The sequence below is a fragment of the Thunnus thynnus genome, chromosome 1 (assembly GCF_963924715.1).
Source record: "Thunnus thynnus chromosome 1, fThuThy2.1, whole genome shotgun sequence".
Classification (NCBI taxonomy): Eukaryota; Metazoa; Chordata; class Actinopteri; order Scombriformes; family Scombridae; genus Thunnus; species Thunnus thynnus.
The window spans coordinates 8,491,018-8,563,106 of record NC_089517.1 but is presented as its reverse complement, the minus strand read 5'-3'; the positions used below and the strand labels follow the sequence as shown (position 1 = coordinate 8,563,106).

The following is a 72,089-nucleotide window of genomic DNA, read 5'->3' as shown; positions in this document are numbered from 1 at the left end:
TGGTTGATTTTTCATGTGGAAAGAAGCTAACACATGAGCGTGACATTTTTCTGAAAATGCTCATTTACTCTCAATTTGTTTTTTCTTAATTAGGAAAATGACAAGTAAAAATACCAAATCTGTATTACAGTCAGGCATTATTTATAATTATTCTCCTTTGGCAGACATCAGAGCCTCCAAAGGTTTCTTAGGGCCAGCAAAAAGACTATTCAGATTCTTTTTCACACTAGTTCTGGCAGAATACTTCTAGCTCCAAAATACAGTACTCTAACGTTATCTCGCAAACACTATATGTACAATATGGCATATTTTTGATCATTATTCTCGACTTGAATAAATTCAGTTTTGTGGACTGTGAAGGCCATTGTACAACCTTAACCTGTTGTTTCTCCAAGAATTAAAATGAAATAATTAATTAGCTCATTTTTAAGGTATGTAAAGGATCATTGTGACATTGTGCGCTATCCATTCTCTTTTCAGCTTCAGTTTTTTCACTTTGTCTATAGGACACCGGCTTTCAAGATGTGATGATATTTCTCAGAATCCATTCTTGTTTTAAATAACACTTTCTGTGCTACAAGTTGTCACATACAGATCAATCCTCGTGGTTAAGAGTTGGCAACATATTCTTTCTCGATTCATTAGTTTTATGCACAAAAACAACTTGGTCAGGGAAAGGGAAGATCATAGTTTGGGTAAAAATGCCTACTACCTTAAGGGGTTAAGGTAAGAGGACAATTGTGTCAAGGTTTTAAAAAAAAACACAATGTTGACTTGTGGTTGGAAACAGAAAACACACAGTTGAATAGAGGGTTTTATTACTTGAACTTAAAAATATGTTGTTCTGGGGTTCTGACTTTGTTGTTTGTCTTGAGGGGACAGTCTATTCCCCCTTTGTGTTCAATAAAACATTTGTAGGGGAAGTAGTGTAATAGTCGGAGTAAAATGTAAGTGTTTTATATATGCTGCTCCAAACTCTTCTACACCTGCATGAGTTTTAAAGCAAGAGCTTGCAGCTTTCTGAGAGCATTACACTTGGAGATGAAATTTATTGTTGACTGTGTAATTTTACAACAAGACTGTCATCTCTTCCCACACAATGATGCCTCCCAAAAGGGATGTTGATTAATCCATTAGAAAAGCCGCAATTACTACTGTCCCTGCAGTTGCTTGTTATATTGCCTGTAAAAGGAGAAATCAGCCCTCATAGACGTTGACAGGTACCATCACTTTGTGATATTCAGTGCGGTTGAGGAGTTATATAATGATGAAGTGTTTGATTTAAATTTGTAATTTCATTCGGTGGTACACCCACTTCCCCTCACCCTGGGTGATATACTTCTACTTCAGTTTGTGATTTCCTTTGTCACCCAAAATGACTGAGCAACCTGGTGAGAAGGGGGCATGATCTTATTACTTTCAATCAAAGGTGGGCGTATAAGAATATAAATGTCTCACCAATGAGTTCTTGAACACTGGGTCAAGCCTGTGATTACAGCCAAGCCCCTTACTAAAATGTCTAGTTGCTGCATTGCATGATGGTCTATTGAAGCCTCTGTCAGTGGAGAAATTGGTCTTTTTGCCTCTTCTGCTGTGGATTTTCTCATTTAATTTTGAATGAGTGTTGGTGCAAAATGGCAGCTTTACAAAGAAGGCCTTATTCTGACCAGCTCACACATTACCTGACAACTACCAAGCATGACGTAAGGTATTTTTTATCATATTTTTCTGTGATTTCATCAAGTCACCACTTATCTGCATCAAAAAGATCCAGAAATAATAATAGTAGTTCTTTTTAACTGCATGAAAGCGTTTCAGTATGGATTTTTCCATTATCTATACATTATGTATAACATTAAGGTGATGCTTATGCTATTATCGAGACATTAGGTTCAACATTGTGCCTGGCACTTTTATGTTGTCTTTGAATAGCATAATACTGATACCCTATGTACAGTGCACATACATGCTATGCTATAGATTTTTTTCTTTTCTTTTGACAGAAAATGAGGCTCCTGCTTCACTGCCATTTCACAAAAGCAGTATTTGGTGTTCATATTTGGTCTCATCTCCACACACAGCTCAGTGAAAAGGAAAGTGATACCCGTGGGGTTGCTTATGGCTCATTTCTTGGTCTTGTCTCACATTCACCACACACAATTCCATTAAACTGTGAAGTCTTTTGAGAAAGAGAGCATGCTCCCTCATGCAAACAAATACACCCTCAATGCATACACACACATACACACACACACCCTACAGACTTCTTTCCTGGCGAGGGAGCACTCACTTAGCGTAGCAGCAGAGTGCAAAGATTGGAAACTCAGCAAGTGGTAGGAAACTCGTGGTATGGAATGAGAGGACGTTTGATGTTAACAGAAAACGCAGTGTGCACTGTACAAGCATTTTGCTGGTAAGACTGATTGGCACTCGAGAGATTGCATCAAATTAGATTCTATTTTGGGGCAGATGGTTCCCACATAGTATTTACCCAGAGAGTGTATTTTAGGACTGTGTTTGTGTGTGCTTGTAGCTGAAGAATGTTCTTAACCTCTCCAGTCCTGCTAGAGCCACCGCTGGGTCCATTACATGTTGCATGACCAAGCATTGGTTAAAGGTATTATTATATTTCGGGACGTAGATGGATACATAACGGTATTTCATTGAATTAATCTCAAACAAGGAGGCGCCATCATGAAACCACAAATTTTATGAAATATTAATTTCTTCCTTTTGGTCTCTGATTTTACACAGGACAGGTGATTTACAGAGCAGATATGTATGCTGTAGCAGACAAAACAATGTAATTTAACTTCAGTTTGACATATATATATATAGGCCTAGTAGGTACATTTGAATAACTGACCTTGGCGCACATTTTTCACAAGCTACTTAATCCAAATACAGAAGGTCCAGGTTCAGAAGTATTAAGTGGATCAGCTGAAATTATTGATATGATATGGATGAAAGTTTAACTGGAGAATCTGACTCTTGAAATGGACTTGACACAATTCTCTAGAGAGAAGATGTTTCACTTTGGGTTTTTTTTTTTTTGAACTACAGAAACATGTGGTCCACTCTCAGTTGAACAGCGATATTATAGATCCATCAAGTCCCTCACTGTCATGGTCTCATGGTTTGGACTCTGTGTTTTTTGTTCTTTCGGTTTTCTGTGTTACACATCTGTTGTCGGGTTGTTTTGGTCATTTGCTCATTCATGTTATTTGAGTTGTATCTTCGAAGGACTATATTAGATTATTGGTTAGCTTGTAGTGCTGTGTACTTAGGTTTATTTATTCGGAGACAATTTGATTCATGCTTGGTTTTTTATTGACTGGTGTTGTGTTTTCTGGGTTTTAGTTTGCTCTGTATTTCCCTTGTGTGTTCCTTCACTCCTCCTGTGTTCATGTGCTCTTCTTTTCACTTGCCCTGCATTACCCTTCTTAACCCTGCCCTGCTCCCAGTGTCTTCCCCAGCCTTTCAGCCCCCAGCCTGCCCTTATGTTGTGCCACCCGTTCCTTGTTGTCTGATTAGTTCAGTTTGTATTCAAGTTCATTTTTCAGTTCAGTCTTTGTCGAGTCGTCTGTTCATTTAAGTCAAGTCTGTTCTATCTTGTCGTGTTGTGTTTGCTCAGTTTTTTTTTTTTTTGTATTCAGTTCTCTCAGCTCAGCCAGTATTTGTTTTTTGCCTGCAAATTCTGAAATAAAGAAGGTTTTCTTCAGCCCTGCTTTCTGGTCTCTGCATTTGGGACCACCTGCTCCTCAATTTGTGACACTCACAGAATTAACATCAATTAAAAACGGTCGTACTTTCATAATTCAAAAAATATTGCACACAAGGTGGTCTATAGCATTACTGATCCTATGTAAGTGTGACTATTCCAATAAACACATTTAGTTTTTGTCATTGCTATGGTCACTTGAAGTATACAGCAGTATGATGTTTTTAGTCACACTAGCTAGGCTGACCAGTCTCAGTGTGTATGATTAATCTGAAGTCATATTAGTGTGGATGTGAGGTGCTGACATACTGTCTTGGCAGTGTAGGAGTGTTTGTTGATTGGTTGCCAGTTAATTTGCCTGGTGTTGCACAGAGATACATGCCACTATTTTTAGCTATATAAACAAGCCATCAGGGGTGGTATAAAAGTAAAATGCTTTAGCTCCTCTATCTTATCCTATCATTCGAGCTCTTTAGAGATAAGGTGAAACAGGTCGTCAGTGGTTGGAAACTGGCAAGATTTAATAATAATTCAAAAGAAAACAATGGTAGCATTTCAGACACCTTTAATATGTGCTCCCTCTGGCAATTACGGGGAAAACCTGTAAGTGTGCACTTCTCCAGCACTGTTACAATGTGTTTACTTACAAGAAAAAGCAGCTGTTGGTAGTGCAGCTGCCTGCTACAGTATGGCCAGAAACCGTTTGAACAATGCATCAATCATCACCAGTGTCTCCTTTGTCCAGGGTTAATTTTGTTAACAAAAACTATGACTACATATGTTCCTCAATAACCTTTTTTTCCATGACTAAGACGAGACGATGATGAGATGTTACCAACATCATTAAACACTAACTGTGACCATATCAAGATGCACTGTTGTTGTTGAGAAAAGACTAAAATGTATTTTAAAAAATAAAAACTTTACCAAAACCTCTCTTTATTTTTGTTGACAAAAAAGAGGACACAAAATATTATAAGGTTTTTTTTTTTTTTCTAAATTACAATCCAGAGATCCGGTTCATTGGATGGCAAGTGCAGCAGTTCCGTTTCCTGTGCTGCACACGCCAGCTTCGCGTGCATGCCAGCTGCGCGTGCAAGCCAGCTGCGTGCACCATATCAGTACTACACCAGCACAATGAGCACAATGAGTAGTACATTAACTATTTTACAGAAAGCAGTTGTCGTTAATAATGACGACAACAACTGGGCTTGGGAGAAAAGAAATGAGCTGATATTTGAGACCATTTTCACTACAATGAGGCGGAGAAAAAAAACGAACGCATTGCTTTATCAGAAGGGAAGCAGTGTGGCCTTGAAATAGCTCGTGAGAATACCACAAACCTGAAGCAACACATTAAGGCTCTCCACAAAGATACTGAGGTAAGTTAACATCTTGGTGGTAACTAAAATGATGGTTTTGGCTTGACTAGATTGACTGACATGTTCAATATAATCTGATGGCTAAAAAAGACTAAAATGTCAACAGTTTTATTTGTTTTCTTTGTAAGACAAGACTAAAATGCCCAGACTTTTAGTAAACTAAAACTTGATTAGTTGTTTGGTCCATAAATTGTCAGAAAATGAAAAAATAGCGACCGTTGTTCCAAATGTCTTGTTTTGTCCATAACACAAAGATATTGAGTTTACTGTCATAGAAGGTGGAGAAGGACAGTGGAGGGCTACAGATACTTGATGGTAAACGTACTGCACTTCAAAGTTCTTTTACACTACGAATCACATTCACCCATTCATATGCTGAGTGGGTACAGGGGCTACCATGCAAGGTCCCAACCTGCCCACACACATTCCTACACAGCCATCAGGAGTAATTCAGGGTTAAGTATCTTGCCCAAGGACACATCGACATGCGGACTGGAGGAGCTGGGAATTGAACCGCCGATCTTCTGATTAGTGGACGACCCGCTCTACCTCCTGAGCCACAGCCGCCCACTTGAGCATTCACCTTGACAACAGACTGGACTGGAAACAGGGACTTTACCATTAGGGAAGGTAGGCAACTGCCAGGGGCCCCAACTAAAAGGGCCCCAAACAGCTATAGATTTATTATGATGTTAAGATATGAAACGCCGGGGCTGCCAAGGTTTGACTTCAGCTTCGACTACACTCCAGATATTGCACATATTTTTCCTCAAAATATAGAATAAGAAAGATCGATGCTCCTCACCAAGTCGCTCCCATCATTCAACACTCTCTCAGGTCTATCCAAATATCTGAATAAATGATCAGCTCCACTGGAACACATTGCAATGATTTGTTGTTGAGGCATTGTCCTACTACATTTACCTGACAGATAAATGTTACGTTAGGTTGTTAAATTGCAGATTCATATTTTACTCACAAAATATAACAAATAAAATATAATGCATTATTATTGATTAAACTATTCAGAGTTAAATAAATTATTGGAATTAAAAGCTCCACCTTGACAGTTAGGTAAATTTAAGTGCGCTATACTGATAATACTTCTCTTTCACTTTTCATTTTTTAGTAAAACTTTGAATGCAGGACTTTTACAGTATTTTTCCTGTGCGATATTAATATTTTTACTCAAGAAAAAATTTTTGAGACATTACCAGCTAGAGAAAGGGTGAAAATAAAGCAAGACAGAGTTTGCCTTGGGCCCCCAAATCACTAAATCCACTAAGGTTGTCTAAAGGAAGGGACAGAGCAGACTCTACTTCTTGAGGAAGCTTAGGTCCTTCAGTGTGTGCAGCAAGATGTTGCATATCCTCTACCAGTCTGTTGTGGCGAGTGCAGTTTTCTTTGCAGCCATCTGTTGTGGTTGTAGCATCAGAGCTGGTGACTCTAAGAAACTGAACAAACTGATAAAGAAAGCAGACTCTGTGCTGAGGACTGACCTGGAGCCCCAAGAGTTGGTTGCAAAGGGAAGGATGGTGCACAAGTTGCTCAACATAATGGACAACACACAGCCCCTATAACCTTCTGGTCAGACAACAGAGTGTCTTCAGCAGGAAGCTCCTTCAGCTCCACTGCAATAAGAATTGTTGCAGGAGGTCAATTCCTGCCCAAATTTTAATATTCTATTTTTATTCTACTTATTTTTTTTATTCTACTTATTTTCATTTAGTATAGTACTTTTACATGTTTCTTGTGATAACTGCTGTAACACTGAAATTTCTATCTATCTAACTAGCTATCTAGCTAGGAGACTAAATAAACCAGAAGCTGGAATCAGAGAATTATTTGGCCTTTTTTTTTGTTTTCTTAAAAAAATGACTTTATACGACATCACTGCAATATCTCTAGTTTGATTTTGGCCAGGAGACTTTTGTTGCATGTCATGCTTCCCACTCTCTCCCGTTGTTTCCTGTCTGCCGCTATATTGTCTGCTATCTAATAAAAGATTAAAATGCCAAAAAATAATTTAAAAAAAACCCCCAAAAACATTGTCAATTACAAGCCGGCATTGTCATACGGTATGTCTTCCTCATTGCTGCAGCTCTACTGGCTCTGCAGCTATGAGTCAGCAGGCTCAAACAGGCTGCTAGGCAGTGGTCTAGTGCTCTTAATGCAGATTTAGGAGAGCAGCTGTGTGTTAGGCTCTGCAGTTGACTCATACTTTTTGGGGGTGTAATTGGACATAGATGGTTAGAGTTTTGATTGGTTCCAAATAATCAGGCCTGTACCTACATGAACTGTTGTGGATTCCATTTAAACCTGACTCAAGGCTGACCCAATTTACTATTTGATAAGCTTGAAACTGAATTTATACCTCTGAATATGTGAGTCAGATTCTGATGCAGAGTCTTCACACATTTTACTGACAAACCTCAGCAATACTTTAAGCAGATTTTTGCATCGTGAAAGCAAAGCAACGGATGTCTTGTCACTGCTGATAATGATCACAGACTTAACCTTCTGTGAGGACAAATTAAATTCTCCTGGTGATAAATTTCTCTTCATTCTATGCCTGTTTTGCAGCGTTGATATGCATAAGAAAGTAAGCTGAGAAGCACCGAGGCAGGGCTGGAAGTGAAGGACAGATGTGCACATCACATTATTTCACACTCAGTAAAAAAAACTCAAACACAATTAATATAAAGCGATTAGTCCTGAGAAAAATCAGCGAGCCTGACCGTGTGTGGACCCGCTGGGTCAGGTCAAGCTTCAATCAGGGTGAAAACAAAAGCTCTGTAAGGGTAAAAACAGGCTTGTGAAGTAGAAAGGCTAAAAAAAATCTTGGTGGGAAAAGTGAATCAATAAAAACACCACAAAAGGCGTTGAGAGCTCTTACTCCTTAAGTGTTACAGTGAAGCTGCTCACTGGCTAAGAGGAAAAGGTTGTGGTTGTGATGGAGAGCTACTGGGTGTGGGCTCAACATGCTTTAAATATTGTTTCCTTTCACACAGTGTTTATGCATTGTTTCAAGTACAGAGGAAAAGCAAAGACATTTTAATAAATAAGTCTGTCTCTCCTTTTAGGAAAATTAATCTCTCAAATATGTTTCAAGTACTAAACCTGTTGGTTCTGATAAACACTTCATGTTTACTAAAATAATTTCAAACCTTGAATTTGTCTATTAAAGTTGACCTTTCTAGACTATTTGGTGGTAACTTCAGAAAGTGGCCACCACTTTAGCATACATATTTAAAAAAATAAATGACAGTTTTCAAGCGGCGTATTGAGAAGACAAGTGTTTTCCTCACTTCTGCATGTTTTATACATCTCTTTTGTAACAGTCAATGTCAGTCTACAGGTTTTCTTTCCCCTGGCTCTCCTTGACATCTTTCAAAAGGACATCATCTACATGTAAAACCCTGCCAGCGGTCTACATGCTGTGTGTGCTTTAGTAATTGCACAATGGAGAGCTTTTGCTTTAACATTATTACCAAAGAAATGTGCATGAGAGAGCATTGATGCTGCCAGCAGTTAAATCCTACTGTGCTAAGTCTTGCTGTTTGGCAGCTGCAGTGGTTTGTGGCATGTAACTCTTCAGTAGTGTCTTCCTACCATTTTTAGAAAGTCCTCCCGTCACTCAAATGATGATTGTGATCTTTTTAGTCTTTACAGTATAATGCTACTATGGCCAAAAACTGCCTCTGTAATGCACTGCAGGGCTCCACACTTGCATTTATATTTTATAGGTAAGTAAGAACTTAATCGCAGAAGACATTTTTGTGTCAACGATGCTCAGTGTACATAGGAAAATAAATGGTCATAGTAGCAGAGGATATGAAATGTTGATAAAATGTGATACATTGAAATAACAATAGCCTGTTGACTTTGGCACCTTATTTTTCACAAGCAAATTTCTCCAAATACTGGGAGTCCTGCTTTGGAACCATTAAGCTTATAACCTTTTGATTGTTTTGATATGATATGAAAGAAAGTTTAACTGGAGAATGTGACTCCTGAAATTGACATGATGTGACTGTTTTACTACACAAGATTTATCATTCTCTTTGTGTTGTGGGAACCACAAAAACACTTGAAATAAATGTGATTGTACAGAGTGAAGTGTCTTCCCCCACAGATGATCCCTGGCAGAGCCCAGGCACCGGATGCAGAGAGCACACAAACCCGACACCAGCCAAGTTTCATTTTGGCCTGTCATCAAGTTACTCACAGAATTAATGTTGATAAGCAGCAGCTGATATGACCTGCTGTCAGCGACGTGTGCCATTTTAACCGGTGAAGTGACAGTCACTGGCTAAAAATGAAAAGCTATTACCTGAGATTTTTTGTACACTGCTCTTTGATAATATGAAAGATGGAAGGGAAGATAAAAGCGTTGGAGCCTAGAAAATTTGTATAGATTCCAATCTAGGTGTCAGAACTCAGAATCATTTGTATCGCCAAATAATTTTTCACGTTTGCACACTCTGATTTTCATTCACATACATGAGCAAGAATGCTGGCACCGTAGCATTCTTGTACCTAATGTGTATTAATAATGTGAGCATACTTTTCCTTTCTGATTCAGAGCACTTTTCTAATACACAAAACCCGACACATGCCAAAAAAAATGTTTTCCTTCGTAGGGGCATCAAGATATGCCCCTCAAACATTTTACTTTAGATTTCTTTCTGTGAAAATGTTACATAATGGATCTTCAATAAAATAAACGTATTTTCACAACACAGAACATTTTGGGTCAACTGTAGAATAATGACAACAATAGCATTTGACAAGCTTTGTCTTAAAAAAATGTTTATTTTCCCTCAAATTCTTCAATTTTATGATTTGAAATGGTCAAAATGTTTCTAAATGTATGTAAGTCATACTAGAAACAAAAGTATACAACATTTCTGTTAGTATTACATCATCTTCATTGTCAGAGTTTTGTGATTTTGTAATTATTTGTTAAAAAAAATATGTGTATTTGAGTGAGTACAAAGTGAGAATAATCTAGCATTAAGGATGAAACCTCTGCACATACAGCTAAATTGTCCTAAGGAGGTTATAGAATGACCGAGGCAACAGAGGACAACCTATCTCTGAGATATGAAACATAAACCAATTAACAGCTGTGTCTGCAATTTCCACAAAATCTCTAATACAATTAAGAATTAGCGATAACAATGCCAAAGGCAACACCTCTGGTGGGACTATAACAGATATTCACCAGAGCCCCCCTGCCAAAAGGTCATTTGTGACTAAATAAAAATGAAAAATTAATTCTCTGGGGAGGTGTAGGCGTATAGCATTCAGAAACATTTGAAGGTATGAGGGGAGGCAAGTTGCATATTAAAGGTTTTAAGTTGCCATTTGTGATCAAGGACTAGTACCTGGTGGTGACTGACACTGACTTTTATACTTATAGGATATACAGTGTGTCATGTACAGCTTTTCATTGAAATGTCTTGTTTCTCTTTGTACTCTGAGCAGTTAAATAGCAGGTGTTGTCTGGACAGTTTTGCATCCTGCTTTAGAAAAGACTTGTTTATATTCATAAATCTGCGCTACACTGTCCAAAACCATAATAGCATATGAAATCTGCTTTTAAGTTGTTTTTCCTCCTTGAAACAGGAGCTCTGCTTCATATTTTGATAATGACAGTTTTGTGAAATGAATCTGTTGTATTATGCAACGATACTTTGAAATTACTGTTTCAAATGATACTGCCAGTTTGAGTCAATTATATGCACTTTGTATATCTGGTTGCTGGGTATATGGCCCTTTCTGTTCTGTTCCAACATGCTGGTAAAAATGCCTCCCTTTATCTACACGATGCCGCCTAGAGACTATGCCGAATGTCATCTAATCATCTGCCCAAATTAAGTGTCAGTATACATGCATAAAAGGCTTCATTTCAATTAAAAGCACATTAAGCAACACGAGCTCAAAGAAATGACACCTGAACGCTGCATGGCTGCATAAAAATGAATCATGATGACAGTAAATAAGTCAGACTGAAATGACTAACAACACTGCAGACACATTCATCATGACATGCCACATCGTGCACTATATTGCAGCTTTATTACTTCTTTCGCATTGAAATGCATATGTAAAATGTGTGTGCATGTGCAATGAGCGAGGGGAAGAGAGAGAGAGAGAGAGAAAGAGCAGTGTACAGAAAATAGGGTATCCCCAGGGACAGTGCTCACTCCCGGTGGAGCGACCTGTCTTAAATAAATCATTCCATTTCCATGCCCAACTTCCCTATCTTCCTTTAATCCAGTGTGGGAGAGAGTGGAGAAAGATAGGGGAGTAAGCTGTTTGCCTTCCTCCTCTGCCTGTGTGTTGCTTTAAGCCTTTGGTAACTTGAGTTCCCAAACTTTTTTTTTTTTTTTTGTTGACCCACTTAAATGTAACTGTAAACCCACAAACTGGGTTTTACAGTAGAGGAGGGAAAATTTCAAATGAATTTTCAGTCAGTAAACAAGGTTGTTTTCATTGGTGCATGAGCTACATAAGCTGAGCAGGTTGGCCACACATACTTTAGTAATGAGATTTATTTTCTATTCACTTTGAAATACAAGGCTAAATTTCCACCAAGGTCATCTCATAAATTATAAATGACTAAAGATTTTTAAAAGAAAAAAAAAGGGTCACATGTCAAGTATTAAGATGGCAGTAAGTATTGCTCTAGAAATTCCCTTGTCAGTGTAATCCACTGCTTGATGGAAGACAGTAAAAATTATTGTTATTCATCCAAAAACAACTTACTTGTTTTTGCTGACTCCAAGTAAAAAACAAACACCCAGCTACCTGTGTGTATGCAGAGTATATATGGAGTCCTATAGGAGAGCCAAATGAGATTTAGAGGTCACTGGTACTCCTGCGAACAGCGTGGCCGTTCTTAAGCTACCCTTGGCACATCCCGAGGGTCTGCCTGAAAAGTGCACATATTGCATAACAGATCAGTTGACCCTGTCAGCTGGTCCTCGCAATGATTGACACTGCACTCTTAGAAAGCTGGAGACTTTTACTAGTGCTGACAAGACAAGGTTTTCCCCTCACACAAGTTTCTCTACCTCACTGAGCCTGGAGACCCTTCAGTCTTTCATGTTGTGATATTTGCGAAAGCCCTTCATTCCTCGGTGTGCACTGGGCTGGAAGACTGGAGCACTGGCTGCAAACAAAAGCAAACATGAACCATGAAATAAACAATGGTTGATTTAAGGATAATAGAAATTTGACATGCATTTTACCACCCACATTGAAAAAAAACAAAAAACTTGTAGCCTCACAGCAGACACTTAATAAAGACCCAATTTGAGGCAAGCACTGAAACAAAAGATTAGGCTTTTTTTTTTTACTTTGCAGATGACAAACAGTCTAATGCACACGCTGTTCAACAGATGCAAATAGTAATACAAACACAGCAGGTTGGGCTAATTTAGTATAATTTACTGTGATTTGACCTACAAGGCTGGAGAATAGTTTCCCTCCAGAGTCATTTTTAATCTTTCTGCAACGTGCCTTCGAGTCCCAACTGTATTTTTTTTTTTTGAAAAACACTACTCATCGGTAAATATATAATATAGATGCTCAGTGAAAATAGATGAGATGGAACATAATACATGAAAAGCTTTGTACCACAACATGCATCTGCTTTGCCCAAATCAAATCTGTTTTTCCCCAAGAACTTTAATGCCATGCAAATTGTCAAAGTGTGTCTGCATCCCATCGCATGACAAGAACCTGTCCTCCGAGCGCAATAGCACAAGGCAGCCTTGTGAGTGAGTGACTCCCCGAGTTTCACACTTACCCGTTAAATCGCATCTTCTGGCTTGGAGCTTACTCCACTCATCTCTTGGAAGCCAGCCATTTTCAACATTATATCCTTATCTTAGTTAGTGGAGCCCACCAGGAAAAGCTCCATGCCAGTTTTAGGCCATGGGGACTTCTGCACTTGGATGCAAACTCTTCATTCTCAGAGCTACATCTTCTAGTTCCAAAAACTTTGTTGTATGTCTTTTTTTTTTTTTTTTTTTTTTTTAAATATTTGCAATGTTATACAAAATATTTTTCTCCAATTTGGGTTTTATGTCCCTTCAGCCCTTTCTTCCCTCAGCTCTTATAAGTTCAGTAATAAGCTGTTCCAATATAGTGTCAGTATTTGTCCCTGTAGTACATGAAAGGCTCAAAATTTGCTGAATTTGACTGACAAAACTACCAGCAGAGCGTCTCAATGCTGTGAAGTCACAGCCTTTATATAATTTATAAATAACAACTCCATAATTGTTTTTACTTTAATAGAGCAAAACAAAACACAGCTGCTTTGTCTTTATCCCCAAAGGAATGTACTGGTAGGACAAAAATTAATATCTTCATAAACAGACTCAAAGGCCACACAGACACCTGCAAATATAAGAATAATTGGAAGAATATTTGCAATCATTATAGAAAATCATTGTTCCAGATGCTGATGAATGCATGTGTTGCCATTTATAAGATGCTTACCATATAACTTACATGGTTAAGATGCTTAGTTTCTTGTAGTTTGTACAGCAAATAAAGTTTTTTGCTACAACAAAGATGAAAACATTTTTAAGGGTAAGGTGTCTTCTAATATCCTACAGGTACGAGCTGTTGTCACTGGCATTGTCATTGTTTTTTATTATTTATGAGGATTAGTAATTGTATGAAATGGTTGTGATTCAATGTCTTTTTTAATAGCCTATTGAACTTCAGCACTTCATTACTCTGTGATTTGGTCACATAGCGTTTTTTCTGCAAACTTTAGGGGAAAAATCAGAACATTATATTATTACCTGGTTTTTCAGTTTGTATCTTCAAAGGTATTTTTGTGTCTGCTGGAAAGGGAATCGACATTTGAATCTACTGTTTTCACAGACTGTGCCAGCCACTGCCACAGCCTGTATAGCGGACTTTAATGTACTGTACATGAGAAGAAGCACAGAGCAGACTGGTGCAGTCTGTGGAAATATTGGATTTATACACTGGTTTCACCCAGAGGAAATATTTTAGCATTCTCGGCAGAAAAGTAGACATCTGTGAGATCACAAAAATACCTAAAAAATGAGAATGCAATGCAAGTTGATAGCAGGAAAAAAAGTTTTGATTTTACCCCTCGTTTGCATTATTCTGTATCCAAATCACAGAGTAACCTATGAGGTGCTGAGGTCACAGCTGCTGCTGACTGATCTTTAGATCATTGTGTTAATTGTAATGTTTGCACAGATGGAGAGAATATGCAAAGCTTAACTTGGACAACTGAAGCTGCTGTTTTAGGATTCAAAGCCATAACACTAGCTGAGTATATTTAAAAAATACTATTTTTAAGCATTAAGTTTAATCTGAAGCAGTAAATCTTTCTGTAAATATACTCTAAACAGATGTCTTTGTCAGATGACCTGTGGAAGTTTTTAACGGTGAAGCATTAATAAAAGAACACAGAGAAATTAGCACAGAAATTACACATTGTTCTTACTGAAGAGATTCAGACGGCAGTAATTCCAGCACTGCTGTAATTAGTCAGCAGCAGCACAGCAGGTATGTCTGCCTCTTCAAACTACAGCTGTCCCTTCTTCCTGCCGGTAAATGTGTCTGACATCACATAGCTGCTGTGTCTCAGTGGCACAATGAGAAGTGTTAAGAAACATCTTCTTGTAGGGCATTTTGAGCTGTTCATACCAGTTCTTTTCGACTTTATGAGGACTACTATGATTCTATGATATATGCTCAGATCGGATTTACTCAATTTTGATATCATTTGATAATGCATGATATTGGAAGTTAAGATGGCTCCTATATAACAGTATATCCTAAAAGGTCATGTAGCTGCATCAAGTAGAAAGTTGCTGGAAACTGTTGAATTTGTACCCGTTTTTTCCCTCCATAACTTGTTTCTTAAACTTTTCAAGTGCACAACCTTGTGAGCCACATGAAAGCAGAATTTTAAAAAAATTACAGGAGACTTCTTCAAAGGCAGGAGGTCACTCCACTCAGTGCATGGTCATCTGCCCACCCTGCTTCCAAACTATTACGCTGAACCACTCGAAAAATATTGCAGATATTCTACATAGTTCTGCCTTTTCATTGCTCCTCTCCTCGTTTTACCTTTGAACATTATGGAGGACTTTCAGTTTGGTGCAACACGTGTGTGCTTCTGCTCACAGCAATACCTTTAATTTAGTTTCCACTTTCAGTGAGTCTAGCCGCTTGGGAGGACGTTGTTCACCTCTAATCACTCTCTCTAATCCTCTCTTCAAAGTGCCCATTAAACATACAGTAGCCAAATTGCACACTTTTGCATCTTTAATGACCTATATATATACACACATTACCTGTTTCTAGCTAACAGTAATGTACCTGAATGTAAGGGCACATAGAGATCTTTATCAGACATATCGTTATGGACATTGCGTCTCATGAAAAATAACTGCAATTTGGCACAAACCTCTGTGTGCCCCTACATTCAAGTACATTACCATTAGCTGTAGAGACAGGTAGGTTGAATAATTTGCCTAAAGAGAAAATGTTTTGTTTATTATGCAATTTAGGTTTAATTGAAGATGAAAGTCCATTTCATGTTTTATTGCTCATTATATTACTATTTCAGTGCTACTCTTTTGTCCTTTATTTCTGATAACTTCTTCCGGTTGCATGGTTATAAAACTTGAGTTGTGCATGAAGGGAACCTCTCAGATTCACTTGTTTTGCAATCTTGTTGTTTGCAATGTAATCTATGTAAGAAGTTATGCTCATGTTTGACAAATGTTTGACCACTGAAGTTGTATTTTGGTGTCACAGTATCACAGTATACAGAAAGTCCATGTGGGCTGGGCACTTGCATGTGCATGGCACAATAAACTGATGAATGAAAACCATAGTGTTTGTTTCCCTTCTCTTTCGAATCATATTTTGAATATAAAACTGGCTATAAAATGATGGCGATAAAGCTGTGTTGTGGTGGAGCACTGCTTCTTTGAAACTCACATTATACAATTCCAATATACAGTGGATTTACATGAGAAGATATACAACTGTATATACGGATGAGAAATGAGGGGAAAAGATAGAGGTGTAGGACATACAGCAAAGGTTCCAAGCTGAAATCGAACAGATTGCAGTTAGATGTAGCTAAGCTACCAGCTTGCCCCCAGACTTGTGTTTTGAACTTTGATTTAAAGGTAACAAGTGTTAAAGCAAGTCTAAGATCTTCTGGAGAATTGTTTAAGATCTTTGCAGCATTTCGAAGCTAAAAGCATCTTCCCCATGTTTGGATGTAATTTTGGGAACAATCGGCAGATCAGTATCTTAACGGCAGAATCTCAGTAACTGCCTTTTTAGCTTTGACATTACCAACGCTGCAGTAGGTCGGCAAGCCCTTCCAGCTTTGCAATAATATACAGTAAAGAGTGGTGGATGGCTATTGATGTCTTAAAGGGAGATTGAAACTTTGTCCAATCATGTCTGACCTTTCTGAAATTCAAGGCTTCTGTATTAACTGTAATATTCTTCAACCTTTGGAAAAGATAAACTATTGTGTCTTCATTCTGAAACTCTTCTTTGAGGAAGCTTTTATCTTTTGCTGCCTCTTAAAATTCTGCACGACAGAATACTAATGATCATCTCAAGTAGTGTCTGCACAAGTGCTTCAACTGTGCTTGTTAGTCACATGCAGGTGTTGCCACTTGAGTTGTCCAAGCTCTTCTAAAACAGGAGTGTCAGTGTCGTAGAGTAAAAAAGCCAGCACCTTTTGTGTAATCCTCAAACGTTCTTGTGTTTAATTGCTGCTTTTGCCAAAATTTGCATATGTTGGGCATAAAACCTAGCTTTTTTTTAATTTAGTCTTTTAGAGCTTTTTTTCACTTCATGCAGCTTTATGTTGATCTTTGTTGCATACCTCTTCAGGTGTTAATTATGCTCTTGCTTCAGGCATACATTGTTAGTTTTAGCCCTTCCAAGTGAAAATGAGGGTACTTTAGCCAACAAGACTGGAGGTGATGAAGGCTGATGAAGACCTTTATTGCCAACAGTGGCAGTGTCACAGATGCTGCACCTGTTATAGAACAGGCTGCATATTCAGCAGTGAGTCAAGTCAAGTCAAGTGCTTGTTAACTGGTTCAAACTGGGTGTATTATTTGCATATGAGCTCTTTGGAAATTACAACATGACTCTTAATTAATTCTACAGAGAGATCTTTCATGTACTCATGAAGCTTTAAAGGAAAAAATCAATTAGATTTGGAAACTAACTGCTGGTCCTATACAGTGAAAAAGAAGCTATGGCATGACCAAAATCGATTACTCACATTTTTTGTCAAAGAACTAAACAAACACCATAAAATCTGACAGGAAGGAATGATTACTAACTACTATTACTACTACCAGTCTTACTGCCAACAATTGAAAATGAAAAATGAAAAACATCACAATTATTGTCTACTGTTTATCCTCTCATTGCTCAGCATATCAGCAGTAAAAGCAGCATGTCAGGTTGTTTTAGTTACACTAACACTATGCCCCCTGATGTGTACACCAGGCAATGACAAACAGTCAACAACTGGTGAAAGATAATTATCTCGCCAACGATGCCTCTCAACCCCATTATTTCCACCATCTTTTCAGGAAAATGAGGAAAATAGAGAAAGCAGTTTAGAAATAAAGCCTCAGGAGATAACCAAGCTGTCTACTGTGCTGATACAGACATGAATAAGAGCTCTGTCAAGAACAGCAACAGTTAACTTTCCAAACATTGAGGAATATGAAGTAATGTGAAGACTGTGTGTGTGTAAAAATCTGTATGCCATCTATACTGGCAACTTACAGCACACATTTCTCCCCTGCTCATGCCCCGCAGATGATGAAAGATCAGCAGCTGTTGGGGAACTCAAAAATCATACCAGCAGTTTAAGTTATGGAGCAGCCAAGTGTTTTTTTTCTTTCATTTTTTATGCTTAACTACATCGCAGAGGGATATTTTTCCCATTTCACTTGTGTTCTGAGATTATATTTTTATACACATACAGTACTGTATGTTCTCACACTTGCAGACGGCTCTTAATTACTGTACTGTGTTTTTTTAGTTGTTCACCCTTGTTTGAACTTTTGTTTTAATTGTCTCAGCTTCAGAAAACTTAAGAGTAGACCATTGATTCATTATTAATGTTTGATTCTGGCCAGATGTGATACCATGAACATTGACCAAGTTTCTTGGCTTTGTTTACTGGTTTAACATTATCATGCAAGCCAAAAATAAATAACTGATGGACAGCCAACAATCCACCAAGGTTGTAGCTCCATTCATCAAAAGCTAACAAGGAACACACACACACACATGCACACACGCATGGATGATCTTGCTCTCAGATGGGAGATCATCTCTGCAGGCTTCTCACCAGGTTACTTTCCCTTGATGCTGCATCATGATCACTACAGATAAATAGTTAATCTACCATTCATATTGCATGTACTATATATACTGTATTTGTGTAACTTTTTTCGCCCCAGAGATAATCGTTAAAGGCACCCTATGGAGTTTTGGACCACTGTTAGTGCTATATGGAGCAATGTTTCATGTGTGGGTTTTGTTTGTTCATGTGCACACGCCTCAAGATGCACATGCATGCGCAAGCGGGCCAGTGGTTTGACACTATTCCACTGATTGGTGATAATGTGCCAAGAAACACAGCAATGTGCCAACAACGACAGTGAAGAAGACTGCCAACTAGTAAACATGGATGTAAACAAGGTGGGGTTCAAACTTCTAAGAAAAATCTGCTTTCCAAAGGCTATATGAGGAAGGAAAGGCATTTTTTTCAGATCTCAAGGATACACACTAAATGTAAGGACACCTTTAAGTGATGGATTATTACTGAAAATAGTTTCTCAGTTGTTGGCAGTGTGTGTGAGCCGAATGATGCGTCACTTAATTTCACATGGAAATGTTCTTACCTAAATGGGGGAAAATGGCTGTGAAGTCTGGTTATGCATGTTAACGTTTCACCACCGACAGAAAATTTACATTACATTTTCAGGCTCACTCAGAGTTAATATGCATATGTGTCTAATTTTCTTTGCATTTGCACAATGTGCCCACAAGAATTTAACAACCAATTAAGTTAATGCGATGTGATATTAAAAAAATAAAACCCCTTTTCCGGTCTCACCAAATATATTATGTGCTCAATTTGGTGAAAATTGGACATTTATAGGAGAAATCTTGAGAAATCAGTTTTGCAAAAAGTGCAAAATGGTAGAAAATTGTTATAGACAGAATGAATTTAGTTTGTTTGTGCACTTCATGGTTCAGGAGTTACGAGTCAAAATGTAAAGGGCTTTATTAATGATTGCATGGTTGCACGATCCACATCAAAAAGTAATATCTTTTTGTCTGGCCCAAGGCCTAACTTTCCACCATATTTCATCAATAGACAATGCAAACAAACAAACAGGAAAATAAATGTAGCTGAAGACAATTGATCCTCCCAGAGATAATAAAAAAGGAGCACATCAGCCTTTAAGCTGATACCACTAAGTGTGTGGATTCTAAGAAACTACTAATATAATAATAATTCTAATAACATTTAATGTCCAGGCTTTTCCAAAATGTAAGAGGAGGCCCACAAATGCATTGCAGTACAGTTTTTCTCAAGGTGATCATACTGAAGCTCAGGTTTGCATGTGCATGTGGCAGAAAAAAAAAAAAAAAACTACTAAGAAAAGAAAGGGAGATGTAATTTGTATGTATACAAATGTCAAAATGTCAAGGCATGTAATCCTTTCAGTAGGTGATGAGGTCTTTGGTTAGAGCTTGGCGGGACTCCAGAATTTAGCACAAGGAAAGTGCTTACTCCCAATTCTGGAGGTGAACACTGAGTTCTGATCCCACTTTCCTCTTCCCTCACTCTGGCTCTCCTGTGCACTCATGCTGCTTTTCTCTCTTGCTCTGAAAGGATTATTTTGGTATCAGTACATATGGATTTACAGTAGTAGCATAAGGTATATCCTGAGTGGCATGTTCCATTTTATTTAATGTCAGCATACTTTAAAGCATGTTTTTTCCAAGGATGTAAGTGGACTGTAAAAAAAAAAAAAGTATGTTATTAAACCAATCAGTTAAGGTGATATCACTACAAATCCTCAGCCCATATCCCCGGTGATGTATGTCCTCTTTGATAAGAGCAGCATCATTCAAAATACTTTAAAAGCATGGAGCTGTCAGAGGAAGAAAAGAGGGTAGACATTACCCCATTTAAATTATTGACAGAGTATTTGCAATGTAGTGTTTGTGTACACTATGTGTAGTAAGCTTTCTGAAAATCTGATCAATTAGCAATTTTCTTTAAATTGTAATGGAATTAAATTACTTATTGCATAAGCTTAAAGTTTATTAAAATATTATTTACTCGAGTTAGCCACATTTAAGTAAGTACAGGGAATAAAATGGAAATGTCGGCTACAAGCAAATAACTTTATGATATGTATGAATAAGCTCTATGAGCCTTAATCATGAAATCAAGAAAAAACATTTTATTTATTGATGATCTATGTATTCCTTAAACTCCCCCTTCACTCAAAAATGTGTTTTGCTTATTGTTGCTACAGTTGGGTAGTTTGAGCTTCACTGAGCACAATGACTTATATGCAGAGTTTGACACTAGAAGGATGTTTTCATCTGCTGAAGGGGGAAAGTTTCTCTGCGCTCAAATAAAATCTGAGTTTAAGGCATGCACCTGGGAGCATGATTTGTGACAGCTAGTTTGGAGCCAGTCCTGGTCCAGAATTCAACTTATATAAGTGTAATGTGAAAACTTGAAGCCTCCCGTGAACACACACTGAGAATAGACTCTTCAGTGAAGTATTCATGTGTCCAACAATTGAACTTTTGAAATGAAATATATTTGCATATTTATAGCTTCTGGAATGGTTAATGGGAGAGAAGCAGTAGATGCCATTTTAAGGATTTTATCCAGATAAATGAACTTTTTTTGGTGGAGAAACCATATTAGACACAAATTATACTATTTCATATACATCTTAAAACATGCCTGAGGAGGATCTTTAAACATACCTGGTGCCCTTATCGATGCCCTTAGCAATTTTTTTCACTTGCAATGTGAGTTTGTTTATGTCATCACCCCAAATCATTGTAAAAGAGGTCAAACTGATCCATGTTGATTTTGGCACACTTTGTTTTTCTTTTAATTTGTTGTTAATAATGTCATTTTTGTTTTTTGTTTTTTGTTCAAAATAAAATATGTTTAACCATTTTCCTTTGTGTTCAACCCTAATAATATCCCATGGGATTTTGCCCCCAGTCTGTCATCTGTTGCTAAATATTGTTACTAAAAACCTTACACATTATTTGATATTCGAAGGATTCCTTCACTATTTTTAAAAAAAAAAAACTCTGTTCAACGTCTTTCCTCCCACCACTTGTCTGTCTTCTTCCACTTACAGCAACTGTTGCTAGGCAACAGCTCATGCCTGCATTAGAATATTAATGTTTACATAAAAACAATATTCAATAGTCAGTGAATGGGATACCTGATATAAGTTGCACCATGGAGTAATTCTGCTGGAATTGTATGTGTAGTGCAGGGAAGGACACGTTTAATGTAGTAACTGTAATGTGATTACAAAAAGCTAAACATGATTGTGTGACAGTACTGAGTATTATGTTACTCTGAACACTGGCCATAGAAGTCTTATAACGTTATCATGCAGCATTATACCACCATAGCTTCAAAATCCATCAGTTCTTGACTTGTTTATGGCAATAATATATAGTGTAAAAGATGGCAGAAGATATATGAATCAATACTTTTCTTTTAAAAATTAATATGGCATAAAAGTGGGAAAAACTGAGGTCCCAGTTTAGCCAATTACCCCATAAATTTGTTCAAATGCAATAGTCTAGGCCTTAGAACAGTTTGTGTTTAAGTTTAACATAAGTCAATTGAATTGAAATCAATATGTGAACCTACAGTAGATTAACCTGCTAAAATGCTGATTTGGCATTTGTTTTTTAACAACTCAGGACCACTGCAAAGATACCAGTGTGGCTTTATACCATCTTGTCTTTACTGACTTGTCTGTAATCCTTTGTTCTTCATCCCAACTGCTGTGGCATAGCTGTATACTGTGCAGAATGCACATCACAGTTTCATATTACCACTGTGCTACAGTTTGAACACTAGCTGCCTGCCAGGTTCTGAATTGATTTTGGAGATTTTACAGTTTCCTTTAAAGTCTCTACAAGGCTGGGCCATTTCTCAAATGTTTTAATTCCTTTATAAGACAGAATGTATTCTGAGGCTCTGAGTCACAGCCCTACTGGACATTTCATGAGGCTGGCATAAATCCATATACAGTATAGATGATTGGGCTTTTGCCATCAGGGCCAGATGTCCTTCCAGAAGAGCAGAAAAAGGAGTGAATGCAATATACTTTTAACTATTGTACATTTTTAAAAACAATCTTGTTACTCTTTCTATAATCTGGAAATGTAGTTTGTCTCTTTACTTCCTTCCATAATTTTTAATATCTCAGCCATTCGGATCATAAATAATGTTGGGAATATTAATATTGAATAGTACATTAAAAAAACAAGTTGGCAGTAGGGATATAAACACTGAACTGTCCTCTCTGGTCAGTAGGACTGTAAGTCAGTGTTTCTATCATTCTGTTGCTAACCTTGCATATGAACTATTGGTATACAGTTTACTGAACCAACAGTCTGGCATTTATCAAATACGTAAGAGAAGGACTGCTGATCGATAATTCATTTTGGCTTTGCCGTCGTAATGACATAAACAATCGGGAGGATCTGGTGGTCGTTGCTGCTAGATTAGGGCTCTTAGATTAGAGGTGCCAGAGTGAAGCAGCAGCCTGTCATTTGAACGGCTGAACAGTCGCGTCGTCGGCTGCCAGCTCATCAAAGCACGGAAAAGGGCAGAGAATATTGCTGCCACTGCCAACCGTCACTCCCAACGCAGGTAACCACCTGTTTATTATGAGACACTTCTGGTGCATCTGAGCTCACAGCAGTCGCCACTGCAGCAACATCACACTCCTTTACTGGCTGTGGAAGACTCTTAAAACCAGAGCCCCAAACATGCACTGTAGCCAAATGTACACCCTTATCTGGGGCTGCACATCTATTTTTATTATTGATTCATTTGTCACTTAATCAAGTAATTAATTAGTCTATAAAGTGTCAGACAATTTACCACAGCCCAAAGTGATGTCTTCAAATTGCTCTTTCTCTCCAACCGATAACAAAATGTTCAGTTTACAGTGATATAAAACAGATCAAAGCAGCAGACACATTTGAGAAGGTGATGCCAAAAGATATTTTTACATTTCTGGTTGATAAATAACCTAAATGATGAATCAACTAAACGTTTCAGCACTACACCTACATCCACAGCTGTTATATCATAGTGCTCTCTCCCTCCCTCTCTCTCTTTATGCAGCTTTTCCCACATGTCAACCTACGGTGGATGCACAGTGCACTTTTATGACTATGCCAGTGCTGCTTGAAACTATGCCAGTGCTGCAACATCAGCACACTGAGATTTATTCCAGTCTCAAATGTACTGTGTGTAGGCTTCTTGATGTGTTTATGTTTAATCTGCAAGGCTACTTGACAGTCTGACCCGTCTGCACAGCATGTGACGTCCTGTTACAGTTTGTCCTCCACCGAATCTGTCAGTCTTGTCTTGTGTAAGTCGCTCCTAATTTGTCAGCGCCAATTAGTCAGGTCAATTTCCTCCCTTGTGTTCTGTAAAATGAAGCAATTCGGATTTAGATACAAGCCAGGAAAATAATTACTATGCTGTCCTTTATATGCCATTTAACAATATGCATTGTTTGTTTTGTTGATTTGCATATAAAAATAACACGCTGAGGAATGGCTCAGAATCAAATCTTAAAGTCATGTATTCAATAAACTAAAGTAAATATTGTAATATTAAAAACATCAACAAGACATGAATATGTAGATGGAGAAAGCAAGTTACAAAATATCTAATATGAAATATTGGAATAGAAGTCAGTTGAAACTGTAACCTTTCTTTTCCTTCATTTGGAATGCACTTTGTGCATGAAATGACATGAATCACTTGAAATGTCCTAAATATATAAAATGATTATTTTTTTATCAGATGATACTCTGCTTGTCAGATTTTGCTTGTTAGTGCTTTTTGTAGTAACAACTACACACACTACTACAGATTAAGGAAAGCAGATGTCTTCTTCTAACCCAAAGGGCAACATTGACTGACATCAGCATGTTGTTTCTAAGCTCTCTCTCTCTCAAGGAGAGCTCATGTCTGGAGCTGCAACACAAATTTTAGATTTTCAGCCCACATGAATTGAACAGGCATGTTCAGCGTAGTATCACTTTCAGGCAGGAAACCACGTGCCTCGGCCGCTGCCAATTCACGCAAATCTACTTTTGGATCATTTGTTGTAGCACCGGTTGTCTCGCAGTAGGTGGAACTTAGCGCTTGATTGGCTGCTATTAAAGCAACATGCAGCCACTTTGTGTCTCATAATCACAGCTCCATAGTGACCACTGTTATTTCACTGTTTATCTGCCATTATAGACCATATAGGTTCCAATACTGAGGTCTCGTGTTTTGTTTCGGCCTATAACAGAAAACACTGAGCTCCTATCCAGCTGAACAAGACTTGTAAATGATGCAATAATAGTAATAACTGAACAATTTAAAAACTAAACACTAAGCATGTTTCAAATGTGTACGCTTCAGTCAGATATTGTAATAAATTATCCATTAACTAGCGAATTAATCAAACTAAATAAAATAGCATCTGCTCCCTTATACACACACACACTCAATCACAGTGAGCAGTGAGGCCACGTGGATGTTTGCCTCCTCTCCATAAAATCATGAGACACTTGGCGCCTTCTCTTATCCAGTCTGTGCAGACAAATGTCTGTAGTTACTTTGGGCATAAAAGCTGCCAAAACTGTGAGAGATGCCAAACTATATTGAGAGACAACTATCAGTGCCTGAAAACACAATTTTATCTACCGTGTTTCACACTGACTTCTACTGAAAGAATGGTGCTGTATGTGGAATATAAACACTAGATATTTTGTGTATAATTCAGTAATAATATCCAGAGAAATGGATGCAAATTAAGTTGGTTCTTATCTTAAACACACAGTATATGGGTTAGTTGCTAAAAAAGTGGAAAGAGAAACTATTTCACTAAACAGAGAATCTATTTTGATTGATCAACTTCTAATTACATTTCCTTTTGCATATTGGATTATATATATGAATCCCAATGTAAGGTTAGTATGTTTCATGCTACCATAAAAAAAGGATGCACATGTCATAGTGAAAAGAAGAACACTTAAGCATTTTATAGCATACTTGATTGTTTTGTTGTTTGTTTTTACTTTATTGGATAATAAGAGAAAATGGATGCAACAAGCAACTAAGCTTCCAAGGCTAATTAAAACCAAGATGATGCAGTTACATGGTCCATGCCTGAACCGCCAGCACAGTCCAGACATTGCCCTTTTAGAGGATTATTCTTCCCCACACCTTTCAGGCTGTGCATGCTACTGGTTGGCAACCTCACCTCCTCTCTCTCTGTCCACCTTTCATATGTGTAACAGGTGTTATTAGATGCTTGATTATAGACAACAGCAGTCAAGTGGGAAACCATCTGTTTCACAGCTTGCTGGTGGTCCGTTTAACCTGACTGTCTTTTCTTAGAACTAGGTTCCCTGAACAGAGCTTTTCTTAAAGGGGACGTTTGCACTTAGACCTGAAAATTAGAGTATAGAATGTCTCTAATTTTTAACCAAAGAAGAAGAAGCAGCAAATATGCTGTTTACATGTTTAGGCTAGCGTAGAGCTTTCTTGGCTACACCCTCTCTTTGTCATGGCACCTTTAGAACAATGTTCAAGCACCATACCTACAATATGTTCGCTGCTTTAAGGGGCTTTGACATTGACAACCTGACAAGGTGCTGTTCAAGCACACACACAGCGCCAGATGCAATACCTTGTCATGGTTTATTTGTACAATCCTTTTATTTTTACAATCCTGCCTCAAAACTGTTGTGCAGTATTTCAGTGTTTATTAAGATCTGAAGCTGGATGCAGCAGTTGTTTTGTCATATACTACCAAGTCTGTTTGACAGTGGTCTCACACTCCTGATGTGCTCCAGAAGAACACAGTAAAGCTCCTTCACTAACAATGCGGCAAATTGATTGGGAGTATAAACTGGCCTTTGCCATGATGAAAATAACCCCTGAACACCATAATTATTACCAGTAATAAGGTTCTTGTAATATATGTAATATGCTCTATACAGACAGACTGCAGCAGGAAAGGCAGACCTCCTCTTTTATTTCAATGAGACCACTGCTTTGGCACAGCAAGTAATGTTTCTGATGGCTCATATACAGCATGTGAAGGTGCACCATCAGGTAGCCAAGGATAATATAATTAATTGTTCTGATACGTACAATCCTGCCTCAAAGGAGAATAGAGAGCCAAATTGTACCAGAATTTAAAGGTTCTCTTCCAGAGATAAGAAAACCACACTGACATTGTAATCAAGCAAATACCAAAAAAAAAAACAACAACAAAAAACAACAATAACAACAACAACAAAAAAACAGTCTATTGTGTAGTTTATCCCATTTATAAAGATGGGAATTAAAAACTAATTTTTTATTCAATTATTCTGTTTTTTTTTTTTTTTTATCAGCTTTCAACAAGCTCAGTTTCCCACAAGCCACCACCTACATGGGTTAAATGTCCCTTAACAGAAGAGGTCAGTGATGAGCATTGAAAATGGGCTGGAAGGCCTGAATTGTTTCTTTTTTTTTAGATAGCAAAGATTACAGTTGAAAAAAAACTGGAAAGATCACATTAGATAGAAGTGTGAATATCATGAATAAAAAAGAATAGTTATTATAACAGTTATATTATAATAACTATGATAATAATGTATAATATGTGCACTGAACTTGAGGTTTTTGAATGCTAACAAATTATTTGGTTTAGTGTAAGGGTTCAAGTTTGACCAGCAAGTGTTGTAATAAATCATTTTTATCATATTTATTAGGTCTTAGTATATGGATAAACTCCTGGGACATTGGGACATTTTCCAAAAGACAGATGAAATAAACCCTCAATGAGATATTGTACTAGGTCACAAAAGCTAGTGAAACAGCAGCTAGTCCACATGTGACGTCAGGACTTTGGCTTGGTACAAAACATCATGCAGTATCTTGCTTTTTAATGAGCCTTAAGTGGACTTGCTATTTCATATTCCAGCTTTTTTTTTGTTATTCGTTAACCTATTCCCCATAGCAACATGGCCACACTAACACAGCTCTTGTTTTGTTTGTGTTGTATGCTATTCTTTAATAGTTCCTGTATCCCTTTTATCTGGTTGCAAAAGTCCACCGCAGGCTGCTCTGTGTGTTGCTGACACTTGTTGTGCTGTGTATAAAGGTGCATTTATGTGCGACAGGAACCTCCAATTTCTAAGACTTGATTACTGACTTATGAACAGCAGACCTATTAGTGGACACAGTTCAAGATATCCATTATATAAAATGACCATACTGTTTATTTTCCTGGGTGTTATTATTTCTCAATATAGTTTGTGGATGCAGTGCAGTGTCTCCTGCTGATTCTCAAGTTTTAGATAACCGGCGCTTCATAGCAGTATATGAGCACAGTGCACATAGCCTCAGAGGAGCTGTCTGGGTTCTTTGTTTTTTTTTTTTTTCTTCCTCTTTCTTCCCTCCTTGTCAGACTGTGCTCACAAGTACTGGAACTTGCCATTCTGGATCAGAGTATGACGTGCTAACACTGACGTCAAATGTACTGAGAAATAAAGGCATGTGAAATAATATTCACATTCACAATTCTAAACCCACACAGACCCCACAGAAAACAAATGCTCCACTGATTCACAGCTTGTGAAAATACTACATCTCCCACATACGGTGCACATACTATAACTGTCTGTAAATTAATGAGATTACAGCTCAGTTCCTGAATTAGATGCGACATCATTTCATGGAGGCTGAATGTGTCACCTCTTGGATAAATTGATCGGTTGCGAATGAATTAACGATCCCTTTGTTGGACTGGACGTTCGAGGCTGACCATACATACCAATAAGTGTCTGAATGAAGCCTGCATCAATTGCCTCACAACATTTCGCTGGGCAGCCATCAAGCACTTTGTGAATGAAATGGAGCAATCCCAGAGGCAATTGTGACTGTGAGCCATTTTGTGCTATTTGAGTAGTGGGGATGTCATAATGAAAAGCAGCCTCTTCACTGAATTGTTGTACTTTTTTTTTTTTTTTTTTTTACACAAATCATGATTATTTCCGACACAGATCCAGTTTAATTGATTTAACATTAAGTAAATTTGAAATGCAAGTGAGAGTAGTGCAGGCTTGTATTTTTCTGACTGTGACAATGTTCTCCAAGGTTCTGTGAGGTTCTTTGTTCATCATATTGAGTCAGTGAAGGGAGCAGGAATAGCTTTTGTGCTATTGGCTATGAAATTCTCAGATTTGCCTGCTTGAATCAAATAATACTGTCAGACAGATGGGGTGATTTAAATAAGATGAAAGAATAGGACATCCCATGTATAATACAGAAAGATCACTTCCTTTTCCTCTCGGAGAGATCCACTTCCCTCATCTGACCTCATAAAATAAGCTACAGTACATTTCTTCACAGCGCAATCTTCTCAGTTCAGCATTCTGTGAGCTGCTTAGTAATCCTTTTTGTTTGGATATTTCTATACATGTGTTCATGTATAAATGGGACAAAGACAGCGAAATGGTGACAGCGTCTCTGTGAATAACACATTCAGTGAAATCGATTGGAAAAAAAAAGAATTGCAATTTTTATTTGTATTCATGTACAGTATGAACTACAATCTCAGGTATCAATAATTGAACATTATTCTCAGAGAAATTAGTTGGACTCCTTACAAGCACAGTCTCTTGTTTTTTTTGTTTTTTTTTCTTGTTTTTGTTTTGCTTTTTCTCATTTTTTTTAACAATTGAAGCACATGTAAAATTATGATCTGAAGTTTTTTTTTTTGCATCATGTTTTTGAAAATATTTTTTTTTTGTAGAAATTTAACCATTTGATGATTATTCTCTCCAAAAATGAGAGAGAATATTCCCACATACAGTAACCCTCCCCATACATAGACAGTTGGCAGAATAACACACAAGAATTTTATCACCTTGGCTAAGGTTTTTGCACAAAAATCAAGCTCACTCTGCTGGTATTTCATGTCCAACATTCGGCACGTCCGTCTTAATTTCATTCTGGCACTCAAATATCTCCCCATGTAAAGCCATCCTGCTCAAGTAAATACCAATACAGAGATATTCCATTCATTCTGAATAACTCACAACCTTCGTTCCCAAATATATATATGTATATATATATAAAAATCTCAACCTTTTTTTTTTCACTGTAGCCAGCATCAACATTGAATCATTAAGCCACCAAAAGCATTGAAAAGGAATTGAGCATTGAAAAAGAAAACAGTGGAAAGGGAAAGAATGGTTCACTCACTGACGATACCATTAACGGTACTGTTTTCGTCATTCCAAACGCCCATTAAAAGGCTGATAATGAATAGGTTTCTGTTTCAGTTGTTCCTGCTCCATGTACAGTTTCACCTGTCTCTACCTGACCAGACACGCCAGTCTTAAGATGTATATTTTGCAACTTTGTTCACCATGCCACCATTATTGTGGAAAATGAATTAATACATTTGGGAGACTGACTGATCAGAGGCGTATGGTTTTGTGAGCGACAGTGCTTTACTATGCTCGTACTCTATGCTATGGTAGCTGTCGTCACGGAGATGGAAATCAGTAAGGCGAGTAGAACTGTGGACGGTTAAATTGTTCGGTTTTTCACATCATGCTGTGATTTATTTCATTTAAATAACTGAAACCACGCGGTGCTCTGCAAAGGTAATGTTATGTGCGGCTCAAATCCCATTAAACCCATCTGTAAATATACATTCCATTATGCCAGTTTTGTCAATAATCAGTCTCATTTTTGAAATCGCCACTGGGAAATTAAAATATGCTCATTGCACAGAGACCAAAGTGAAAGGCATATCTACCTCTTCTTACTTTCTGTACAAGGTCACTGTTTCCATGGCGACAGTCTGATGGCTAGTTTTGCCTCCTTATTTCTTATCTGTTTCTCACTCCTCTCCCTTCATATCTGCAATATCTTTGTTTGAAGACCCCTCATGACCATTGTGGGTCTCTTCCACCCCCCCACCCACTGTTCTTCATTTTTCATCCCTGCCTCACCCTTCCTTAAGCCTTCCTCTTTGAAAGACTAAATGAAAAAGCAAAGCGTAAATAGACTACAGGAGAGACAATGTTTTGATGGTCTATAAATGATGCAACATCAAAGTGTGTGTGTTTTTCTCTGACAAAAATGAGACTGAGCAGGGGTCGCTTCAATATCAAAGGCCTCTACCCCCTGTTAGATGTTAGGCACAGGGAGAGTGGAAAAGTCTCATGCTGTTTTGTTATCAGCTTTCCTCTGTTAGTCTGCAAATGAACTGCTGATACAGATTAATGAGCTATAACCCATCTCCCCTTATTTTGTTGCAGGTTCCTAGCTGCTTCACTGACTATGTTTGCCCCGTCTGCGTTAGTCTGACAGGGTCACACTACATTACAAAGCAGCCTCATTTGCCTCTTTATCTGTACTAACAGATGGACTATCAGCGCCCGAGCTTGTGTGACCCTGGGGTGATGGCAAGGTAACGCGACACTGAGTGGACGTAGATCATTACTGGGTTAACAGGGAGGCTACAGACTGCAGCCTTATGCTCCCCTTCATTTTCCCAAGCAATATTCTGCCGTCGTGCGGCACATGCCTGCGGATAAAGCGAGACAAATGAGACATGGCGAGGGGTGAGGAACGTGCCTGAGCTAAGTGACAGAGAGAAAATCAAAGAAGCAAGAGGACACTGAGGAGAAGAGAGCGGAGAGAGAGCAGACAAGGAAGATGCAGAAATCAGAAACAGACGAGAGGAGGAGTAGAAGGAAAAGAAGTAGTAAAGAAGAGGTGGAGGGAAGTGTGGGAGTGAGAACTTAATCTTAATTAAAGTGAAAGATATATGGATGGTTTTTAGGAGCCACAGGGGAAATGCACATTTACTCATTTGGCTGCTTTGCTCCTCAGGCATGCTGGCTTCACTGTGATATCATCAAGAGCTTTGTCATTAAAAGATCTAATTTTGTGCTGAGTGGCAGCTAGAATGTGATAGCTGATGAAAATAAACCAATTTTATGTCTGCATAGACCTCTAATTTAGACAAGGTATGCTGAACTACTACTAAATAAATGCTTAGAAATACTAAAACAATGCCCTTTACAAAAACATATTAATGTTTTAATGACATTAATTTTAGTATAAGGCCAATTTCTATGGTGGTTTCACATCAGTTGCATTTGATACATTCCATATTCACTTTAGGTAAACCATTCTTTCCCTTGTGCAGTATTACACAGAGAGAGAGAGAAAGATAGAGAGAGAGAGAGAGAGAGAGAGACAGATAGAAATAAAATGAGCTAAAAAGCTATCACAAATTGTTTTTCTTCATTTAGCCACTAGACATACTTTTTAATAAATAATCTTTGTTTTTGTAAAGACACTTGTTAAAGTATCATATGTCGTCCCTTTGCCAAATGCTGATTTATCAACATCAACTCTGTCAAGTTAATGTCATTTTGATTTCTTTTATCTTCATGTTTTGGTCCATTGTACTCCAAGTATGAAACTGCTGAAACTGGATTTTGTCAAATGCAAGATCAGATTTGGGTCTCTTGTACATTGTCTTTTGAGCAGGCTTGAATCAGTAAAGGTTCCTGTGTGGCTGAGCTGTGTATGGTACTGAGCATTGGAGGGTGATGATAAGTGCTCTTGTAGGTGTTGTAGTGGTTGTAGTGCTCCAGTGGGGGCAGCGATAGGTGTCTCTCCATGGCAGCGACACCTGCAAGCTCTTCTTCAACAGTGATGACCTCCATGGAGGAGGCAGGGCCATCAGGATCCTGCTGGTTATGCTGCTTTCTCATCTTGTAGAAAATAACCAGCAGAACAGCAGCCATAAGCGTGATGGCCACAAAGCAGCCGATGATAATCTTGGTGGTTTTCATCACCTCATCCAGGCCATTGAGGGCGCCCTCTCCCTCCACATCAAGAACTGGAATGGTATAAGTCCGCTCTGTGGTCCGTGTTGAAACAGGAGTACCTTTTGTTGTTGAGGATGACACCCAGCCAAATGGGGGAAGTGGCGTTTGGATATCATCCCCGAAGGTGTCAGTGGTCTCCACGGTGACTGTGGTAAAATAGGTCACCCCGCTGTTTTCCACAGAAGTGACATTAAGCACAGCAGAAGCAGAAATGTTGCCTGCTGTGTTGCTAACCATACAGGTGTAAGTCCCAGTGTCCTGCATTGTGACGCTAGTAAAGTTGAGTGTCCCATCATTGAGTACAGACAAGCGCACCTTATAAGCCCCGTGTGTCACCAACGAGCCATTTGGTGTAAGCCAGCTGATGGATGTCAAGGAGCTTGTACGACATTTAAGCTCAGCACCCATGCCTTCTGTCACATTCAAGTCACTGGGTGGCTCCACGATAACAGGAACATCACACTGGAAATAGCTGTGGTCCAATTCCCCAATGTAGCGACCTTTAAAGACTGTGGGACTATGGCAACGAGCACAGCAGCTGGTGTTGGCAGGTACTGTCTCCTTCAGCCACCAGCTGAGCCACAAGATATCACAGTTGCAGTTCCAGGGGTTGTGATGGAGGTGGACCCGTTCCAAGCGATGCAATGGTGTGAAGAGGTCATGTGGTAGAAAGGTAAGGTTGTTGTGAGCCAGGTTGAGCTCCACCAGTGACTGCAGGTCATCAAAGGAATTCCTCTCAATAGTTTGGATCTGGGCATGCATCATCCACAGCTTCTGGAGATTGACTAATCCTGTAAATGAGCTAGGCTTGATAACAGACAGCTGGTTTCCTGACATCTCTAGCTCTTCAAGTCTAACCAAAGGTAAGATGTTGGGGATCTCCTTGAGGTTGCACATTCCCAGATTCAGGTAACGCAGATTGCTCAAGTCCTTGAAAGCTCCGTCAGATATGTAGGAGAGACGTTTGAGCTCACCTAGATCCAGCCTTCGAAGCGAGGGGACCCGGTTGAAGGCATAAGATGGTATACTTTCGATGGGGTTGTTCCGAAGCCACAATTCCTTCAGCTTGGACAAGTACTCAAATGCTCCATTGGGGATTGTTGTGAGCCGATTATCAAAGAGCTCCAAGGTGTTGAGACTGGCAAGCCCATTGAAGGCGCCTATTTCAATGCTGCGGATATGGTTCTTGCTCAGTTGCAGGATCTCCAGATGGCGCAGATGTTTGAAACTGTCCACCTTGATGACCTGGATGAGGTTGTCCTGGAGGTTTAGGTACCGAGTGTTGGTGGAAATGCCATCTGGGACGTCCCGTAGGCTGCGACGGGTGCATATGACTTTGCTGAACTGGTTACTGCATGAGCAGACAGAAGGACAAGTCTGTGCACGAACCAGCCCAGCCACCACCAGGATCTGAAGGGCCAAAAGTAGTACAAAGAGGGGGTTGGACAGCGCCCCCTTCAGCCTACGACCTCTCATTGTCTGGCGCTGGAGGGAGGAGATCATTGTGTTCAGCATTCATAGTTCATCCGCTGTTTGTGTTCTCTGCAACAAAAAGAAAAACAAAAGGAAAATATTACTACAGTCAATGGCATATTTGATATATTATAGACAAAATTGAAAGAATAATTATTAAATTAATAATGAAAATAATCATAAAGTGCAGCACTACTCTATACAGTACAATATACTGTATAAAGAATGAAGAAGGGATGAGAGCAGGAGACGAATTGACAGCTTCAGTTAATTGTCAAAACTGCCCATCTGTGGAAAATTATAAGCTTTTTGTTAGCTCCCTAACCCTGGATTGTCCCAGATTTCCAGACTTCATAGAAACCATACACTGGAGACCTAAAAATGAAAAATGAAACTTAGCATCTGTCTCCCATTTGAGCAAGACCTGTTAATTCCTTGCAAGCCCCTTATTCATTGGATCTGTAGCTAGGAATTATTTAATACACAAAGCCTGTATCATTAAAGTTGTAAAAGAAATATTACAATCTACTGATGTCACGGAGAGCCATTAGTTTCAAGTCAAGACAAATCTCTGATACCAAAGCATTAGACTCTTTCAATGAATGCAAGCCTGCACTGTGCCTGTGTTTGTCATACACTTGCAAACAAATACTAAGTGCTATTGTTCTACATCTCATATCTTGATGTAAAACATAACAATATATCACGGATAGTCACTGATTAATGTTATACAGTGATAAACAAATGAGGGTTATTATTCACAATCTCGACTGTTCACTATAAGATTTTATTAGCTGTTTATTGCTTTTGAAACATGTTATCTGTTAATTTCCTGGGGTTTCAAAGTCGGGAGTTTTCATTAATTCATGATTAATATTTCTTTATTAAAACAGCATTGCAGTGCTGTTTACTTTTCATCACAATCCAATTTCTCGTCATACTAAAAATCCTGACAAATAGTATAATTCAAGAGTATGAAAAGGCCTGATATTGTCCTTCCATAACTTTAGCAGAATTTATTATCTCCCAAATCAAGTGTCTAACAAGAAACTCGTTACTCTGTTATCTTAGATTAGATTAAATTAGATTAGATTAGCTCATTCAGCCAAAGTGTCTAGGAATATGCCTGTGTGTGCTCAAGATAAAAATAGACCAAGACATTCAAACACATACAGTACAGCCTGTACCTCCCACTTCCACACAGCAGTGCTGATGTGTTGCTATCACCCTTTATTATCTTCTTCCCACAAAGATGGTAACCTACAAATAAATCAATACATACAGTATTCCAAACCTATCGTACAGTATATGCTGTGAAATTATGAAATGTGACAGCATTGTGTCAAGCTGTGCTATTAAGTGATGCAGACATCATTCTTCAGTGCAGTTAGTACCTTTGTCAAGAGCAAAGCATTCTTGCCTATTGCAAAAAACATCAAACTTGCCTACTGGGTCCTTAGCTTCAAGTATTCTCATTGTCTCTTCCCAACTCGTCCAATTCAATCTGTCTGTTAATCATCTCTTTTTGTCAACCCACGAGCAAGAAGAAATGAGTATATTATGACAGGTGTTTTCTAAGCTGTAAAAATTGTTAACTGAGGTGGAATTGTTCTCCGGTGAGGATGAGTGGCTGACTTAATCAGTAGAAATTAATCTACATGTGGCTTGGTTTTGCACCAGCCAGGCTGCCACGTAGTGTAGAGAGGCTGTGGAGAGACGAGCCTCTGCTGGGGAATCAGATCGAATGAGGCCTCCCACTGGCAGGAGCTCATTTTGTCTGGCTGGAATTACAACAACCTTTCGCTACCACCTAAGAGAAGAAAATGTCAGACATGAAAAACACACCGATAGAGATTATCAGCTGTCAATAAAACATCTCTGTTTGCATTTCTACAAAAATGTAATTATAGCTTTGGCCACATGCCTTCTTCATAAAAATTTTTATCTGAACACATTTATCAGCACAGAATCCCTCATTAAATAAAGAGAATGCACGTATATTGCAGAAAAAAAGCTTCAAAAATCCTTCCTCTCTTTGTTGGTGCAACACTGCTTGGATTAATTTCATCCAGGCACGCTCAGCATGTATTCAGAGCCACTGAAAGCAATTGCTGCTTACATCTAAAATCCTGCCAGCTACATAAAAACACACCCACCCTTACTTTTCTGCTTCTGCACCAGAAGCCACTGGCATTATGTCTGACACCACTGTGATTTGCCAGATTCATTTGTTATAATGAGTTTGTTGGAAAAGTGCAAGGGTAACATATGTCTCAATCAGGGTGCGCATAGCAAGGAGATTGTAATATAAAGCAGAGTGTTTCAGAGCACTTAAATTACAACATCAGATGATTAGAGTATGTCAGTGTTGTGCACTGCAAGCATGAGACATTCTACAACCAACTAGCGAAATGTGTTAGCTTGGACATTCCCACACACCAGGGAGGCAAGCGTCACAGTCTGAGATGCAAAGACCTGCATAACTTAGTGTCTACCAATCAAGAAATTCAGTAACACCTGATGTTTCATTGTCTCATGAGAGGGAAATATGTTAACACAGCTCCACACAAGTCAAATAGTGGAGTACAGTACATCTATGAGGATTAAATGTACAAGAAATGTTGCATCATTAATAAAAATGCTTTGCAGTCACATCTTAGCTGGCCGGCATATTTACCATTTCCCTCAGAGTTCTGAGGGGAGATTTGGACTGTTTTATGTACAATGGCATTACTGCATTCAAGTGACAACAAATAAACATCTCAGTTTGCACTTTCACTCTCAGACAAAAAAGTCACATGTTCAGCAGCAAGCTAATGTCATGCGTGGCACAAAAGCATTATACTGATATGTTATTAACCCTGTTCTGCTTAATATACCCTAAGGGATCACAAATCCTTCACCTCCCACATCCCCAAATAGCAGGACTTTAGTTTATATTCTTAAATTAAAGGTAATAATATGTTATAATAACTAATATCAATGGAAGGAGCATGAAAATAGGTTTATTAATCTCAATTTATTGTAATATTAGCGGGGAGAAATAGCATCTCAGAAAAGGCCAAACAAATTAAGTCACATTGTTTATTAGACAGTTACTGACATTTGCTGTTGATTCAGTCAGTGTGAAATTGATGATTGAAGTGGGTAAAATATGAAGTGATATGAAATCTGGCAAGTCTCGCCTCCTGACAGAGAAAGAAGCCTGTGACCACTAAGAATGCTGTCTGATGAACTGAATGTCATCTGGCTAATTCATTCAACACATTACTGATTCATTACATTTGCATACGTTTGTTGCATGTCTTGTTTTTAACCTCGTTTGTGCTCATGTTGTAACCTCACAGACCATCTGGATCTTACAAGGCTTTTGTGCAGTAAATGTGCCTGGGAGATACAGATGGATAACGGATTTGTTGTGTCAGTGTTTGAAATTATGACACGAATCTTGAGGGCTAATGAATGTATTAGCATATAGAGTATATACAATATATAAGGACCTAAGCTAGCTGACAAAGAAGAGAGTATATTAATGGATGAGGTTAGTAATATCCTGCATTTTTCATCGAAATCCCAGGCGAAAACCAAAACCAATGCTGACTTAGTCTGTCTCTCAATATTTTCCGACTCTCTCTTACATTCCCTCTCTGACACACAGCCCAAAGCCCATTTTGTTATAGTGCAAAAAAATCTTTAAAAGCAGGTCACAAATAACAAAGGCTAAATAATTTCCTACAACAACTGGGAACTCTAGTTTTTAGAAAATGCTACCAGGAGTAAATAGTGTTAGTTGGGGACTACTAGAATAGTATAATAATATTGACACAAATTTTGAAACTTTAAATTCTGTATTATTCAAAAGAAAATTTCAACATTATCTTGTTCCAATGGGGAAAAGTTCTGCTTTTCTTTGTCATATATGACAGTAAACTTAATATCTCTAGTATAGAGGTACCTATAATTTAAAGACACCACATTGGCATAACAATGAATCAAATAATTGACAGATACATTAATAATGATTATGATGATTATTAATTACAGCCCTAAAACAAAACAAACCTAAGTAAAAAAATACGCTTTTGCAGATCAGATGTGGCAACACTTTCAGTAAACAATTTTTTTCAGTAAACAACAGTCTTACATTATGAAAATGCAGGATAATTAATAAGTAGTAATTAACAATAATACTCAGTTCAATAAAACAACAGCAGCATGGCTATGTAGTGTTCAGTAGTGGCCTTGATGTATGTAAACATGCCAACAATAATTAGTTAATTTGACAAGCTGTTAATTTGATTTTGTAAATACATGTATGACCATCTGTTTGTGTTGCTTCAAGATTTTAAAGTGAAGACGGCTTTTAAACCCATCACTTTGTAAAAATAAATCTATCCTTTTGTTGCAGTATATGTGCTTATTTGCATGCGTCTCGAGGAGTTTGACGGGGGCTGTTTGTTTTTTTTTTTTTTTTTTTCTTTTGGCTCATCATAACTGCAGCCTGTGCCTCTGTCTCATTCTGACATGCAGACTGAGAATGCTACACTCTCCAGCTCTGCTCCACCTGAAAAAAAAAGGCAATTCCCCTCCCCCACCTTGGCCTCAGTACTCAGAGTGCTGGTGTTAGGGAAATAAATCTAGGAGGCTGTGGGATGCTGCTGACTTATTAGCTAAACTCTATTCTTTTAAGAGGAACAGAAATGATGGCCCTTTTGTTGACCAGACGAGTCTCAGACCAGCAAAAATAAAGAGTATTTTCTTGAACATTTTTCATTCTCTTGGGATGGTGTTATCCAACAAATATGTTTTAGTATTGTCACTGGCTTGCCTGCTGCATCCAATTTCAAACTGTGTCTATCCCTGTAACTAGGGTAAGTCCAGGTTGTTTAGACTACATGCTGTCATATATGCACTGTAATACTTGATATATTGTTGTCATGTTTACACTGGTTATGGTATAATCACATCTGTCATGTCTTGTAGCTGTTAAGCCTGATTTTTTTTTTTTTATTTGTCTTCTCCTTATTATCTGGCTTTGGTTGACGCCTTTTCTGTGGGAGTTATGCTTTGAAACAGAGGACCTTTTGCACCAATCGCCTTTGGTGAGTGTTTTCAATAGGGTGTGTTGGTGATGCTGCCTCATTTTCGACGGGTCTCCTCTGTGAAAAAGAATTACAGGCCACTGCTGCAACACACTGTAGTCTAGGTCACAAAAAAAGGTATGATGCAAACCACGTTTTTGTGTTGTTTATTTATTTAACTACATCCTGTGTGGAATATCACTTTACTTAGTGGGATGCCCAAAGAGGATGGAGAAATTATTATTTCAGCTCTGAATGAAACCAAATCTCAATAATTTCTGTCCAATTTTCTGTCTCATCATGCAAAAGTACAACTGATTGCAGCCACAATATTTCATTTTCAATGTAATGGAAGCAAAATGAGCATCCTGACAAAATAGCTGAAGTAAAACTGTCTAGAGCCACAATTATCATATTCAGTGGATTCAATATAACATCATCCTGATTATGCTGAAACATTCTACAAAATCTTATTGAAGGACAATTTAGAGTCACTGATTCTGCAGTAGATATGAAATGGGGAAAAAAAAACATATAAGCAAGGTCATTCTAGTGGGTTACAGTCAAGTGTTTTCTCTCATCTGTGTTGAGATAGTATTTCATGAATGGATGGCTGCCAAGGGCATTATCATTCAAAGGAAAAGATGGAATTGGTCTCAACCATAGGGTACAAGATGCTATGACAACTGCAGGGGCACTCTAAATTTATTCAAGTTGACTGAAAGTTTTTACTTGGTTGCTCACGATTGGCCACAAGAGCCAGAATGTGTTTAGATTCCAGATAGTACATTTGAGCCAATTCTTGGTCAGACAAAGCACTTTTTAGCAGCCTGAGGTGGCTTTTTGTAATTGTTTTTAATGAGAGTGAAACTTTTTAATTGCTGCTATTGCATTGCTGAGCACCTTGCATTTCTCCTCTCTATGAGCCTCACGTTTTTGCAGGAACGCCCTGAATGCCTCAAGTTGAAAAAACTTCACCTAAGAGAAGAAACGTCATTTGTGTTTTTCCCATTGTCCAATTTGGATGATTTGAGAGGCGGGCCTTCTGTTTTGTGGAGACAATAATCATGGAGGGCAAACTAGCGGTGGCTGCTGCTGCCCAATCTGAGATAACTGCTGATGCAAGTCGCGCATGTACTAACGTAAACAGTTTTTTCTCAGTATAGGTTTGTAAAATAAACTCTTATCATTGCTATGCTGATGATACCCAGCTTCACTATATTATGAAAATAAAGACATTATTATTTGTGGTTCATCCAGTGTTCCTCCAGTTCTCCTGTGCTGAGATCTGCAGTGAACTTGCTCCACTCGCAGCCTATGTCCCCAGACTGTGAGAAGGTGGTCCATGCTTTTATAATCAAGTACAGTTAACAAATTCTTCTTTAAATTTGACTAGATTGCTTTACTGGATAGACCCCAGCATCTGCTTATTCATATGAAACCCACTATACTTCACTTTATAATGTACAATATGCAATGGTTTGCTGACTTGCGAAATACTAACGACTTCTCGTTGACTTTCAAGACTCATATCTGAATACATAGTTGGACTTTACCGACCGTAATTACTATGATCAATAACTGTCTAAAAAAAAAAAAAAGGAAAAGAAAAAAGGTACAGATCTGTGAGTTTACTTCACAGCAAAATAACGGTTAGGCTAAGGACGGGTGATGCGGTGGTTGCCAAGCAATAATTTAAAAAAAGACACAACAAGCTGATCTTATTTTAAATTGTAGGCTTCAACAAAAAAGGCAGTGGTACGGCTGATGTTTTGCAACCTGCAGAAAGCGCTCTGTCTGATCGGGGCCTAATAGAACATTGTAATAAAACAATGTAAATTGATTTTCTGAATGCTTTCACATAAAAGCTCCATTGGCTTCTTTTGATCTTAAAGCTGCATTAATCGATTTTTGGCTTCTAGGGGGCAAAAAACATCAAAACAAGCTGGCAGATACATTGAGTCAACCATACATTAAATGTGGAGGCCGTAGACATGTAACTTGTGAATGCAGTGGAGCATTTAACAGCTAAAATCTATATCAACTTTATGGCTTGATAGTATGTAAGTCTTTTGTTTGCACCTTGTTTACGTTGCCCCCAAGTGGTCAAAAAATCAGTTATTGCACATTTAAGGATTAGGGTGAGATTAGGGTATATGCTCAGGAAGTTCAATGCCCAATATTGGCCTATAGATCCCAACATATTTGTCAATCCATTTTCTATACCCACTTATCCTGTGCATGGTCACAGGGAGCTGGAGCATATAATCCCACTAATGTATTAACCAAATTGTTGCCATTGTTGTTCTGATGAATTCACATTCATCTCTAAAAGGGCAAACTGTATAATAAGCTTTGTTTGCTTGGACACGAAAGAGAACAGACAGTAATCTAGGTCTCTTCATCATGAACTATGAGAAAAGAGGTGGTACAGTTGACCTTCTGACCCAAGCTTAACTTCTGCCATCCCTGTTAGAGCAGATTCACTCCCAGATGGCATGATCATATTATTGAAAATCATCACAATTTTAGATGACCAGGCTCATTTTCTCCAGTCTGTGATTGAGGGGATTAAATTAAAAGAAAGGCAAAATTGAGAGCAATCACACTGCCATCTGGAATTATGGTCAAACAGACAATCACTGCAATCTCTTGTTTCCGATGAGAAATGTAATATAATTATCAGCTAACCGGCCACTTTGCACTATAGACTGATGATTGCTATGTACCAGCCTTGGTTAGTGAATTATGACTGGCCTATTTTGTTTGCCTTTACATTTATTAAATGGCTTTGTCATCGCCATGACACACATTTCAAGCTTTTGATCAGAGTGGAAAGGCGACATGGTAAATCTGCAATATTTTTATAGTTCTATTAAATAACTTTTGGTCTGACTCAAGACTATCTTAAAAGCACTAAACTACTGTGTAAAAAGGGTCTTTTAAGGGTTTAAATAATGACTCACCATCAGCTTGTAAATCATGGAGATGGTAAGAGTAAGTAGGACAACATAACTACAGCTGTCAGTGATGTGAAATTACAGGCATGAATTTTAAAGATATATTTCACACTCGTTTAAATTCTGGATATGAGAGTTGTATTGGATGCATAGAGCTTGTTCCAGACAAATATGTCTGAGTGCAGCTGTTTTTTAGATAACTGGACTTGTATTACCTTTTCCATCAGTTCCTTCACTGTGTTACATTGTTAAAGGGTATCACATCATAGAACGCCTGGTTCCTGTATGTTTTTTCATGTGCCCACATTTAAGGTAAGTAGGGGAAGGTTGCTTTCTTGTGCCAATACTGGAAAGAGGGAGAGCGAGAGGGTAAAGAGACACCTTTCAAGTGATAATTCAATTCCTATTCACGTATTACCTTATGCTGCCTCCATTATGATAATTGCATGGGTTAAATAATCTGCAGGGACCTCTATGTTCAAATGCACTCCGCCAAGGCTCTGTCTGGTCTCTGCAAAGGGATTAAGACAGGATGCCTTGGGTGGCAGACTGACTGAATGCGAGGGCACTCTTAGTATTCGTGTCACTTGTCTAGCCCACCAATCTGCTCCCATGACTGCGTTCCTAAAAAAGAGATATGCAGGATCAGCCAACTGTAGGTGGAAGGGCATCATGGCAGAGTCGAGGCTGATTGGACTAAATGAAAACATGGCACAGTAAAGTATGTTATGACTCAGGCAGTGTGGACAATCTTTGGTAATTGGTTACACAGAGATAGACTTACACTGTCGCTGCAGAACATTTAGTGATCAGAAAAACTGTGGAAACATATTCCCTCCTCCCGCAGTGCATAAAAGCAGGTGGCAGGCCTGGGTTTAGGTAGGTGAGTACACACAGCCATCAGCAGTGGCAGAATAATGAGCTGCACAGACCCCCATAAGCTGCCTTCTTACACTAGTTAAACAGATCACCGCTTTAGCGATGGATTTGTGTGATTGGCAAAGTAGGTGAGCATACAACTGAGGACCAACGCTCGGCTGTAAGCAAAATAATTCGGAATGAACTCGTGACACTCATTTTGTTTGAAAGATGAATTATTAAATATTTAATTCAAAAGGATCCACACCGCAGTGATGCTCTTCTTACATTTTATGCTTCATCAGTGAAACTTGGCTCTTTTCAAAATGTGTTAATAACATATTGAATGTGATTCCTCTCAGGTTCAGAAACTGTAGAAAATGAGACATTGAGTCGGTTTTTTAGAGATATAACAGTGTAAATTTAAAATTTTCATGCCCAGGGATGGAAATGTGTTGATTTGTAATTTGAAGGAACCATTTAGATTTCTACCTTACTTTGACATATCACTGGTTTAGTGATAATGCCTCCAAAAGGCCAAGATACCACCATTCATTGTTCGTATGGATAAAGACAACAGTGTTGCATTAAAAATGACACAATGGCTATGTAGCTTCAATGGCCAGTCTTGGCAGGTTGCCGCTCCCTGCAAAATGCAGAGTGCTCGGAGGGATTAGTTTACTGGAGTGTCCTCTGTTCAGTCACAGCTATTTGCCAATGAATTCCGGCCATTCTAGTTTGCAAATTGACTGAATAGGAGAAGTTGGAGGCAGTTCTCTCTGGGGTCTTTGTGTTCACATTGGGGGTGACAGGATACTGACAACAGATGGCACCGTACGTGGTGCAGCCTTTTGTTCTTTTCAGATTGCTGCCTGCCAATGTGCCACTGTCTCTTATTGTGATTCCTTTTCCTGGATTTTGCCCTATGTCTATCAGTATTTGAGAAGTCATTCACACATCTGTAATAAGTGCAATGCTGAGGCCATATATGTGGTCACATATCCCTGTCATGATGCACAGCCGGCCAAAAAATTGTTATTGAGCTTGTTATACTGTAGTTATGCAACTGTCTAAAACAATTTTAGAGATGAGACAGATATTATGTGTGAAGCTAAATACTATCTAATAATATAATTTTAATTATAGTGACATAAAGTGTTTCTGTCTGGTAAGAAGGCATGTGATGATTAATTTTTGCACAATTGTGGCTTGTCTGGCATTAAGGTAATGTTTATATACATATATATGTATTTTTTTTAATTAATTTTTTGTAAATGTTAGATGTAATTACTTTTAATAAAAAAAAGATTGAATGTGAATTGTTGATCTTTATAGCCATTATAGATAAAATGAAATAATGATAAAAACGAAAAATGAAAAAATCTATATCTCTAAACATAGCAATGCAAATGCCCAGACTGAAGCTCATTGCTTATTATGTCTACCCTTCCTACAGAAAAATAAAAATAGCAAGCCACTAACATAAACTTTAAGTCATATTTGCTATATATATATATATATATATATATATATATATATATATATATATATATATATATATATACTACTTTAATTTTAGAAACTAAACTGTAGCTGATGAAAGCATATTACTTTGGTTTGTCTCGTGGCTTGACTGGGTTTTTACCTGCCTGACCCAATGTCACAGCGAACAGAATTGAAAATGATTGTGAGCTTTATTTGAAATCATAGAAATAAACATTCTTCCTGACTCGCCTTAGCTGACACAGTGCTCTCAACTGTAAGCATTAATATGTAATGGTGAGCAGAATTTCTTTCAAAATTTAAAATGTTGTGCAGCAGTGATGGTTTACAAGGCCTGAGCTGTCTAGTTGGGTATTTTTTAAGACTCCAAGAATACAGATCTGAACCCCAGATGAAAGCTGTAAAACATAGCAGGTTTCACTGTAAGAGTTGGCCTATCTAGGCTAAAAGCACACAGTATCCTATCATCTAGTTATGCTTTCTGCCTCCATAAAGAGATACAGTGCGCACCTGTGAGACTATAAGTAGGGTGTTTATGGATAATTACCTTTGTGCAAACATCAACAAAAAGCATTAAATATTGCCCTGAAAAAACTTAAAAGCATCAAAAAATGAATATGTTATTATGCTTTTTCACACGATTATTATGCTTTTTCAGTACGAGGAGCCGTTCTGTAAGTCCAATAGTTCAATCAAAACACAAATATACAGTCCTTTACTGTGCAGTGACATCAGGGTGACAACAAAGACTGAAATGATAATCACCAACATTTGCATTAAAATGAACATACATATATTCGATTTATGATGACATTCAATCCTGCAATAGCTTCATATAATAAATATATATTTCACCATCACACTCACACATGCACAGCTTCAGAATCACACACACACATACAGTAGAAGTCTGTTCATCTTTGTTAAAGATTAAATGCAAGCCAACCCTTTCTCTCCTAAATTGCGTAACTGACTTGAATAAAGTGATAACGATGTGATACTTCTATTGATCCCTGCAGGGAAACTCTCTTTTCACTTGCTCCCTCCAGGGAGGTCAGAGTGTAGGGTCATCTTCACATAGAGTGCCCCTGGAGCTGGCGGGGAGTCAGTAGGGAATCACTGACTTGCTCAAGGGCAGGACAAGAACGACGTGTACATTACAAGCGCTTTCCTGTGTGACTACAATGGCAGGGCCATCTTACACCAAATCTCTTCCACTAAGAATATTTCAAAAGAAATTCCCAACGTAAGACACAAAGCTTCCAGAAGTAGAGGGTAGATTTTTATTTGAAGTGAATATTAGAAGAACACCATTAGGTTGTCCTACTTTGAGGGCAATCTATTCTGCTAGTCCTCTATATAGAACAAAAAGAACAATGGAGACTATTCTTCCTAAAGTATATCCCTGCCATGTTATATTATATGGGTACCTGGTGCCACTAGTTCTAATTAGTATCTAAAAATTGCATAAGTACATGCTGAACAATGTTCCATGTTACCTATGTGTTGTCATCTAACTGTAAAAACTGTATGACACTATATATTCCTTTCATAGAGCAACTAGTCCATCCCAGTGCAACGATTTACAGCTAGGAAATTAGATTCACTTCGACCAGATTACTATAATTATCTACCTCACGATGAAGGGTGAGCAAAGGATTAAGGTCTGTTTAAAAATAACCACCATCAAATATATTTGGACTCAATAAATGAAAGCTGAAGAGCAGACATTTTCTCACTGGTTTGATTTTGATTTTTTTTCCCCCTTCCTCTCCTCCTCTTCTGCATCCTCTATTCTTTTCTCTGTGTTAATCTGCTTTGATAATTCAGCAGCGAATGCGTGACGCTCGGTGGGAAACCATCTTAAAGTCAGTCAGAAATCAAAGCAAGGAAAATGCAATTATTCAAGTGGCAGTCAACAGTTTTGTAAAAGATGGGTGTACACTGAACATGCAGTCTCTCATAAAGGCTCAGATCTACCAAGAGGATCACAAATCATCACTATGAGCCGTATTATTGTTCAGCTTGTGCAAGGTCATTTGGTATGCCTGCGGTTTGTCGCACTGTTGCAGCACAAACAAAATATGTTTTTTTTTAACTATATATTGTAGACTGATGATGATGATCGACATTATGATCATGATGGTGGAGGCAGTGTTATAATGTTTTATTTTCTATCAAGCCAAGCTGAACAGACAAGCTGGTGTTTGTATGTAAGTGACTGTGTGAGTTTTCTTACTCCTGATGGCTGATTGATTATGTGTAGCCAGTGCTGACAGCATATAGTAGGTCCATCTTGTTTTTCTTTCATTATTTGAACATAGTGAGAAGTCTCAGCTGGCATGCTAATAAGCTGTTAAAGATTGGTGTTGTGCCAAAATTTGTAATCCCCCAACCCCTCCAAAAAAAGTGTTTCCCTATTGGTTTGTCCTTATTTTGTCCTTGCCATGTGTTGTTTTTGTTTTTTTTTTGACACTGATGGGTGAATTTAAAAAAGGACTGTGTGGCCTTTGCGGCTGCTAAACCTGCACAAATGAGACAAAAGAAACTGTGTAATTCACAAGGTACCTGCAAAGGGTGAAATGCACCCCGAACTGCATTGCCAGACAAATAGTGTCTCGGTAGATAATATGCATAGGTTTTGCACAATATTTGCCCCTTTCTATGCGAATGAGCCTCAGTGCAAAAACAGTCCAATTCACAAAGACCAGCACTAATAGCCACATGCAGTTAGAATGAAATTATTTGTGTCTTCAGAGAGCTGGTGGTAACTGAAGCGCACTCACTCACTCTCTCTCTCTCTCTCTCTCTCTGTCTCTCTTTCTCTCCTCAAATCTTCAAGCTTGTGAAGCACTGAATGATATTGAATTGACATTGAATGATATCAAGGGTGAAATCTCCAGTCAGACCTTTGGGGGTTGGGGGATCAAGTGGGTATGGAGTGGTAGGCTTATCTCAGACTTTCAGCTACTTAAAAATAAAAATGTCCTGACAGTACTGATAGAGCTCAGGATTCATCCATAAGGGCTGCTTTATTACAAACAATTCAATCGAATAAACCTGGAATCGGTACAACTGACCTGTATAGATGTGTAGCAGAACCCAGAACATTAATTACCATCAGATCCTGACCGATCCGGTGTTAATGAAGTGCTGCTGCTGTGCAACGTGCGTAAATGCGCACAGCCTCTCTCTCAGTTTGGAGGCACACTTATTGTTTCAGCTGTTGTGTGATGCTGCAGCCAGCTGTGACACACAGCCAGCTGTGGACAGCAAACAGAACATCAGTAATGATGTTTCTGAAAAATCCCGGAAACATTCAATAACACCTGAACAACATTATTGTAAGATTCAGACATTAATCATTAAACACATTTCAGACCTGCCTGAGTCATATTAATGGTTGTATTTTGAGATTTGACATTTCAGTAGATTATGTTTGCAGATGTGAAATATTAGTGAAGTAAAAGAAGCAAAATACATAAATGTTGGTTTGTGATTATGGAGAGCTTGGTGTGTACGTACCTATACTAATTATCCAATTTCAGGCTTTTGTGCTCTCTGCAATTTTCATTATGGACCAATCTGTGTGCTGAAATGTGGAAAAAAAACCTGAAATATAGGAAACTGCTCCACCCATTCATTCAGACACAAAATAAGGGCAAACTGCACTCAGCTGCAAAACTTTATGGCCGTATTTGCGCCGTCAGATCATTAGCGCAAAATCTTTTATGAATCGGACCTTGAGACAGGGCAAATAGCAGTTGCAAATGATACGCAATTCACGGTGCCATCTGCGGCCGCAATCCCCTGAATGTTTACTGTATCATGTCAAAAGATGGCAATATTATTTAATTTCATAGATATTTTAATGTCTTTTTTTTCCCCTGATGAAATCATTGTACCGACTTTTTTTGCATGGATTTGCAATATTTAGTTTTGTGATGTGCTGTACTGTATAGCTGTGGTAAAACAAACATAATTGTAATCTCAGTATTCAAGGACATGGTGAAGATGATGATGGTGATAATATTTGAAATTAACTTTATCTTTGTGAATCATGCTGTTGTTGTTAATCAGCACAAGTCCAACCCTCTTCAGTCAAAGTCCACAGTAAACATGTTACAGTAAATGTGTCTGTTAACCTTGAGCTTTAATCCAGAGTTATCCTGGGTTATCTTTGCATGTTTGACACTGTTTATATTAATCTTGGATAGCCTGAGGCAGAGCTCTCCACCTGCTGGGGTGCTGATTATTGTTCACGTGAGGTAGCTTCTTGCTTGAGTCGAGTCTGCAGCTTTCTTGACACTAGCTTGTTTTATACTTTCAATCATTTATTATTTTTGACTATTGATTTTCATTTATTTGTTGCTATCACCATGAGAGATATCACCAAACTCCAGTCTCAAATAGCTGACAGTGTATTAACCATAACTATACTGCCAGCAAATCCATACATTGTTTATACCACTTGTTGTGTTCAGTGTCTTCGGTGGCTGATGCACTGGGTGAGAACTGCACTGGACAGGTCACCAGTCTATAACAGTGCTAACACATATAGAGAGACACATTCACATATAGACACATTCACACCTACAAGCACTTTACAGTCTCCAAGTCACTTAACCTGCATGTCTTTGGACTACAGGAGGAAACTATAGCAGCTGCAGAAAACAACATACAGACATGCAGAGAACATGCAAACTGTAGAGAGAATCTTTCTGTCTGGTATGTGCAAGTTTAAACAGACAATCTTCTCCTTGTATGAGTCAATATTAAATATATTTTACTATATTTGAAAATGTATGTTTGTAGATTTTTATCTCGGCTCCGTGGATTTTAAAGTTATGCACACTGAGTACACTGTCTTTCTCCTCTCTGCAAATCTGCAGCTCCACTGCACCTTAATCCTTCAGTTTTTTCTCTTTCCTCGAAGCACCTTTCTGCTTCTCTCTCATTCCCTTGAGAACCACTATCTGTCTCCCTCTATCCTGGAGCCTTTCTCTGTCTCTGTCTCCGTCTCATTCTCTACTCTCATCACTAAAATAATTCCTTACAGAGGAAAATCTAATCAAATCTGAGTGAGAGTGAGAAAAGCAGAGATGGTAAGAAATTGTGTGTGTGAATCAGACTTGGAGAGGAGTGTGAAAAAAGCCAAAATCAGAAGGCAACATTGGCAGTGTATAAGGGGGTTGTAGAGTGAGAGAATTGCAAGTGCATTAGCAGTCAGAGCACTTAGTGTGAGGAATCCATTCATTATTCATTAGCTAATTCACCATGTATAGTAATTAAAATCAGGGCCTGCTCCAAAATGGAAAGAGCTATGATAGACTGGTTTAGCACTTATGCTTTAGGGTTTTATAAATCATGTTTACATGTTTTAAGGATGCAACTTGCTGTCAGGACTCTTCTTGTGCAGTAAGTACACGGGGTGACATTTTTCTGACACGAGAATGCATCCAAAATAGAAATATGCAAATGCGCAACATGACCTATAAATGAGGAACAAAACACTGCCTGTTTATTATACAGTATATGTGAAGCAAACTCTAATTAAAATCTGCATTCTAAACGTCAAGATATACATTAGAGAATCAAATCACATTAACTCAGGTTGCATTTATTTACATATGTCTGAGGAAGTTGTTTCGACAGTTTTTTTATTGTGTTTAAATGCAGACAGTGTATGCATAAAAACTTTATAAAAAATAAATATACTGTATGTCACGCTCCATTAAAAAACAAACAAACACAAGCATGTTTATTTGATCCCGGCCTTGTTTTGACAGCGGTGGTAAAGGTTGGAGTCAAAATAATCCTACAAGTATCAGGGTGTCTGTAATGCGCCTGTTTATTCCAACCAATATACTAATTGTCTGGTGGTTCAGATCAATGGCTATAACCTCCAGCTTCTTGTTTTTTTTATTACTATCTGTTGACTACATTTCAAAATCTTCCTCTGGGAAGCTTGTGTGTGTGTGTGTGTGTTTGAGAGAGAGAGAGGGAGGGAGATAGATTATACAGGCTGATTTGTGCATGAGAATGAAACCAGAAGCTTACCAGAATACAAATGTACAACAAGCTCCATAAAGATGCTGAAATAATTAGAACCATCTGCACATATGTATGTGAATCCATAATTTAATCGCTTTTTAACACAAAACCAATCAAGAAGCCAAGTCAATAACAACCTCTGATTACCAACTCAGAACACATCAAAACTTAAAAGTAGAACAGTCTTCAATGTCTATTATTGTTTTCGATTGACAATTCATACAGTATGCTAATGATTCAATACATATCCAGGTCACGGAAACTTTTCTATTTGCAGTTCTAAGCACTCAGTGTCTCGTAGGTCTTGTAGAAAAGAAAAACTCCTGTTCAGCACAGAAAATGATGCTTCTGCTTTTCTTGGAGCAGCAACAACAGCTTGTTTGGAATAAACAGAAGAATACCTGGGTAGTTAGCAGACACACAACTAAACAAGCACAAAAAAAGATGCCACCTACAGACAATGAAATTACATAAATGTAAGGAAAAGGATAAATGGATTTCTCTACATGGAAATAACCATCTGCAAGCCAAAAGTAGAGTGAAGGTCGGTGCTGTCATCCAAAGATGAAAAGCACTTAAAGATGATGGAGGACAACGAGGAAACAGACTCTTTCTTTTTTTGGACAAAGCAATGATCATTTGTCACTAAAGGTGCGGCCAAAATAAAATGTTAAAAAAAATCTCATCACATTTAGAGATAAAAACAAAGTGTCTCCTGAACGGAAGCAAGTGACCGCTGAGTCAACAGAGGGCTACAAGTCCATTGCGTATACTTTGGCCTCAATCATAGACTGACTGCACGAACATTTCCTTTGAAGAGGAACACAGCAGTTTCAGCATGGCAGCTTCTGCATGGATCTGCATCACTGAGCATGTACTATTACAGTGAGGACAGGTGTCACATCTCTGTCAACTCCTGAACCGTTTACAACCTTCACCCCTGTCATTAATGTCATCACTGTCCCCCACTCTACCTGAAGCCCAGCAGAGAAATCAGCAGCAGCAGCAGCAGAGACATTTAAATGCCTTTTGGAGGTCTGGGTGTGTGTATGGGCAATTCTGTTCTTTACAAATTGTTCAGAAGAGACGATCTGACTGTCTGACTGAGCACCTTCATCTTCTGTCTGATGACGCGATAATAGAGGGGGTGAGATAAAATCAAACGAGAGGATAGGATCTCTGCTGTCAAGCTTGTTACAGATGTGACGATCAGAGCTTTGTGGTTACATGATACAGCTTTTTCAATGAGTTGTCTAACAACTCAATTTCTTTTCAAAAAGCTATTCATTGTTGGTCCGTTAATAAGATTTGAAGACTTATAGTAGGCTTTGAGGTCTGCTGTGTGGCCGTTGATTGACAGTTGCGATTGACAGTTTGCTTAATGTTACTTTTGTATGATACCTGCCCTGTTATCACAATTTAGCTAAAGTAGCTAAGATAAGCCCAAGTGTGCACCACTCTGTGTTCAAAGTAAACTAGCATCTGCTTCAGTCTTATCCCCTTTCCACCAACTCGAACCTAGTTCTGGTTCTGGGCTGGTGCCGGTTCACAGTTGGTTCAACTAGCGACCTTTCTAAGAACAGGTTGCTTTTCCACAGGCTAGAAAGCCTGTGAAAGAGGCTAGTATACGCCTCCGGTTTCGTAGCAACATAAACGCCAACTTCAAGCACTTCACACTCCAACATAGTGGCAGTAATGCACCTTAATGCTGGTTGACACCTGTAATAAAACAGAAAAGAACTTCAAGCACAACAAGAATAGTGGACTACACTACAGCTTCACAGTTTGAAATCACATACTAACTTACTGCCTACTACATACTCAATTGGTATGTACTGCATACTGCCTACTAAATGATCGATTAAGTAAGCCATCACCAACAGACTGTTCACTCTGAAGTATACTCATGACTGTCTTAGTCATGTGATGCAATCACATGATGGGTCTAACCAGGCCAGCAGCTCCAAACATCTCCGAAAACGTCACAGCAAATTTCCAAACAGGCATTATTTGGATAAACTCACCACATATTGGGGATCTAAATGGTTACTTTCTTGCCTGAAAAAATATTAAAACCTAATGAAGTGACATATTAACAGCTTTTAGTTTGGCTCAAAATCTACACCATTGCATTGCACCATTGTCATTTTGGTTTTGGTTGGTCACAATAATTACGCCCCCAGTCACTGATGTAAGTGGTTCTTTTTTCTAGACCAGCAAAGTGTTGGTGCTGCTCTGCAACCAGTTTTCCTGGCCTAGAGCCAGTTCTTTGGCTGTCGAAACACTAAGAGCTGGTCCGAGATTAGGCACTGGCTCTGAACCGGCCCTCAAACTGCTAGGTGGAAAGGGGTATCTAAGGCAGCAGGACGTGTTTCCAGAGTGTGAAAGGCAATGACTCCACACGGAAAAGATGGCATTGACCATAAGCTGAAACTGGGTCTCAGACCTGCTCCAATGTAAACCAATGGGTGATGTCACATCTTGCTATGTCCATCTTTATATACAGTCTATGGTTCAATACTTTATATACAGTCTAACCTCACTTGCTGTTATCGCCAATAACCATGGGTGTCGCAAAATTAACCATGACTGAAATCTTAAGCATTACAACTTAAAGCAACAATTATTCATATTTGAGAAGCTGAAACAAGGGAATGTTTTGCATTTTTGAAAAATAACTTTCAATTGATTATCAAAACAGCTGTCGATTATATTTCTACTAATCCGCACCATCCACTGGAACCACTGACTAAAGAATTTCAGCTTTTGATTTAATAACTATTACTAAACTGTCCCCCTTTCTTCTACATGGAACGCTGAATGTGTGGATTTACTGTTGTGTATGACAGAGCTTACTCCATAAATGAGGAGGAACAAATTATTTACCAAGCGTTTTACATCAACAGCCAATCCGTCATGTAGCAGTTCATGTTCCATGTTCACAAACACTTTTATCCTTCGTGTTTATTCTGAAGAGTAAATTGTTTCTTCAATTAACACATCCGGGCTTGTGTCACGATTTTAAGTGGATGAAAACGACTAGAGCATGAGTGAATGGAAGATAGAGGGAAAGCGACAGATGTTGGCTCAAGTCACTGTTGCTCCTCTCTCTCTGCCCTGGTGTAAAAGTGTGTGTTCATCCCCTGAATACAGATGGCATTACACAAGCAATCCTCTAAACGGCTGAGACATGCTAACATGCTGGTGTCTGGAATGGCCTGCGTCTATCTCCAGCGCCTTTGCAATGCCAAAAACCTTTTGTTAATCTCACAGCCAAGAGCCTGAGTTTAGGGTATGGTTCAGAAGACATTTCATATTACGTTTTACTAACACTTAGTTCTCCAGTAAATATGTTGCATTGGTTTACCCATTTGCTGTAATGTCGGTGAGAGGAGGGGACAAGCAGTAACTTATGAAGAAAATTGGAGCAACTCTTTGAAGCTGCCAGTAGGTAGCCCGCACTGAAGAATCAATGTGTAATGGAAAATATTGCTTGAATGCACAATCATCTTAATAAAATTGAATTTGGTCTGGTGTTTCTCCGCTCATCCCCTCCCTCATGCCTTGGTGGTAGATTGGCCTGACCTTATGACAATTAACCTTGAACACTGTAGAGGAAAGCAGAGGAAGGAGCCCACAAGATTTTCAATAATTAAATTATCCCTCCTGTTGCACATCTCGAAGTCCACTGCCACATTCTCTGCCTCCCTAGATACTGATAGATCAATTCTTTGTTGTGCAAATTCCTATTCACTGCATCCTTCCTTACAATTCAGACTGCATTAATGTACAGGGAGCTGCACATGAATACGCAACTACGATATCATTTAATAAGTTTGACATTCTAAATGAGGTGTTATCCATTGTCCCATATGTATTCCAACAAGGGCCACTGCACAGGCAGTGGTACATGTTTCTATGATGACTGTGTAACCTGACAAATCAAGCACAAATCAGTTTGACTCATTAGACGTTGCAATGATGGATTTTTTTCCCATTCCTCTTCAGGAGTGGGAAAAAAATCAGCTACAGTTGCATTTGCACTGTATATGTATGAATGGGAAATTTTTAAAAATCTCTTTCGTTATCAACAGCAACAGATTTGTTGGCATGCAAAGCCAGATTAGATTTTACAGTCCCAGTTGTTGTTTTGCAAAATTTAAGCCCTGAAATCAACTGCGAATTAACTCAGCCTGGTCAAATAAAGATGGACCATTAGAGGGGAGAAAAGACTGGAGAATACTGATTTGCAGTCTTTAACAAAGACTAACATTGCAACACTATGGCAGCAAATGGCATTATGTCATATATCACCTTAGATTAGGTGCACAATTGCCAATGTTTATTCTCATTTTCAGTCAGCACTGACCATGGCTGTCGGTGACTGAAATGACAAACATTATCTTCATTTTGATTTATCATCTGTAGCTCATTAATGTTAATTCCTTAACAGCTAAAATGAAACTTTTGTCTATTGCATGCCGGTGTCTGTTCTCAACTAAAGATTGCTTGTGAGGAAAAAGAAGCATCACTGTGTGACACCACTCTACCACCGTGAGTGGAGTGTGGGCTTTTGTATTTCAACAAGAACGACTCTTCTCGAGAGAACTAATCTAGCTGCTTGCGTCATATCAATTTCACGACAATCTCCAATTTATTTTATGAATATCACATCAATATTTTAATCTTGTCAACATTTAATTATGATTTTCAGACCCTCGAGAAGCTCGTGAAAAATAAGCTGTAAAAGTAAGATGGCTAAATCTGCTATTTCAACATAAATAATCAACATTTCTTCTGCTGCTCATCTAATTTTCAGGTTGTAGCAATGGTACAGGTTGTGGATTCCAATTCAATAAAAAAAAAAAAAAATCTATTGAACCCAAACCATTCCCTTTGAAATGCCTAAACTTTGTGAAAAACTATTTTACAGTAGGTCTTACAGATTTCAAATGAAGTTAAACTTTATAAATGTCTGTGGGGAAATTTCTCCTTGGAACTGTCTTAACTATTTAGAAGTAGTAGCCAGACAAAGACCATGGGCAACCTGCAACTAGATTAGTGCTTAAGGGCTACATCCAACAAGTCCTCCAAATTAAACAGCAAAATATGTTGTTGGTCTTTGCACTCCAGAACGGCACATATGTGATGGATAATTTAATATCTTCTGAACAGATGTTTATTTTTGTTTGTTTGTTTTTCCAGAGAGAAAAGGGCAACGACAGCCCCATGTGTGGCACGTTCATTCATCCAGGTTGAGAAGTGTCTTCACTTAGTCAGGTGTGTAGGTTCATGTTGATGTCTGAGTGAAGTGGAGAGGTGCCAATCACTCAATGAACAACCTACTTGACAAAACAATTGTCTCAAGCTAATGCCTATTGATCACCATGAGTGAGGCAAAACTGTAGGCTGGCAAGCACGCTGGCATAGATCTACTCTGAGGAAAAACACACCATTACACATCACACATAAAAATGGCTATATAGTGGCAGACTCAAAGTCTGCATCCAGCAGACAACATTCCTGTCACACTTGTGACATTTTTTGGGACTTGTATTAAGTTTGAAACTGTGAAGAATGTGAAGAATTTAAAAGAGGTTTGCTACATTTTGCAAGGTAGAAGCATTTTTGAAGTAAGTCAGCCATTTCTGCAGGCCAGTCTTAAATATTAGGAAGGAGAAATTTCATATTTTGGTCAGTAACCACACCTTAAAAGGGCTGCAACTAACAGTTATTTTTGTCATTGAATAATCTGCCAGTTATTTTCATGATTAATCAATCTAACATTTGGTCAATAAAACCAGAAAATGATGAAAAACGCACATCAGAGTCCAAGGTGACATTCTCAAATGTCTTATGGTGTCCAACCAAGTAGTACAAAAGTGTAAAATATTAAATTTCATAGTACTGTAAGACCAAGAAAAGCTGCAAATTTGAAATTTGAACCAGCAAATGTTTGTGAAATGAAAAAATATTTAAACAATTGTTTGATTATCAGAATGGTTGCTGATTAATTTTCTGTGATGTTAAACACTTTGATCACCTAATGGGAACAATGTGCTATAAATCCACACCATTATAGTGATTGACCAACTGCAATGTAATCACAAAAATTACTGTCAATGCCCATTTACCTAATGTAAATGAAGTGCTTTTTAATTTGATTGTTAATTGAAGTCAAAGGTCATTTCTAGCAACCCTGAGCTATATGGCTAAGAGTGATAGTATTCTGTAGGTCCATATGCTTTCCAGTATGATGTACGTTTTTCTCTATGACCTTCAGAAATGATCCGTGATGTTGCACACCTTTTCTTATCAGTGCATCTGAAATCCCTTTATTGTTAATGCTAAGCCTCCACCTGTGTCTACAGTTCAAAAATTATGGCAGGTTTGAAGGTTAACAAGGTTTTCTTTCATCCTACACACTGTTTACACACACACATATATACACACACAGACACACACACTCAGAAACACATGTACAGGTGTCTCATGGGGCCTCCTTGCAGTGCTACACTTTCCTCTGGATATGCTCAAACAGAATATACGAGCTTGAGGGCTTGGAAGAGGGCCAGACTCGTCTCCTCGATTTTGGGTCATAAACGCGGCCTCTGCCCAAGGACTGCAGGGCCTTTTAAAACAGGGCTCAGCTTGATTGGACACACTTCTGTTGCTCCGTCCCGACTGCTAGCAAGCCAGCTGATCAGAGAGGCAGAACAAAGCTGGTCTCTTACAAGCCAGTCGGCTCTCAACCTCTTGTACAGTAAACAGGATATATGAAAAAAAGACTGTCTTTGCTTCACCACTGCTTGTAGATGGTGGAAACTGCTGTGAGGACAGCAATCCAGTATTATAATAAATAATATTATAATAAATAAATTCTGTGGGATATATTCAGCTCATTTTAACAGGGAACGCGGCATCAGGATCAGCGATGGAAAGAAAAAATTGAAATTCATGCACTGGGCCAGGAAATGGGGATAGAGTTTCAAGTGAAAGTTATGTTTATGAGTCCCTATGCATTCTGCATACGGCCTCACTCACACTGGTGTTTTGAACGTCTAATTTGTTCATGAATATTACAACGTGCGCCATTTGGCTCATGAATATGAAATAGATGGAACCACAGGCTCTCCCCATAATCAACAGTCGACACACACAGTCCGTCGTCAGCTCTCTAGTTCTGCAGCAGCATTTTCTCTGGTGCATTTAGCCAATCACAGCCAATCATAGCCTTAGCAGAATTTCATTGTTAGTACAAACTGTCTGTGAATAATGTGCAAATACGGTGTCTTTCGTCACCAAGGATATTTTCGTGGATCACAAGCTCTCTCCCTCTCCTGCTGTCTCTCTTTTTCATTCTGTCTCTCTCATCAGCATATTCACGCACAGACAAACACTATTTACAGTGTGACAGCCTTAATTCCCTAGAGTACCAACTTTCTCTAACATGGAGCAAAAAATCTGATTGTAATGTTTTATTTACTGCTGCTGGATAAACAGTGTGCTGACTGTAGAAACAACATTGAAACATGGAGCCGCACAGCTAATGCACCAACAATCCCTGCCCATCCGTTTACCCTGCCTTAAGCCGCATGGCTGTGCTCCAACATGCCCATATGCCCCTTAGCCTAGCTGCTCCACGCTATATTAAATGACTCATGACATATAGTCTACATATCATCATCCCCCAAGAATGAGAAAACATGGCTGGGGGATACTTGTAAGTACACAATCTTGTAAGTAGAGATGTTGATGCTTGTCTGGCTCAAGACATCGTTTCAGTGAAATAAGGTGCAAATTGCACAATAATAATGTTTAGGGCTCAACTGATTTATTGATTGGGACAGTGTGCAGTTTTAAACATTAGAGATGCACTGCACCAGAGTTAGCTCGAAGCTGATTTGCATCCGTTGATTTGCAGGCTATTCTTCTGATAAGTTGAACAATTGTTTGGTCTATAAAATATCAGAAAATTGTAAAACAAATTTTCTTTCTTTTCTAGAGCCCAAGACGACATTTTCAAATTGCTTGTTTTGTCCGTCCAACAGTCCAAAACTCAAACATTTCCCTCAGACTTTATGAGGCTGTACTTAAGCACAGTGGTGCTTTGAGCTAAATGCTAATGTCAGCATGTTAACATGCTCACAATGATAATGCTAGCCTGCTTTCTCGCTTTCCCCCTGATGGTCTGAATAACTCCTGGCTGCATGGTGCTGCTGTTGCGCTGTGCTGCTCTGTCTTGTCTGTCTGTGTGCTGTCAGTGTCCTCTTTTTGCGCTGCAACGTTATCGGTGACTTTGTTTTTCACTGCGTGAGAAAATGGATGTGTGGCGTGAGAGTGTGTGAAAAGTGTCAATTGCACGAGTCTCACGGTCAATGCATGAGAGTTGGCAGCCCTGTTAATAGCCACATTAAACTTAGAAGAGCCAACTATGATTCGGCTCCTTTGTGTATGTCCCATCTCCACAGCCAAATCCTGTCCGATCAACAAGCTAACTTTAGGTGGGTGGGCTGGCAAAATTAGCTAACGCTGACTTGCACATCAGTTCAGTATTTCGGTGACAGTACAATCCTAAATTAGTCTACCAAGCTTATATAAAGTTTGGCTATAAAACACATAGTACAGCTGAGGTTGATAGCAATGTCATTATTTTGTCAGGTATTTGGTCATAAAACAAACTATTGGACAAACAGAAATTTTGGCCTGATAATGGCGCTAGATGAAAAGGGATAAAAAATTTTAAAATTAATCCGTATCAAAATTGGATGGATTACCATGAACTTTGGTACAAACATTCATGTCCCCCTTAGGTTGAGTTGAAATAACTTTGATGATCCCCTGATTTTTCCTCCAGTGCCTTCATCCTGTTAATGATGGCAGCGCTAAATTTGTCCGATACGATACTGGTTTATGATCAAATACCTGACAAACTAATGACATTCCCAACAGGCTCAGCTGTACTTTGTCTTTAATGCTAACTGGCACATGTTATAATGCTAACACACTAAACTAAAATGGTAACTATGGTAACCATTATACTGGCTTAGCATCAGCACGTTTACATTGTTATTGTGAGCATGTAAGCATGTTGACATTAGCATTTAGCTAAAAGCACCGCTGTGCCTAAGTACAGCCTCACAGAACTGCTGGCATGACTGCAGACTCTTAGTCTTGTTTGACATTTTACAGATAATTGATTGAGAAACTGAACAAATCCCTATCAACTATGTTGAAATGACAATTATGACGACTCTAGTTGCAGCCCTAGTTGTGATGTGACCCACTATGGATGCATTATGAAAACATGATGGTTCTTAAATGTTGGTTATTTCCATGTTTTAGTCTATTTAAGAGGCTCCTTTCCTCTTTGGATTGAGATAAACCCTTTCCCTTTTGAAAACCTTTTCAAAACCCATTATATATATATCGACTCAATACATGGCTGTCAAGCTAAAAACAAGGCTGTTCTCTTTTCAGCCCCTGGAAAGTTGACATTTTGGAGATACAAAGTTTTCACCTCTGCCTTGCACTCTTGTTCATACACTGTCAGTGAGGAAAGAAAAGTGAATGAAAGACTTATTCTCTTGCCTGATTGGACACAGAAACAATGTGTGTATTTCTGTATCCAGGACAGTGATGCAGTCTTATCCAATTAGATGACAGGACCTGCTAAATAAAAACACTGCACTGCAAGTGGTAGGTCAGTTAGTCAAGCAGTGCCATGGTCTCCAACATTATAAACAGGCCCATATTGTTAGTTGTTTTCATTACCAAGGTGTGAATGAGATAAAGACTTGGGACTCCCCTCAGTTTGTGTCTTTATTCCCTGCCTGGATAATTAAAGTCCAAGCAGCAGGTGCTGGTTAGACAAGCTTGCAAAATTCAGCTTCAGATGTGTATTCACAAAGACATTATAGGGAAATGTATAACGGTTACTGAGCTTAAGGTGTAATAAATTATTAAGTTGGAGGGCCACTGATAATTGAAGAGCTCAAAATGAGTGTTGCAACTAACAATCATTTTAATTTTTAATTTATCTACTGATGACTTTCCTGATTTGATAATGGATAATTTGCTCTATGAAATGTCAGAAAAGAGTGCTAAATGCCTATCAATTTAGAATTTTTCACTTAGACTCTTAAAAGCTGCATATCCTCACATTTGAGAAGCTGGAACCAGTGAATTTTGGACATCTTTTGCTTAAAAATGACTTAAATGACAATGATAATAATAATAATAATAACTGACTAATATACCAATCCTTTCAGCTCAATTTGAAACTAAACATAAACACCTAACACACGAAAAGCCTATTTTCCACTTAACCAAAGTGGTCTCTAGTCATGCACATGATTTTGGATACAGTACGTGCTGAGGATTCTGATCCAGGCACTTTTTTTAATGGTTCAGTAACAGCAAAGCCTGATCCATTTCATTTATTTGTTTGCTTTGGGTATTTTAAGTAAGCACTCTGTGGTGTTCAGACAGCTGATGTCTGAACACCACAAAGTGCTTTCTTAAAATACTGATATCATGCAATAATGTGAGCAAGTGACCCACGAGAGAACCAGAGTGCACGAAATGACAATGTGGATCAGAAGTTTTGCATCTATTTCAATACATTTTGCAGGTGAAATACACCTTTGAAATGCTGTTGTTGATCAGAAATATTCATTTAAACTGCAGAATTAATTTCGTGCACAAGAAAGAACAAATCCTGACAGTCCTCTCTCCACAGATATAATAGAAAACTTGTGATGTAGTCTTAACTAACTTAACTAACTTCATCTGTCACATATCGCTTTACTCATTTTAATATGGACATTGTGCAACTGCATTACATAGTAATAAATAGTAAAAACATAAACTAATTGTTGTATTGAATGTGGTATCAGTATATACTCAATAATAGGGCTGTGATTGGGACATCCCTTTCTTCAGTGATGTAAATCAAGTACAGGTTGCCGGAAATAAGTAAACGATCAAATTGTATTGCAACTGTCCTTTAACTACTCCAGCTGCATAGGATACTTAGCCTCATCTTAATACATTTCACAATAAATGAAAGGCACTTTGTGTTGTTATTGAGGATACAAAACACAAAGAATAGCGCCATGAGAGCTTTTCTCTTTCTTTTCCTTTGAATTTGAAGGACAAAATGCTCTTATGAGGTTCACCAATAATGTATTAGTGCATGGCACCAAGGGAACAAGATGTTCTAACGGCCTTGTTCGAGCCCAGAAAACACAGTGGTTGAAGAAAAGTGTTGTCATAAAAGCGGGAAAAAATGTAGCAGAGGCGACTCTGAGCCACACACTAAAGAGGCAATCTTGTCAGCCTTACAAGATTCCCTTCTCGGTTTAGTAGTGTTTGACTTGGCGCCAGTTACTAGGGTTTCATCTTTGCCAATTAAGCCAATCTAGTGTATTCCAGCAACAAGAATCTGCACTGTTTGCCAAAGCATTAATGAACTAGATATTGATTTCATTCTTGCAGTGACTGGTGATTGGTGATTGGTGACGCTCTTCATTGTACCATGAATCGCTGTCTTTTCCTCATGAGTTGCAACATGAAAGTCCATGCATGCACGGCTTTAAGTAATGTAAAGATATTCTCATCAAAGTCATCTGATCTAAATTAACTGGCAGGAGATAAAATGTATATTACTATGTGGGGAATTAGATAACTAGAGGAAAGTGAGAGAGAGAGAAAAAGGAGGGGGACATTGAACGTGAGAGAGATAGAGACTCATCATGACAGTCATCACTTCAGCTATCATCCCTAATTCTCTATGGGAATATCTCAGTAAGGCGGAGTAAATTTGAAGCTGATAAGCAGACAATGAGATTTACCCAGGCTTTGAGGCAAAGCCCTTCCAAGGGCTTGCTTTCACCTACACTAAGTTTGAACTTGACGCATCAAATGGCAGAAATATTACTTTCTTTGGTGTAGGTTGTAACTTGTAAGTGGGTAGCTCATGATATACAGTACATTGCTGGAGTACAAGCAGAGCAGTGAAGAGTTTTGTTTCACAGAGAAAGTAGGAAAGCAATGAAATAGTAGTTCAAAGTGTGTGATTTTTAGTGTTCAAATGCACAAAATGAGTAATGGGCCTGTGGAAGTTGGTACGGTTGTTGGTCATTATGACCAATGATTAAAGATGACTCATTTTAGGCTCAACTTCTTGCACACCACCTGTCAGAAACCTTATAAATGTGATAGTGTTTCATATTATTAAATGTGAACCTCCTTACCAGATATCTCCTATTCATCTTTTAATTATCCAGCCCTAACCATGATCTGTCTTTAACCATACCGTGGTGTTCATGCACAGATACTGTATTGTAGAAGGTGCACATTTTTCTAAAAAAAAGCTTGGATGTAATTCTGGGTTATGCAGAATCATTCAATATTAAAGTTGTTGTCTGGAAATAGGATTTAATTATCTTAACATATGTTTCTCTAGTTTCTGTTTCTGCTCATTTCAGACCACAGACCAGTCATAGTTGTTTCTGTCAGTTAAAAGAATATTTCATCAGTACTAGTATCAAATCCTTACTTTTTAAAGATTTTGTATCTTGCTTCTTCAGGGAGGTTTCGGACTCACAGCTGTAACTATAAATTAAAACAATGAGACAGGTTCACATGTGAAACAAAGTATCAAATTATCCAACAAAACTTTCAAATCCTCTCCCTCAGTTTAATCTTCTTCTACAGTGTCCATCCATATTCTGTTCCAAACACTCACTGCTGCCATATTTTGGCACATATACGATTGTTTGGAACAGACTGACCACACAGATGGACAGAGGAGAAGTAGATTATGCTGCAGGAGTCTTCTAAGAAGTTTTGTATGGACATTTTGATACTTCTTGTTGCCATGCAGGCAACCGTGACTCTGGTTTGTCTCTGGAATCCATCGTGACAGCTGTGAATCCAAGCTGCCGTACTCCTTGAAGGAACAGGATCCATGTTACAAGAATACTTTGGGAGAAAAGTAAACATAGGTTTTCAAGTTCTTTATGTTATAGATTAATATTGAAATATTTGATCACTTAGTGGTCTGTGTTTTAAGTAAATTTTAAGTATTCAAAATCACTTAGACAAATAAGTTAAATGTTTTGTTGTGTACCTTTGACCTTGTTTGTCTTAGCTGAAAAATGGCCTCAAAATAGCCTTACATGGACAGTTTAACCTAATTATCATTTTCCATGACCATTGTATGTTAACTGTTAAATGTAAGGTTTGGTTAATTGTACATTCAGGGTTGGATTGCATTTTCCTAAATGTGAATCCAGTATCAAATCCCATCATAAAATCTGAACCCTGTTTAACCCCCCTTTTAGGTTTATCTGTTAGCAATTTAAAGTAACAGAAGTTATAAAGATTTTAAAATAAAAATTAAAAATATAGATTAAATATGAACGATCAAAAACTATGACATCCCAACAATTAACTTTTTTTCCAGGTAGATTACATTCAACATAGCACTGATTTGGTAAATTGCAGGTCAAGAGATGTCTAGACATCTGGATTTACCCTTTAGTGGGTGGTTAGCCTGAATTAAAACAGTTTGACTATTTTCAACCAATAGACCATTGCAATAAATTTGGACATTAAGTTTTCAATGATTTTTTACATTGGATTCAGTTATATGGACACCATATTTGAAATCCTTAAAGGAATAGTTTGACATTTTGGGAAATAACATGTAATATCTCATTTGTTTCATCTGTTCAAAATTGGAAGTGTAAAATTGACAAGTTGTGTTTTTTTGTTATGACTATGTCTTGGCGAAGTGCAGTTACTTCCTTTTGGAAAAGAGGTGCTCTTTTTGAAAATAACACATAACACAAAAATAACAGAGTATATTATATGTTCATATTCATATTTTTTCAAGTTTTATTTAGATGTCTATGTCACACACATCAACTCTTAGTGTTGTTAGTCAGGACCTTCTTCACATTGAAATATAGTTAGTTAAGTGTTATCAAACAGCAGTTATATGTAACCCAAAAATATAAAACACTTTTATTTTTTTTATCCAAATTTAGCCCAGTTTTAACCTTGACATCTAGACATCTTTTGACTTGCAAATCAAATCAATGCTCACTGTATTTCCTTTTCAGTTACATGATAACCAGAATGTGTTTTGACAGTTTTTGCTAATAAAATAGATGGTGGAGATAAAAGATTTAAGAAAAGATTTGTTTGACTCTGAACTTAGTGAATGATTTATCAACTAGCTATCAGTAATCAACCCTACACATTGCCAGGAAATTCCAATGTTCATCTGTTATGATGTGTGTTGATTTTATTCATATTCCTACTCTCTAAAGAAAACTTTTCAAATGGTACAAAAACAGCAGTGAAAGTGCTCTATAAAAGCCACAATTGCCTTTAGGACATTGTTTACTGTGATTATGCATTCTTCAGAGCAGTAGGCGGTGCTCAGCTGCGCCTCACATCACAGCACCACTGTACCTATAATCACAGAAAATAATGTTGACTTGAGCATTATTTCTAAACTGTATATATATATATATATATATATATATATATATAGGTTGCTGGTAATCTGTAGAGGAATCTATAAAAGGCATTATGGCATCTCAGAAAGTGGCTGGTTGCTGAAGAGGCAAAAACATGGTACCTGTAACCTGAACATACTCTTTCTATTAGAGGCTCTCTCTGGAGTTGATGGCTGGTTCCTGCTGCAGGCCTCCACAGACACATAGTACACAACACAGATGGTGAGATAAAACACCAACGGCTGCAGTCAAAACAGTGAATGTGTCATAATGACATTTGTGTCATAAGTTATGATTTTTCGCAGACATCAACACTGTCACTCTACATAAGGGACACTGAACGACAATGAACAGTAGTGGGTCCACAAGCACACAGACTCAGATACAGCCTCTTCATACATCAGCACATTAATATTTGTTGATTTAGAAATGCAGACTCATGAATGACACAGAGCAGGATTCACTGAATAATCCTCTTTCTGGTGCACAAAAGCATAACTTAAGCTGCTACAGTGAATCCTAAGTCTCTCCAGCCTGGCATACATTGGACTCTTTCACACCCGAGCAGTCCAACTCGTTCAGATTGGTCTGTCTCTTGACTCGACACAAACACATGTTTTGTGGAGGTACTACTGGAAAGATACAGAGCGCTATCTATCAAAATGGAGCCGGCTAGAAGTCAGACTAATCTCAAGCTGCATCCCGCACGCTTATTTATGTCACACAGACACATACTGTACGTATACATACAGAAATGCACACAATCCTTCTGTATTAGTTAAGATAAAAAAGCACCAGGCCTGGGGGGACTGTGCTGTTTTTCACTTTATCCAGACAGAACCTCAGCCATAAATTATCGCCACTCCCAGCACCAATCCTCATATCACACAGTGAAGTATGCAGAAGGCCAAGACGACAATATAAATTGATGAAACAACAAAACAGTGCCCCAGTATAGTAAAGCATATCCCTCAAAAACACTGTGTGTCCCCATCAATCGCCAGAAGCATAAGTGCAATGGAGAAGATAGTAATTTGAATGTGAATCAGCATTTTTGTTGTTGACAGGTTGAATCTCAAAGCTTTCAAACATAGACATTAATCTACCCCTGTTCTTAGTATCAGCAAAGAAAGATCTGTTGTAGCTTAACAAACACCATCATTATACAAAGAGGTGATTAGGCTTGTCAGGAGGTTACTCAGTCTTTTTCTAAATAAAAGGGTGAAGCAAGACCAAGTGAGAAAGATATTTTGAATCTAGGGATGAAACAAATGATTATGTTCATTATAGATTAATCTCCTGATTATTATTATTTTTGATGGATCAATGAATTGTTTAGTATATAAAATGCCAGAAAATATGAAAAATGTCGTTCACAATTACTCAGAGCCCTTGTCGATGTCTTCAAATTGCAATGCAAAGCCCAAAGGTGATCCATTTTCAATGGTATAAAACAGTGAAAAGCAGCTAATTCTTACATCTAAGACGCTGGAACTAGATAATGTTTGGTATTTTGCTTGAAAAGATACTTAAACTTAATTTTTGTTCATTTAATTGACTAATAATTTCAGCATTTCTTAAATCCAACATTTCTTACTGGGCTGCAACAACCAATACCAGACACAGACTTGGCTGCAGCACCAGTGAACTGTTTTTGTGGCTGACCTATAACTGAAAGAGTTTAGGAAATTAATTAGAGATGATATTTTGATTGACAGTTCACTTGACATCAGAAAGAAGGAAAACACATGCAGATTATTCCACACAGGTGTGCTACTGGTCCTTCAAATTACTCAGTGATTACTATCCCACCGTGCTTAGTGTTGCAGACAAAAACCCTGGGCAGATCCAGTTTTCTCATTATTTTGGCTCCAGTGGCTCAAACGACAAATCTGTGACTTTTATAGTGGGCTGACTGTTGAAGTACATTTTGCTGCTGCTGCCACTATGATTCACAACATTCAACTTAATGATGTTTGATGGTTGAAAAATGTGGCTTAGGTGATGATGGCATGGAAATGTGTTAGAAAGACATAACCACCTGTGAAGAATAAGCACATATGGTTCTCAACTGTGATGTCAGTGCATTATTTCCAGATGCAAAAAAAACAAAGAAAAAAACAGGCACTATGAATCAACTCACTACAGATGTCTAAGGTGTAAGAAGGCAGCTCGTGACGAGAAATTTAGAGAGCAATATTATGTCGGAACTGCATCACATGAATACCTTATTATAGGAAATTTACCTCTTTTATGCATCAGGTTGTGCAAGAACAAAAGCAGTGGTTTACTGAGGAGGAAAAAACATTTGATGGTTAGATGAGTCACTGTTCACCCTGTTCTGAACCAGTGGTTGACTACATGTGTGTCACGCATGAAAAGAAATTTATTCGCCCAAGTGCTTATTTCCCACAGTGAAGGCTTCTGTCAGAGCTGTTCTGGTGAGTGGTCCTGGCATGGTTTACATTGATTTGGTCCCTTAGCAGGCAGGTAAATGCCAAAACCTACAATGCCTGTCAGCGCGATCACATTTCTTCTGCTCTGGTGTTTCTATCCTGATGAGGGAGGATTATTACAAGGTGACAAACCCAAATCCACAAGGCATGACAGGTCCCAGAGTGGTTTGCTAAGCATGGAAATCATGTTTATCACCCTGACAGTAATGGTGACCAGTTCTCAACCAAGCAGAGCACTGCAGTTACTCTAGGAACAATATTGCCGACCACCTTTAAAGTTCAAAAGATGTTATTTCTTGTGAAAAATAGTCAAATTTTTCTGGTTGAGCTCCAGGCTTTCTCAGAATCTCAAAGGCTCGGTGTAGCAGCTCAGATGGCTCATGGTGGCCCAATGCCTTATTGAGACACTTATTAGTGTGGCTTTCATTTTAGCAGTATGTTACAGTGCACAGAAATAACAGGATACTTTAATGTTTCCAACCTAGAACTGAATGTAATGCAAATTATAAAATTCAATGTGAAAGGACTAATTAATTGATGGGGCATAAAAGTTTTTGTGGTGATAAGGAAGTGTGATGCATTTTGTAGCTACAGACCATATTACACATTAGTGTAATATGGTCACATATTAATATGGTCACACATTTTAATACTTTCAAACTTAAATGACAATAATATTCTATCTAACTAATAACTATCTAGACATTTAATTAGTCCACAGATACTACTGACAGAATCCTTTACTGAAATGCCCTTGCATTTGCAAATTACTCAATTAATCAGTTAATTATTAAATGCCAAACCTAATCAAACAGGCTATAGGTGAAAAATAATGGGTATCCTATGCTTATGTGTGCATACAAATATGGTGCTGACCCTACATTCTTAAACACTCCAACTGTGTCCTTCATTTTACAGGCAGGTCATAAAATCACCAGATGTGTATATGGAAGTGTACACTTGAGGATGAACCAGTCCAGGTTTAAGTGGAATGCTTTTGGTTGCAGCAGCACTAGTGATTTCAGATGTGATGTCTGCTCCAAATGCAGCTCCCTCTAACCATTTCAACCAACACACAAGTATTTTGAGCAGCAGGGCATTTTCAGCACCTCGCACGGATGGACAGCTCCTATTCAAATCTCAAAAAAAGGTTGTATTGCCAAAGCAACAACACTAAGACTTGACAGTTTAAAATTTAAAATGCACCCTGTACTTCTGGTTAACCGGTTCAGACTGTGGTGAGGAGAAATGACAACATCATTTCTGCTTGAGGTGTATCACCGGGGTGGCTTGCTGAGGTTTTGCAGACATACTGGGTCAACACGCAGTAGCACAGAGAAGAAATGTGTACCAGAGGTTGAGCATGAGCACATTCTGTTAAATAAAGCTTGACCTGAAGCTTTCGCGATGCCACTTTCCAACTCAAAGCACCCTTCCTGTGGGCCAGCCTGCCCACCTGGCCAATCCGGCGCTCTTTTTGCTGCAAACGTGTATGCTGAGAATACCTGAACTGAATTTGAATTACCATATGACGTAGGCCTTTTTCTAGCAGTAATGTCCTGCTGGCAACAGGGAGTACCACAGAACCATACAGTCCCTACCGAGCGCTAAACACACAATTTGTTGCACCAGCTACCCCCCCTCCCCCCCACTATACCTCCTCAACCCCCATTCTGTCCCTATCTATCTTTATCTACATCTATATATCTCTCTATAAATCTCATACAGACATTCAGACCCACACACAGTCGCTCACACACTAAATAGGATGCGACAGCTATCACAAAATACCTACAGAGATGAAAAAAGGACATGACAGAAAATAAAAAGTATCTTTCCTTACATTAAAGTCTACGATGAAACCACAAATCACGAGTTAAATGGCGGTGAATAATCGGTCTGCGTGAGAATATACAGCACAGTTCTGAGCATATCGCGCCAGACACGGGCTACATTGGACTGAATTCAATCAAATACTTACGCATTTTCTCGAATAAATAAAATCGAGTTTGAGAGCAGTGTAGGAAAAATCAGCAGGGCCCCGGTCCCCGTTTTCAGGATTTGCAGCACAAGCGAGGCACAAATCTCCATGTGAAAAGGATTGGAGGCTGCTGCAGTCCGCGTCTCTCTCGATCACAAGTCAAGATGCTCGCCTGCGAAAAATGCCAAACATTGAGAAAGAGTTGCGTTGATCTGCGGTGCGGCCACCATTCCCTCGGATGTAATGAGCGCCGATGAAAACCCTCAGCGGACCAGCAGTAGCCCCCCTGGACTTGAAGATATTCCTCTGGACTGAGGAAGGGGGAAATCCTGCAGAGTTTTTGACGGGGATCGAGTCTATGAAGGCCCCCCTTTTCCCCAAACCAGTCAAGTCCAAAATTGACTCCCACCGGTGGTTTCCTCTTTGAAAAATCGCCAAATCAGATTCGACCAAAGAAACAAAAGGGAGAAAGAAAAGAAAAAAGAAAAAACACTAACCAAAGTGGACTAATTTTTGATTTGGCAGTCTGGCTGTTTTTTTGCGCGGATCATTCCCCCCCCAAAACAAATTTCATTATCAGTTTACAGACATGGCAATTAACAATTACCTATTTAAAGCATTGATGATAAGGTCAGAGCAGAAAGGGGTGCAGAAGCGTCCTACAAAAAAAAAAAGAAAGAAAAAAAAACCTGAGAACGCCTATTGGATCAAATTAAGGATATCCGTCCCACTGCAACCATCGCAAGCGTCGCATCAGGACAAATGGGGTGCCATAGGCTGCTCTAAAAATCGCAGAGCATACAGTAGGGATTTTCTACCAAGTAGAATGGGAACAATCCGCGGGATGCTATTTCCCCCCCAAGAGCAATCCGGTGTATTGATTATATAAACGCGGCTATAAGTAATAATTCCTCTTGTCAGTGAGAGTGTGTCCGATCCGGGTGGTGTGGCAGCAGAAGCATCATCCGTGTGTTGCAAATAAAGCGGGTTTTTTTTTTTTTTTTTTTTTTTTTTTTTGCCACCGGCTCCTAATGGTTCCCCCGCTCGCTGCAGTCCATGACTTGAATAGCGAGCACGTTGAAATCACGGTCTCCAGGCACAGATCTGTCTTGCGCGTGTGTGCGCGAGTCACGTGTGTGTGTGCAACTAAAGTGTAGGTAGGTGTGCGCGTGTGTAGGCGTGAGCGTAATCCTGTATTGCCCAGGGACCACTTTAACTTTGACCACTTTGCCTGCGCGTCCATCTGCCCATTTAAATCACCCAGCGGTCGTTAATTATCAGGGATCAATAGCATTAACGCATAAAGCCTAGATCTGATGTCTTTGAGTGTGTGTTTGTGCGTGCGTGCGCGCGTGCATGCGTGATTCAGTTGTTGATGAGGTATGGTTGCCACCTACAGGCGTTAGTAGGCTGTCTATCCAGTCATCCAAAACGGACCATTTCCACTGTCTGCATCCACAAATAAATCCACATTTTAGGTCTTATCAGGTCTCCCCCACATTAAAAGCACAGACTGAATATGTGAATGTGTCTACCGTGTTAAAATCTGCCACAGAAGCTATAATGATGGGGCTTTAGTCACACTGTCTGGGACATGACATTATTTCCCCACCTGCTATTTTCAATTAGCATGTTTACGTGCAACCAATTTATTCCTTTTCCAAAAGCTGTCTCATAGCAGACAAAAGTAACCCAGGCAACCTCTGCGTGGCTGCAACCTACTTACTGATAGCCTTTACTGATGGTCTGCATCCACTGCAAAGACCAGTGTGGCAGCACTGTAGGTGGGGAGGTTTAGTGACTTGAAGACCTGCAGATAGACAAGTGAGTGTGCATTCATTTGATCTGAGCTGAGCAGCCTGTCTCATTAGATGACATAATGGGCCGCAAGTCGGCCACATGACAGAGTGGCTCCTGGTCACTGAGGCTATGAGCTTCTTTATGAGACTGATAGAGGCAGAGAGAGAGAACAAAGATGATTATAAATCACTAATATTGGCAATGTATTACATGGTGTTTTGATCACACACAAAAATCTAATGAGAGCTGAGGGAGAGCCTATGAGTAATTGAAATCACCAAAGTAAGAAACGCAGCCACTCTATCTGGCAGGTAACGAATCCAAGGAAAAAGCTGAATAAATGAGTCTATCTGTCTGTCTCTAACTAACTAACTAACTAACTAACTAACTAACTAACTGACTAACTGACATGCAATGTATTCCATGACTGTCATATACTGAAGACGAATATACTGTATATCTTAAGGGAGGAAGAAATTATCCAATGTGTTTATTTACTGCATAATGAAAAGCTTTCAGTTTCAGAGTTTTAATATACAGCTTAGATGAAAAAGTGCGTGTGGGAGGATCATAATAAGAAATAAAGCCACAGAAATTGATCTCTGACTGAATCAAAGCTAAATAATTAGCTGATTAAAGATCAACTCTGTCCTTGTGCTTCTATTTGTCATTGTTGACAATACGCCATTAAAATGTCATTAAATGACAAAGTGAGTGATAAGGTCTTAAACTGGTGGACAGTGCAAAATCTGATGCTGGTTCACAGGTAGTTCTCAAGTCCCATTTTTAATCAGTTAACATTTATCCAATTTGGGTCAAGTCAAGTCAGTTTTATTTGTATAGTCCAATATCACAAATCACAACTTTGTCTCAGGGGGTTTTACAATCTGTGCAGCAATACAACATGCTCTGATTTGAATAAGGAAAAACTCCCCTAAAAGAAACCCTTTAACAGGGAGAAAGATGAAAGAATATTGAGTATCTTGAACTGA

At 38.5% G+C, this 72,089-nt stretch overlaps 1 protein-coding gene across 1 annotated transcript; it reads right to left on the bottom strand.

Moving 5' to 3' along the window:
* Positions 1-29,033: 29,033 nt before the first annotated feature.
* On the bottom strand, positions 29,034-70,571 carry lrrc4cb (leucine rich repeat containing 4C, genome duplicate b). Its single transcript, XM_067574244.1, has 2 exons — positions 69,298-70,571; positions 29,034-33,939 (listed from the first exon to the last, which is right to left on the bottom strand). Exon 2 carries the CDS (start codon positions 33,910-33,912, stop codon positions 32,017-32,019), a length of 1,896 nt encoding a protein of 631 aa, XP_067430345.1. The 5' UTR covers positions 33,913-33,939; positions 69,298-70,571; the 3' UTR covers positions 29,034-32,016.
* Between the last annotated feature and the right edge of the window lie 1,518 nt (positions 70,572-72,089).

What these genes read in the sequence shown, in the direction of transcription:
- lrrc4cb (XM_067574244.1), bottom strand. Translation starts at nt 33,912, where the DNA reads ATGCTGAACACAATGATCTCCTCCCTCCAGCGCCAGACAATGAGAGGT.